This window comes from Amborella trichopoda, chromosome 2, assembly GCF_054954075.1.
Source record: "Amborella trichopoda isolate Santa Cruz 75 chromosome 2, AtrichopodaSantaCruz75HAP2 v2.0, whole genome shotgun sequence".
Classification (NCBI taxonomy): Eukaryota; Viridiplantae; Streptophyta; class Magnoliopsida; order Amborellales; family Amborellaceae; genus Amborella; species Amborella trichopoda.
The window spans coordinates 11,375,781-11,447,716 of NC_142337.1; the positions used below are offsets into that span (position 1 = coordinate 11,375,781).

Below are 71,936 nucleotides of genomic sequence, written 5' to 3' on the forward strand. Positions count from 1 at the left end.
TTCTTTCTTACCATGACATGTAAAAATTGTGTTGCGATCTGACTTTTGACATAAGCTATGATATGGGCAACCTGACCTCAAGATCCCTGTACCAAGATCACGGTGTCTTTAGCAGACTTCTTGGCTACAGGAAGGGAAGTGGTGGCATAGAAATGTGTTGTAGTATGGTTCATGGCGGGAGGTAGCTCAACAGCTTGTCCGATGAGAACACATTTGTTCCCAAGGAGATCAAAGCATGAGGGATTCCTTCTTTGAAAGGTGGAGTTGAGGCCATTTGCCCTCGACTCAATTGAGAGGTGATCGATAAGAAGAGAGGCAGACTGGTCCCGATTTTTTGAGGTTCTTAAGCTATTCATGAGGAAACATAAGAGGATAATATTGAACATAGCTTTATTTTATTTTAAGGTGAATCGTTTCCCAGGTACCCATGGATTCCTTGTTAATTATATCCACCTCCCCAATAATGGAGGAGAGGAACACCTCTATTAAATGGTTACAAATGGCTCAAAATAAAGAAGTAGAAGCAGCAAAGTTTACAACATATAACCTTACTCTTCTCTTCTTGTTGGTCCTTCAAGTACGCGACGTGTGTGTAGCTGATCACTCTTTTTATTACTTTCCTCCATTGTCAATTGCCTTTGCACTTGTTGCTATATATAGAGTTGATTCTTATCCTCTTATTTTAACAGGATGATTCTTACGTGTAGAGATCCATGGTGATGATATGTTTAACATTTATCCCTCTGATAAATATGACTTAGGGGCATGAAGAGTGTATAGAAACTCAATCCTTTTGATAAACCATTGTGGCTCGTGTGTCTCTGTGGTTCATTCGCCAAGGCAATTGATGCCTTTAGTAATGTTTATTCCAGGTTCATCGGGATAAATGTGTTAAAAATGAACGAGTTTTGGCGGATCGTACGGCCATAGTTGGTAGGGAACTCAACCCAGACAACTCAATTTTTGCCCATGAACTATTTGTGTCAATGGATTAGTTCGATCCAAAACTTGAGATAAAAGGTGTAGATCGAAAAACAATTCATAAGTGGTTGTTAATGGAGTTGAAGTTATCAAATTTTGAGAAGTCGGTATAAATTTATGCTTGATTGCCCCCACATAGTTTTTCGAACTACATTTTCTAAACAAACAAGAGCCGATCCGAATTGATCATGTAACATATTTGCTATACGGCAAAAAGAATATACGTTTTAAAGGGGGGCCTAGAGAGGTTAGAGAGCGAGAGAGGAGGGAGGGAGGGAGAGAGGGAGAGGGAGAGAAAGGAGGGCTTAGAGAGAGAAAATAGAATATCTCATGATTCTAGAGAGAGGAAAATGTATATCTCATGGTTTTATTCCCTATACCTCCTGGTCTATCATACTTTAACCGTGGCAAAATTTATTTATTTTTCCCCAAGTTTATTTCTTTCCATTTCCTGCGTTTCACACGGTTGGTATAATTCCAGGGATCGGGAATATGCGGCTGCTTTTTCTAACCCAATGAAAAAAAGGGAAAAGTTTATATAGAGCTGAGGCTCTAAACAATCAAATTGGAGCCTACAACAAAAATTTCACTAGAAGAGGTTGTTTTGATGCTCAAATATCCTCAAATTGATCATCTCGACATCAAGATGTATGGACACGAAAAAAAAATGGATTTCAAGTTCTGAAAATAGTGTATTTTGTAACACATTTTTGGACCGTCAATTTTGAAGATTTTCAAGTTTTCATAGATATGTCGATCTACACTATTTTTGAAGCTTTAAACTCTATAAATAAAGATAAAATTACGTTTTAAGGCTATCACAAAGATTTCCAGTATTAAAACCACATTTCTCGATACTATTTGAAGGTAGGATCTAATTTGGTTGTTTAGAGCCTAGGCTCCATATAAACTACACCCATGAAAAAAAAAAAAAAAAGTAAAAAAAAGAGTTTTTAAGACAAAACATCTAAGGTTTGAGATTTTGGAACGGGATATCTTTGTCCTGGTATTGCTTTTCGGTTTGAATGTTTTGGGAATTAGGGGACAATTTAGGGCTGTTGATGGACCGGGTTTAGGTTGGGCCAAACTTACGTTGAGCCACGAGAAATTTAATTTTGGAAGAGGCTAGGGTAAGGTTACAAATTCACTTAGTCGAGTTGAGGCTAAGGTTATGGAATAACTCTGTCAGTCGAAGAAAGTGAGATGTTGTATATAATAATGAGGCCTGAGCCCAGCCCAGCCCAAGACCAAGAAACAATCGGGCTCGGCCGGACATGCCCTATAAAAATACAAAAGGAGTACTTAATATTATGTGATAAAAATCAGGGCAGGCTAGTGGTAGCCCGCATCTGGCCCAAAAATATTTGGAGCCTACTAGGCCTGCCCCACGGGCCTTAAAATGCAGCACAAATCCAGTCCAAAACTAGGCCCTACATGAAAATCCCCAGCTAGCCCCCACCCATTAAGAACCCAATGTTTTGTCTTTTGAAATTTTGTCATGAGCACATGTATAGTGCCCCCATGGGAGCTTATCGTACAATTACTCTCTCAGGTAGAAGACTTATGTAGCATACATTTTTTGTATCCAAAAGTTTGGGATTTATCTAAATATCAATAAATGATTATTTTCATTGGAAAAATTGGATTTTTAAGTTGGTTATTAGGTTCTAGAGGTGGCTCGTGCGTTCTTTGATTCATTCACCAAGGCAATTGATGTCTTTAGTAATAAATTCGAAACATTCAATATTAGTTTCGGTCCTCACATTGTCCTTCTTGGGTAAGACGTGAGATTAAGAAGATATCGATGCTTAGAACGAATAATGTATTACTTAGAGTCTTGACTAACCAGGGTAACCTCGTTTATCGAAGTGCATAATGAGAACATACTGGAATCACATATAATAGAACATATCTGGTACAGAATATGTTTTGTGCCCTAGAGTGCACTAAGATGGAGTATGTGAAGTGAGGCTTATTGGGGTGTGGCTTAATATATAAAAAAGGAAGTTAAAAAGAGATAAAGATGACTTGAGGGCAGATTATATGCGAGACTCCTAGACTATATATATGTCCTAGCATTGAGTAGTATATTGTAGGTTCAATCATCATCATCTAAGCATTATCTTAATTATTTGAGGCCAGCTATATGAATCACGTTCTTCCATCCTTCATACGTTCAATATTCATGATAAGATGTGGTAAAGTTTTACATTGGATGCCTACCTAATGCAACCTACCTCCTTTATTCGAGCTTAGGACGGGTTAAGATAAAGTTTAAAGTCCTCACCTTTATTAGACCTTATAGGCACAATACTTAGTCTATATCTTGCACGAGTGTGCCTAGTTTTGCTTAAATAGATGTTCAAAGTGTGGTTAGACTCTTTTAGGAATAAACTAGGGCATAGTTTGGATAGCATCGAAAAAACATCTAACCAATCCTAGTTCACATAGTCATCAGTCTATCTTCTCAAACCAATCCAATAGAACACAAGGCTCATTTGGTAGATTAGAACTGGCAAATAATAGGTCTAGTGTGTCGATTATAGGTTTCCCCAAGGACAAGTCATATCCCCAAGGACATGTGCACATTATCGCAATGATATAAAAATCATCTTTTTAGCATATACATGTCTTATGCCAATGAGTCACTTCCCATACATGCCTTTATCATATGTACATGCCATGTGGTGGTAACATTGAGGATTTAACCTTTGTCTTCACAAGCCTCCAACCCTCTCACAAGAGTTTGTCTTCTACCTAGCTAAACCACCATGGGGCAGCTCTAACCTCAATAAAAGGTAAACCTGAAAACTCTCTACAGTTCTACCTTATGCTCAAAGGTAAAGGTTTTGGACTCCAGTTTCGGGCAAGACCACCTAACCTAGGTGAGTCGAGCATAACGCCTCATTAGTCCCACATGGACCGCACTCCCATTAGAGTATAATATTACTATAGTGTAAGGTTTTACATGATTCAAGGCACATCTTCCAAATTGTTCACGTCAACTCACAAATCAACAAGATGTCGCTATAAAGTACTTTAATGGCATTGCGAGCACTAAAATCACCAATCATGTAAGCAACATCACGAGTGTCAGTAATTTTGTTTCTCACACTACCATCAGCCACATAAACTGAATTGAGTTCATTACAACTCCCAAAAAGTTTGGATATGGTTCAGAGCATAGTGTGAAAGTCCCACCAAAACTGTATTTATTATGTAACATTCTAGTAGTTAAAGGTTCAAAGAACAAAATTCGTTCCTATCCTAGAAAAGCACACTGGCCAAGTTCAAATTACGAGGTTTAACATTGTTCTTCACCTGATTTGAGACCCATTGAAGATCTCATTTTCAGCATGAAAGCATGGGCTTGCTTTATATATTGGAGAATAATGGGAGCTATAGTTGTTAGCAAAAGTAGGCTCACTTCTTGTCAAACCAAAAACTACGAATTTTCAAACAAAACTCAGAGTACTACCACCCGGGCCTTTGATGGCACAAGCTCCTATCAAAGTGTTCAAACTGAAAATGCCTCGGCCCAACAAACACCCAAAAGAAAACCACGTAATGCACTAATGAATCATATCGAGCATAGAATGCAGTAGACCATCCCCTAACCAATAAACTTGCATGTTCATGATTAAAACTCTACAATGAGGCACAAGCATGCTGTAATTACTGTAAGAAGAAAAGTGAATGCGCCTACAATCACGGCTGAACATCAGAAGAGAGGCTTTTAAATCATTGCATATCATACCTCTTTTGAATAATTGAATTGGAACATCCTCATAAGAACCTTCATCTCAGTTGATCCATGGAATTTAGATCCAAATTCGCAGCAAAGAGTTTTGCTATCTTTGTAGTAGACTAAAAAGGGTACGTCAACAGGGTAAAGATCTACAAATCCCACACTTTTGAACTTTAGTAATGGGGTCATGCAAACAACAAATCCATAACTGTAGCATCTGACTGAAATGGGAGTAACTAAATGTTACAGGCGGTTTCTCCTGGATTTGTACACTGATTCTTTTGTACGTTTTGTACTTGTATCTCTGTTTTACATGGAGCAGTAGAGTAATGAAAGTCATAGTTATTATGTATTTATGTAAAGAAACAAGTAAGTCTTTCCAGCTGTTTCGCTAGATGTATACACTGATTCTTTTGTACATTTTTGCAATTGTACCTGTCATTGTACATAAAAAAGTATAGTAATGAAAGTTATAGTTATCATTAAAAAAAATCCATATCCACTGTTTTGCGGACCATAAATCGGAGTGTAACAGCCCAAAAAATCTGCTTAGCTTGTCAATGCAAACTCAAGGGAGCTCAATCCAAAGAATCCCCGGCTTTTTTATTCTGAGGTTCACCAATTGAGACTATTGAGAGGCAATATTCCAAGTGGAGTGAGTCATTCTAAAAGGCATTATCTCAGTGATAATTGATGTGGTTTTACTTGGTTTTGTATTGAAAATGAAGAGCAAGAAGAGCCAAAACAATTAGAGTTTTGTTAAGAAATAGAATAGGTTAGTATGTGACAACAATACAACTTGCCCTAAATATAGCACAAGGGAACACACTGAAGGCCTAATGAAAGAAGTGAAGGACAAGATCCCTTGGGTGAAAGTTGATAGCCAAAAAGGACCTGAAGCAAACCCAAATGCAAAAGGCTTAGCAACCAATTGCCTTAATGATGTAACTGATCGGGATGGTCATGTTCCCTTAGGTGCCAAATTGAAGCTTAGAGGTGAGGGACCAAATGCAAGCTTTGAATACTCGGCCCCAATGGCGATACCCACTTCGACCAAATCAAAGAGCATTTATTTTACGGGTTCACTATCTGGATTGAACCCTGGTTTCCTCAATGCTCCAAAGCCAAACACAACCAACATATCAAATGACATCCCTTCTAAAGGGGCACCAGCTGGATTAAAGACTGGTTTTCTTAGTGCTCCAAAGCTCAAAACTCAAGTTAATCAAATGGTGATGTTCCCAAAGGTGCATTAGGTGGATTAAAACCAGGTTTCCTCATCGATCCAAAACCAAAAATGCCTAGCAAATCAAATGGGAATGCTAAAAAAGGTTCGCTAGCTGGACTAAAGCCAGGTTTCCTTAAGGATTCTGGCTTAAAGGCTCCAGTCGCCCTCTTTGAACTCAGGACCCACTTCCGATGGTTCCTTTGGTGATGACATGATTAACTAGGATAGAGATACTGTTTGGGAGTATGATGATAATGGCGATGCTTTAGTTCATGATGCTGATTGGGACTGTTTTGCTTCACTTGATCCAAGGGAGAGGCTAGAAAGATTGATTATGGCTAATATGTTAATTGATTCTGTGTATGAAAGGGAGATGCATGAGATCTTTGGGGACAACCCATATGGAGTGATTTTTGAGCCGAGTGAAAGTGAGACTGGTGAGGAGAATTCGGAGGAGATGGAGAGCGAGATTAGGGATGAATCAGAGTATGAAAGCAAGGAAGAGGATTTCCATATACTTTTCTTTCAGTCAAGACCTATGAAGAAGGGTTTTGGTAAGAAGGCATTGCTTTGGGTGGCTCTGAGGAAGGGTGTGGTCTATTCTGGCATGTATCCTCGAAAGATAATTTGGAAGAGCTTGATAAGACGGATATTTCTTTGATGATAGAGCGACTGATAGAAATTGGTTTTTGCATTTTTATTGATGGAAGTGGGCTTTCATTTGGAGACAAATTTTGTACAGAAAACAGTATACCAAGATGATGGAAGTAGGTTGCTCTGATGGTTGTTTTGGAGGAAGGCTTTGAAATGATGATAGAAATAGGCTTCTTTTCCATGGTGGTTATTTTGACTGCAATTTTTGTGCAGAATGAAGAGAATATGAATACACAACGCAATGTTACAAGTAGGTTTTTGCTTTGATCGTTTCTGAGATATTTTTTGCAGCATATTATATCTAAGGGTGGCAATAGAAGCAGGTTTCGCTATGGTGATCACTTTTGAAGCAAACTTTGCACAGAAAGACGAGTGCTGGAAATATAGATGGTAACAGATGGTAATAGTTTAACACACTCATGGCCTTGAACCATATACAAGTGTAACCTTTTTCTGTTCTTGATACACTCTTTGCAAGTGGTGTGACCTTTTCGTGTTTTAAATTTCAGTGAATTTGTCGTTTACCTCATGCACCCGTGCACACACACGCCAATCACTTCTTAAAGAGAGAACCATGAAGGACCAAACTACCATTTCCTTTTTTTAGTAACTACGCATATGTGATGTAGAACAATTTGGTTTATGATTGTAAACCCATTTAGCGCTTGAGTTGATTAATTACGGTGTTGATGAATGCAACAATATTTCCCAAGTTCAGATCCTACCACAGATTTACCTAAAAAACAGAGGCTGCGATTTGCATTAGGTGGCAACCTTACATGTAGAAGTAAGGTTGTGGTTGGGTGGCAACCTGGACCCGATCTGACTACGTTTCACACCGACCCAGACGCAACCTAGGTCTAGGTCGGATCAAAGTAACTTGGACCAGATCTGGATTGGGTCCAAGTCATTTTGGGGACCAAGTACAACGCAAAATCTGTACTCTTTCCCAATCACAAAGCTCTGGACCTCACTTATCCTATTCCACTCATGTATTTTAAACATCTGGAGTTGAGAATGGGAGTTGAACTCTATGAGATCTAATCTCCCGTTGTTCCTCAGTAGCTAAGTGGTAGAGCGGTCGGCTGTTAACTGACTGGTCGTAGGTTCGAATCCTACTTGGGGACATTTACTCCTAGTAATAATCAAATATTAAATTCTTCCCCAAACGACTCACAAATGCAATCTTCATAGAACTCTTCTGTGCATGCCAACCGACCCCTCCCTCTCTCTCTCTCCAAAAAAATGTGAACAGCAGTAGTACCTGCATTAGTGCAATCCATCTCCATCTCTTCCCTATAATATAGAGGGCTTCAGCCACTTTATCGTCTTGCCTTTGTGCATTGAGGGCACATGAGAACCACATAATCCAAGCAATAGAACTGCAATCCCTCACTCTTCCCACGCCCACAAATATAGAGAGAGAGAGAGAGACAGAGAGGTCATTCCCAAAATCAAGCTTCTCGCAGCAAATCACCTTCAGATAGTATTATAATCAGCCATTTAGGCATTTCTCAGTACATAAGCAATTTTCTAACTTGCATACATGAAAGTGCTTTTTCTTTTTCCCCAATCAGCCATATTGATTATGTATATCGACACCTTCAACAAGGGACCAACACCACTTCAAGAACAATAAAGGGGAGTGGTATTAGGCTTATACAAGAATGGCTTGAGACTGTGAGAATAACCAGAAGGTCGGCTATAAGAGAAGTGGATGGCTCGATTGGAGTTGCTCAGTTGGGTGCAATGGTGGTGGAAGCTACTGATTGGCCTTGCTAAGCATGAATCCCATCGGTTACTCTCAGGCATTGTCTCAGCCACTGAGTAGACGCCTTTCGAATTGGTGAATGCTTGGTAATTAAGAACCTCCCCAGACTTGGTAATGCACAGCACAGCCACCTCCGCACCTATGAGAGATAAGATGGTAATTTAATAGTACTTAATAACATTTACAATAAAAAATAAAATGGTAAGAAGAAACGGGTGGTTGACAAAGAACAGAGATGGGCGGTACACATTGTCTCACATAAGTACTAGAGAGGGAATGTATCATACAAATCTCACTCAGTGGCTTGGCAAAGCAGATCCATATCTTTATGAGAATGACAGAAAAAAGACCAATGAGACAAGCATAAATAACATAAGATATAGGCCAAAAAAAGCAGATGGCACCCATAAAATTGATATCCCAGTGTTTGTTCTTGCGATAGACAAATTGGAAAATTTTGAATTCTTATTCTATTAATTTGAACTGAAATTACCGAATAAGATCAAGGCCAGTATTTTGAATACCCCAAGCCATCATAAGTCAAGCATCCAGCGATATGTGATTATGCTAAGACAAATAAAATGGAGAATCCAACAACATAAATAAGACTCCTCCGACCTGACTCCCTACCCTCCTTTGATAACCATATATCCGAACCTCTCTCCTTCCCTTCCCTCATGTGATAAGCATAAATTCGAACCTTTCCCTTTAATAATGAGTTATAATGGAAACACTCTGTCCCTTTCAGGTAGATCAGAAACCACCCCATCTCTCTCTCTCTCTCTCTGGTAGATCAGAAACCACTCCATCTCTCTCTCTCTCTCTCTCTCTCTACACAGATGCGCAAGGGCCCCTCAAGGTTCTTGATAGGATTTCAGAACCGTCTTTTGTGCGGAAACTAAACGTGGATCTCACTAGGGTGGTGTACTTAACACATACCCAAAACACAGATTTACGTGGTTCACCCCAAAAGTGCTACATCCATAGGCATGGCAAATCAAAATCTACAATATAAATGAGAGTCACATCACAACTTTTGGGACACAAAGCTACCCCCTCTCTATCCTTGGACAAAACCATTGAGCAACCATTTTAGACCAGCTCTCCTGACCAACATCAGCCAATCACTTATATCAACAAGCCAGTGAGTGACGGCTGTAGGGTGTGCCCAAGCCTTCCTGTTAGTGGAAGCAATCATCAAGCGCAAATAAGAAAGTGAAAACCATGGAAGTTCATACTTATACCATATGGTGTGCCCAAGCCTTTCAGTTATGGAAAGCAATCATCAAAGCCCACATAAGAAAGAATGTGAAAACCATGGAAGTTCAAACTTATATCACCCCACATGAGAAGCATGACGAGAATTCTGCAGTTGACCTCTCTTATAAGCACAAAGACAAACAGAGGGCGTCCTAGCATTGAGTTTCTACTGTAAACATTGAGGATTAAAATGTGGGACTGCTTAAGGAGTGAGAAGGCTTCTTGGAGTTCCCTATAGTGGTGATGGTTTCCATAGTGTGTGAGTTCAACCTCGTTCACTCTGTATATTTACCTGCAGTTAACTTTTCTAAAGAAGATCATGAATAGCTTCAGGATTTCAAATCCAAGTAGAATGATGAACTATTGCTAGCCTTGAGTTTATACATTCCTAAAACTAATTACTGGATCTAAAAAATAGAATGCCAGATATATACTACATGGAACATGAAGCTTTACAAAAAAGCCAAAGCTCAGTGCTATTTCCAAAACTCAGCAAAAAGTTTAATCTCATAGACAAACTGCCAACTATAATCTATAAACAAGTCTTAGAATCAGAATCCAGTTCTATGGAAACCCAAACAAAACCTCAAAAATCAAAGTTCACAAAGGTGGCATCACCAATGGAAATTCTTCACCTAAATAAACCTTGAGTTCGAAACCACTTTGACAAATCCTGAATTCATGTTTTCATTTTGTATACATTAATTCCTAATTCCATATCTTGGTTTGCCTTTGCAAATGATCATATAACAACCAAAGATTTTTTAAAAAACAATCATGACATAACGAAGCTAGAATTCTATGACCACTGACAGCATGGTTCACCATCTTAAACTACAAAAAAAGAGGCCCCGATATAATAATCTTTATCAAATCCAACAGAACTCATGAAAACCAGTACAGTTCACAACATAGCAATGAAATCACGGACCCCTCGACGAAGCCCTAAACCCAAAAATCAATGAAATTGTAATCAGAAAATAAAAGAAAACCCAAGATTTCTCAAGATGAACACAAAACAAAACTCAGAATTAGTCAAAACGAGAAAAACCTCAAGGAATTGTCGAACATGATCCATAATAATAAATTAAGGCCTGGATTCAAGATGAGATGAACACAAAATAGAGAACTTCTTCCCAATTACCTTCCAAGATGTGATCTTCAGGTCCAATAGATGAATCAGCACAAACATCACACATCACTCTCCCATTGATTTCCCCTGTCCATGCTCTTGCCCAACCAATCATCACAAAAACACAGAAGAATTTCACCACCATTACTATCTTCATCTCCATACTCTTCTGACTATGAAGAGTGCAGTCTTGCTCGGTCCTTGGTTATTTCTGCATCTGTACCTATTTATAGCCCGACGAACTTCCCTCTTTTGACTTAAAAAAAGTATAGGGAAATGACCTTGTGAGGCCTACACCCGAATCAAACGATCGCTCTTAAATTTGATATAAATCTATAAAAAAAGGTCAAGTCCGTCTTTCAAATAACTTATCTGTACTAAATTTAATGATAATCTTTTAAATTCTTATATACATGAAAGTGAACGAGTTTCATAAAATCATTACTCAAAACTTAATATATCTTCAATGTTGTCGTGCATCAAGTTTGAGCAGCTGCCAACTCACCTCAATACTAAAAATCTTTGTGACCGCCTTAAAAATATAGGGAAATTGTCACTAATATACTTTAATTTTAAAAAAATCGTAAAAAAAACTTTTAACTTACCAAAACCTCGTCCACACTTTTTTTTACTTAATTTTTGGCATTTTTTAGACAAAAATATCGGTAATAGTGTAAAGATACATTCAAGTACCGTAATGAACATTACAGTAATTTAAATACCGTAAAGAACATTGCGCTATTTTAATTACCGTAATACATAATATATTCTTCACAACATTCTTAGTACCATAATGCTTTGAAAAGTTTTTTTCTTTCAGAGAAAAAAAAATGATTCTACAAATTCCTAGAGAGAAAAATAGCTTGGATAACAATGTCAAGAATCATTTGTATAGGGTCCTGAACAAGGCAAAGAGTTACAACAAATGTAAAAACATTACTAGGGTAGAGAGGAACTTGAAGCAAATAGCATGTGCCAAAGGTATCCGCATAAACCAAAACAAGAAACTATCGTAAGCTCTCCTCATATGATGACCACTTGTATTCAACTTTCCGCAAGGCTTCAAGGACCAATCTGAAATGAGTCTCCCACACATACAGCTTGGGCACCTTCATGTTAACAAGAGCCTCAATAGTGGCTTTCAGCCTCTTATCTTGTGCCATCATAAACTTAGTCTGAAACTTATGCTGAAGTTTTGCCAGAGGAGAGTTACAAAGTACGGTGAGTACTATCACAACAAAGTAGAAATTGTTGCGACTCCTACTGAATTCAAGAGAGTTGCTAATGTGATGCAAATTTGGAGGCTTGTTGTCTATGTCTGACGAAACCAATATGGGAATTCCCCAATCCTATATGCATTACATAGTTCAATTATTGCGCCTGCTGATTGCATAAGTTTTCCCTTATTCGAGAGTCTCAATTGCTTTTGATAAACAACTGCTAACAGCACGGATCTGAGTTTGAGATCAATCCCCTGCAAAATACCCACATGGTTGAGTTCCTCTCTTTCGCTTTCTAAAAATATGTTTCGAGTTCCTATATTTCTCTCTCTATGAATTTGTAGAACCATTTTTTTTTTTTTACAAAATACCCTCATGGTGGTGGGTAATCTGTATAAGGTATACACGTTAAGAAAAAAAAAAAAAAATTGTATCTCTTGGTTTTGATTTTGCAGAGCGTGGTAGGAGGAGATGGGTAGCTCTGATGTTAGCTTCAGTTTGAAGCTTTTCAAAGCATTACGGTTTAATTTCGTATAGCATGGGAGGAGAGGGGTAGATATGATATGAGCTTCGGTTTGAAGCTTTTTAAAGCATTACGGTACTAAGAATGTCATGCAGAATATATTATGTATTACGGTCAATGATTTAAAAATCGTCGAGTCGAATCGGACTTGCTCGGTTCGACTCGAGAATCGGCACAGGCCGTGCCGATTCCAGCACAAAACCGAGAACCGCCCTGTTCCAGAGCAGAACCACCGGTTCTCTCCCAGTTCTAGCGGTTCCCCCCCCCTTGGTTCTAGCCGGTTCCCTCCCGGTTCTAGCCTTCACACTTGTGTACGGGTCACGCGTGCCACACACACCACTCACACACGTGTGTACGTGTGACACGAACAGTACACACTCCCACACGTGCCACACACACATACACGCACGTGTGTGCATCACAAGTGCCACACGTACCACTCCCACACGTGTGTACGTGTGACACAAGCGGTACACACTCCTACACGTGAACACACACGTGTGTACGTGTGACACAAGCGATACACACTCCCACACGTACCACATGCACATACACGCACGTGTGTGCATCACGCGTGCCACACGCACCACTCTCATACGTGTGTACGTGTGATACGAGCCGTACACACTCCCACACGTGCACCAGTTCAAGCCTCAAAAACACCTTCACATGTGCGTACGCGTCACACGTACGACACACCACTCCCACATGTGCCACACGTGCGACACACACCACTCCCACATGTGCCACATGTGCGACATGCACATACATGTCACACATGCGACACACACATACATGCCACACATGCGACAAACACCACTCCCACATGTGCCACGTGTACGACACGTCGCACCACTCCCACATGTGTGTAAGTGTGATACGAGCCGTACACACTCCCACATGTGCACGCACATGTGTGCATCACGAGTGCCACACGCGCCACTCCCACACGTGTGTACGTGTAACACAAGCCATACACAGTCTCCCACACGTGCACCGGTTTAAGCCTCAAAACACTTTCACACGTGTGTACGCGTCACACGTGCGACACACATGTGACACACGTGCGACACGCATATACATGTCACACATGCAACACACACCACTCCCACATGTGTCTCACGCGTGCACCGGTTCAAGCCTCATGCAACACACCACTCCCACATGTGACACACGTACGACACGCACATACATGTCACACATGCGACACATACGACCGCACATACATGTCACACATGTGTGCCACACGTGCGACACACATCACTCCCACTATGCCACACATGCGACACATGCCACTTCCACATGTGCGTGCACATGCCTGTGTGCATGTGCACTGATGCCCTAGAGTTTTCACACTTGTATTAATCTTTCAATTACATAGTTATTTATATAGCATATTTGAATACTCATCATTCGATGTGGGATAATTCCCAAACATCATTAAATGAAAACATAATGTAAATATATACTATTAATAGGCAATTTTAAACCAAATCTTTTACTTTATTTATTAATTTTTACATTATAAATCGTGTAATGTACTATTTTTCTTACAGTTGTCAATAATACTTCTTAAATTAGATAATATTATAAAATATTTTTAATTTGTTATTATTTATCTAATAAAATAATTATAAAATGTAAACTAATAATTATAATTTCAGTATATAATATTATAATTAGTTAGGTTGTAATAATTTTGGATTGTAGTTAGTTAGGTTGTAATAATTTGGGTTTTTTTAGCGGATTAGGGTTTTTTTACCAAAACGAGATTTTAATGGCCATTCTTTCATTGATTCAGTCTATTCTTTATTATAGTCCATGTATAATTATATATTTTATCCATGATAATGCTATGATTTTTTTTTTATGTGATGCAAATTTAATACTTAAGTTTATACAGAGAAAGAGCATCTCAATATTCACAAATTGATAAAAAAACTGAAAGTTAATAATGTAGTACCCTCATTTCTTATTGGATTCCTAAAAAACAACATTTATAATGAATTTTAATAATTTTTTCGGATTTTTTTGAAGCTTTAATCCGACCGATTCAGCCGATTCCCGATTTGGATCGCCGATTCGTCGATTCAGATCGGTTTTTGAGGTGGCCGATCCAAGTCACCGATCCGCTTTTTAAATCATTAATTACAGTAATTAAAGTATCGTAATGTTCTTTAAATTATTGTAATGTTCATTACAAAAGTCGAAGTATCGTAATGTATCTTCACATTCTACCGTAATACACTCATTCAAAATGTATTACGGTAGAAAGACTACCGTAAAGGGTATTTCGTCTAAAAAATCCTAAACATTGGGAAAAAGGGTGTGGGCGAGGTTTTGGGAAGTTGGGGTTTTTTTTACGATTTTCTTAAAATTAAGGTATAATAGCGATAATTTCTCTAAAATATATTTTTATATTTAATTATAAAATTTAAGCTCCAAAAATAGTGTAGATCAAGCATATCTATGAAATCTTGAAAATTAATAGTAAAAAATGCATTACAAGATACTCTATTTCTAAAACTTAGAATCATTTTTTTTCTCATGTCTATGTATCTTGAGGTCGAGATGATCAATTTGACGATATTTGGGCATCAAAACAAACCTCGTCCACTCAAATTTTTGATGTGCATCCTAATTTGATTGTTTAGAGCCTTGTACTTATATAAACTTTTTTATTTTGAAAAACTTTCTAATTGACTATATCAACATCGAGATTTATAGAAATATAGAAAGTTTTTTAGTCCTAAAAGTTAGTGCATCTTGTAATAAATTATCTAGACCGTCTATTTTCAAGATTTTCATGTGTTTATAGATATACTTGATTTGAATTATTTCTAGATTTTAAAATTTTATAATTAGGTATGAAAATAGATTCTCATGCCTTTCTTAAAAATTCTTGACACCAAAATTACATCTTATGATTGTTTAATGTTGCAGCCAATGTTGCAGCCTTATACCAGCCACACCTAAGTTATAAACACACATATCACAAAGCAAACCAAGTATAAATGTGAAGCTATTATCTGATGATAAAGAAGCCAAGATTTTAGTCTTCCATGCAAGCATTTCCCCCTTTCTCTAATTAACCTCTTGGAACCTTTTTCAAAAATGAGAAAAAAAAAAAAAAATGAAAAATAAACTTGTATGTGCATGAAAAAAATATATTCTTGAGATTAAATATAGATGGTTTGAATTTTGGTTACGGTTTTACGTTGTCCACTTTAGTTAAATGGTATAGATTTGATACATCTTTTAATACAATATCAAAAAGTAGTATGTCTTTTAAGATAATTTCAAGCCTACATAAAATAAATAGCATGTACAATCTTATATAAAAATCATATTAATGAAAAACTCAAAATTTATATTTTAGATAATTTTTCGATGATTATTTTATGGAACCTAAAATTTTAGATCAAACAAAATACATGAATATGCAATAAAAAAGAGAACATAACAAGTTTCTCCCTCTATAATGGGTCGCAGTGTATCCATCTCAAACATGCAAAGTTTCAATCCCTTGGGAGAAGCGAATGTCGTTTGTTGGACTACTACTATTACTATTAGATAATGTACATAACAGTTACAAGCCTAACAAGTTGTTTTTTTTTTCTTTTTTCTTTTTTTTTCTTTTTTTTTTTGGTAGTAGTGGTGCAAGGTGTCCTGAACCTGGATAAGATCTTAATATATTTTTAAGAAGTGGCATAAGATGCTAACATATTTTCATTTCCTTTTGGAAATATATATAATAAAATAATTAATTTCTATATAAGGAGGTCACAATTATTATTGACTGTTAGATGTGAAATTGTGTAGTTAGAAATGCATAATTTATTAGATATAAAGTCTAAAATAAAATTTCTTGAATGTCGTGATACACTCCCATCTATCCAAATTCTTCATATCTAATGGTAAATAGTGTTTGTGACCTCCTTCTACCAAGAGTGAAAGGTCATATAGCATATATTCCCCGAACCCAGATATATAAGAAGTGACAAGGGGAGTGGCTTTTAAGAGATGGGTGCAGTTTGTATGGAGCCTAACTCTAAACGATCAAATTAGAGCCTACCTTCGAATGATGTCGAGAAATGTGGTTTCAATACTGGAAATCTTTTTTATAGCCATAAAATATATTTTCATCTTTATTTATAAATGTTAAAGCTACAAAAATAATGTAAATCAAGAGATATTTGAAAACTGTAAAATTTTGAAAATTGATGGTCCAAAAAAGCGTTACAAAATACATTATTTCTGAAACTTGAAATCCATTTTTTTTCCTATGTCCATGCATCTTGATGTTGAGATGATCAATTTGGACATCAAAACAACCTCTTCTAGTGAAATTTTTGAGGTAGGCTCTAATTTGATTGTTTAGAAGCTCGGCTATATATAAACTTTTCCCTCAAGGGATTTACACCAATAGAGTAGATGACATTTTTTTGAGTCTTTTATGGTACAATAATTTCTCTCTAGGCTCCAAAAAATTGGAGTTGTCAAATTAAAATTTTTAGATATTTACTGGAAACTATGAGTTTTCATGTCCCTAAATAAATTTGATGTTAGGATCCTGTATCTAATGGTTATGTTTACATTTTATATTAGGTTTGCAGCCTCATTCGTAGAAGTAAGGTTGTAGTAATCCATACCATCTATTATAGTTGGACGATGTGGATTTAAAGTATCATTTAAAATAGAATCATTTTTTAGATCGAATTAAATCTACATCATCAAAATAAAATGAATGATATAGATTATTGCAACCTTACTTCTATAAGTAAAGTTACACTTTATATAAACTTTTTCCATATCTAATAATATCGGGGTGTTAATCTCAAATTTATGTGAAACTAAGTTTTTTATATTTTCCGAAATAAGGATGGGAGTAACATTGGGGGCTAATTGTGCCCCCGCCCCTTTTGTTTGGTGTATCTATGATATGAATACTTTTATAGCCATTTAGCTATTTTTTTTATAAATGAAACGTTTACATAGAGCCTAAGCTCTAAACAATCAAATTAGGGCCTACCTCAAAACTTTTTTTAAAGGCAAATATCATCAAATTGATCATCTCGACATCAAGATGCATGGAAATAAGAAAAAAATGTATTTCAAGTTTTGGAAATAATGCATCTTGTAACGCATTTTTGAACTGTCAATTTTCAAGATTTTCATGTTTTCATAAATATGTTTGATCGACACTATTTTTTAAGCTTTAAATTTTATAATGAGAGAAAGAAACATATTTTAAGGCTATGACATAAACTTTTAATATAAAAGCCTTGTTGTTCAATACTAGTGGTTTAAAAAATGGATCGGTGCCCTGGATCAGGCACCCCAAAAACCCATCCGGATCGGTGAATCGGTGATCCAGATTGGGAATCGCCCGAATCGGTTAGATTAAGCTTTAAAAAAAATCCAAAAAAATTATTAAAATTCATTATAAATGTTGTTTTTTAGGAAACCAATAAGAAATCGGGGTACTACATTATTAATTTTCATTTTTTCATCAATAAGCAAATATTGAGATGTTCTTTCTTTGTATGAACATATTTTAACCATTAAATTTACATCACACAAAAGAAAAATCATAGAATTATCATGGATGACGTATATAATCATACATGGATTACAATAATAATGGTTTAAATCAATGAAAAATGACCAACAAAATCTCAAATTGGCGGAGAAGCCTAATCCGTTAAAAAAAAAAAAAAACCCTAATTATTACAACCTAACCAATTATATCCAAAATTATTACAACCTAACTAACTATAATATTATAAACTAAAATTGAAATTGTTGGTTTACATTTTATAATTATTTTATTTTACAAATAATAACAAATCCAACCTTTTGTTTTTTTTATAAGAAATACTTGTTGTATTACCTTTTTTTTTTTTTTTTTGACAATAACCTTATATTTTTTTTACTAAAAAATTTTATTTTTTGGACAAGAAAAAGAAATTTTGTTGTATTACTTCTTCTTTTTTACAAGAACCATATATTTTTTTTACAAAAAACTTTTATTTTTTTGACAAGAAAAAAACTTTATTTTTTTGAAAAGAAATTTTAAAAAAAATTTCTTCCAAAGGAAGGATGTGAAACTTGCCTAGATTTGAACCTGCAACATCCAAGTGAAAAAAAGACATTATAACCAACACACCACATTCAAAATATGCTATTATTTGCCTGACTCAAAGATTATACTATATAAACATTTCAGCTATTACCTTTTATTACAATAAACCCAAATCAAAAACACAAAAGAAAATTGACGGGAATAAATACTACTTTGTTACCAGTCCCCCACCACGTGTGAAACGCATGAAGCAACGTGGGGCTTGGGGCTAAAGGCACCGGGCTTGGAGGTTGTTGGATGGACATTTTTTACCCTAAAAGAGATCTTGATTGCCATTTATCTATATCTAAAGTTTCAATTTGAAATCTTTGTTCTAGTCCTAAAAACATCTTATCTTGATTGACAAAAGAATTTATGGGAGATTCATCTATATCTAAAGTTTCAATTTGAAATCTCCCTCCTATGGGAGATTCATCTATATCTAAAGTTTCAATTTGAAATCTTTGTCCTAGTCCTAAAAACATCTTATCTTGATGGACAAAAGAAGAATTTTTGAGAGATCCATCTATATCTAAAGTTTCAATTTGAAATCTTTGTCTTAGTCCTAAAAACATCTTGATTGACAAAAGAAGAATTTTTGAGAGATCCATCTATATCTAAAGTTTCAATTTGAAATCTTTGTCTTAGTCCTAAAAACATCTTGATTGACAAAAGAAGAATTTATGGGTATCTAAAGTTTCAATTTGAAATATTTGTCCTAGTCCTAAAAATATTATGTACTCCTACAAACATAATGTACTCCGAACCACTCTGCTCCTAGTCCTAAAAACGTTCTGCTCCTAGTCCTAAAAACATTTTGTACTCTGAACCGTTCTGCTCTGATATATGTGATGAATACATACTTATGCTCTGATATATGTCAATTTGAAATATTTGTCGTAGTCCTAAAAGCATTATGTACTCCTAAAGTTTTAATTTGAAATTTTTGTCCTAGTCCTAAAAACATTATGTACTCCGAACAGTTCTGCTCCTAGTCCTAAAAACATTTTGTACTCCGAACGGTTCTGCTCTGATATATATGATGAATACATACTTATGCTATGATATATGTGATGAATACATACTTATTTTTTTAGATTAGACTTGTTACGAATAGAACGAGTTGAGTTCCATACACACGAAAGATTCACTCTTTTGTTTTGGAGGACCTAATGAAATGATGGTTTTGTATACCTTGGATTGCTCCCCTAGCTGCTGACGGGGAACAGAAGGGAGCGGAAATAGGATCTAACACTAACATGTTTTGTTCGAATGAGCATTCAAGAATGCCTTGTACAATTCATGACGACCGGACAATTCATGCATGAAACCATGGTGTCCCATTTTAACCCAAAAAATTACAAGAACGTCATGCATAAAACCAAGGTGTCCCATTTTAACCCAAAAAATTACAAGAATGCCATGTACTATTCATGACGATCCAAAAAATTACAAGAACACCTTGTATGATTCATGACGACTGAACGATTCATGACATCATGCATCGATTTACTGTACAACCCAAAAGATTACAAGATTGCCCCTGTACGATTCATGATGTCATGCATGTACAGAACTGGGCCAACCGGACGATTCATGACGTCATGCATGTACATGTACAACCCAAAAATTTACAAAAATGCCCTATACGATTCATGATGTCATGCATGTACAGAACTGGGCCAACTAGACGATTCATGATGTCATGCATCGATTTACTGTACAGCCAAAAAAATTACAAGAATGCCCTGTACGATTCATGACATCATGCATGTACAGAACCGGGCTAACCGATTATTCACGACGTCATGCAGCGATTGACTGTACAGAACCGGGCCAACGGGGCGATTCATGATGTGTCTCATTTTAACCCAAAAAATTACAAGAATGCCTTGTACAAGAATGGCATGTACAATTCATGACGTCATGCAATGTACAGAACCGGGCCAACCGGGCGATTCATGACGTCATGCAGCGATTTACTGTACAGAACCGGACCAACCGAGCGATTCAAGATGTCATGCAGCGATTTACTGTACAGAATCGGGCCAACCGGGGATTCATGACGTCATGCAGCAGTTTACGGTTGGACAATTCATGACGTCATGCAACGATTTACTTTACAGAATCGCCGGTTCTTCTCTAGAACCGAGCGATTCCGATGACCAAGGTGTCCCATTTTAACCCCAAAAATTACAAGAATGCCCTGTACGATTCAAGATGTCATGCAATGTACATAACGGGGGCCAGCCGGGCAATTCATGACGTCATGCAACGATTTACTCTTCAGAATCGTCGATTCTAAAGAAGAACCGGGCGATTCTCCATTTTACATAGGTATCGATACGGGATAACCAATGGTCGAATCGGCCGATTTTCGGGTCAAATTGGTCGATTCCGTACCGACTCGATGACTTTTAAACCACTGTTGAATACTATTTGACCGCACCCTTTTTGGCAAAAAAAAAAGTATTTTTGTTTTTACATTTCCCATCGCAAAAAAGGAAAATATTCTTGGGAACAACTCGATTTGTTAAAATTCAATTTTTTTAAACTCCTTTTAAATTTGATTTGGATGTATGCTTTCAATGTATTTTTATTTTTTATTATATGTTTTTAATAATTTTTAGACCGACTGGAACGGGTCACTATGTTTGGAATACTGATTAGTGTCAAGAAAAATGGCATAGATCAGCTCTATAGCGCCATCGTTAAGCTCCTCGGCCCTTCACTACGGAAAACCCTAACCTATTATATTTAACAGCTACTAGAATGCAATGTTGATCGGACTGACGTTGCTGGAATCCTGGTACTTGTTCTGAATCAGTGGAAACCAGCAGCAAAATTGCTGAACAATAGTAATATTTGGTTTGTTTCTCTCTCAAGAATATATTTGCGCTGTGTTTTCGTCGTTTCCTTCTGTTTTTCTAGGTTTTGGTATGAACTAGTGCAACTCAGTTTTAAGTTTTCCAGTCTTTGAAAATGATTATCGCAGTGAAACCCTCTTTTCGATATTAGGGGTTTAGGGTTCAAAAGCCAGACAAAATAGTCTTTAGTGTTTTAGGTGTTTTTAGAGGATTCAAAACCGTTTAAAAAGGCTGGGAAAACCAGGAGCAATTACCTCTACCTGTAAGCTTTTACAGTTTAAAACCCCGAAAATCCGAGGAAAGGCAGGAAACAGAAAACAAACTTTCAGAATAGCCCAAGTGATAGTTTCCATTGAACTATGGCCTTTGCTTTGAGGATTTCCGCCATTTTTTGTCGAAACTACTCGGCTTCATCCCCATCAATCCTGAACACAAAGGGCCTCCCCTTCCTCACCTCTAAACAGAAGAGCAGAGCGGCTCTTGCGTTGCTCAAATCTGAGAAAGATCCGGAACGTATACTCCAGATATGCAGAGAGGCCTCTCTCACTCCTGAGAGTCACCTCGATCGAGTGGCCTACACTGTTGCAGTCGAGAAACTCACAGCTACTCAGTCATTTGCAGCCATTAGAGAGTTCATCGAAGAGCACAAGAAGAGACCTGACCTCCAAAATGAACGTTTCATGGTAAAAGCTATTCTTCTTTATGGGAAGGCTGGAATGCTTGATCAAGCAATCCAAACTTTCAAGCAAATGGGGGATCTCAACTTGACTAGAACTGTTAAGTCCCTAAATGCCTTGCTCTCTTCTTGCATAATTGCAAAGAAGTACAAGGAGGTAGCCAGGTTGTTTGATGAGTATTCTAAGGATTATAGTATTAAACCTGATACAGTTACTTATAATACTATGATTAAGGCTTTGTGTGAATCAGATTCTTCTGATTCTGCTTTGGCTCTCTTGAAGGAAATGGGGAAGAAGGGTTGCAAGCCCAATGCAATATCTTATGGCAATTTGCTTGCTGGGTTTTATAGAGAAGAGAAATTTGACAAGGTTGGGGTGGTTTTGGACCTTATGGAGAGGAATGGTTGTCATCCTGGTGTTACAACGTATAATGTTAGGATACAGAGTCTCTGTAAATTGAAGAAATCATCAGAGGCAATGGCTTTAATTAGGGGGATGGTATCCAAAGGAGTAAGACCCAACACTACAACATTTTATCATTTGATTTATGGGTTTTGCAGGGAAGGTAATTTGGAGGAGGCAAAGAAGGTATTTTCTGAAATGAAAAGCAGGGGCTGTGTACCTGATAGCAATTGCTATTTTGCGCTGCTTTATTATCTCTGTGAAGGTGGGGATTATGAACCTGCGTTTAAGCTTTGCAGGGAGAGTATGGAGAAGGATTGGGTTCCAAGTTTTAAGGTTATGAAGTCTCTTGTGAATGGACTTGTCAAGCTTTCAAAGATAGAAGCGGCAAAGGAAATCATTGGCGAAATGAAGGAAAAGTTCCCATCTAACTCTGAGATGTGGGCAACAGTAGAACAAGGGCTTCCTCAGCATTAAAGAGGGGCTTATATGCAATTGAAAAATATCAGTTAGTACTGAACTACTGGGTTAATTTACCTGAAGAAATTGATATATTGGTGGGAGTTAGATAGATTAGTCTGTTTGGTTAATTAGCTGTTCATATAAATTGTGGCAAAGTTGTTAAATAGGTGGATTTGGAGGAATTTTTATTGTAATAAATGTTTGGTGAATATGGTGTCTGGAATCATTTTTGGAAGTTCCTTTCTTTACCATGGTTAGTTGTTTGAAAGGTGTGAACATTAGGTAGATGTTGTTTAGCCTCTCAGCATGAAGAGACCATTGCTGGGTTATCGTGAGGGAGGATCTCTTGAAATGTCCATGTCTTATTTGCTGTTACACATTCAACATGGAGCTCAATTATGGTTCTTTTAATCAAATACAATTTCCTTATACTCAGTAGACATTTGTGAAGAAATTAGTTTATTTAGTTTTGTTTGCATCTTAATTTGCACAAATGATAATGATGTGAATTAACTATTCTCATTGCCATTGTTATATTTTTTTTATCACCATGTGATCTTTTCCCTTAACATGTTTATTTACTTCTTCTGCAGCTGATTTTCAAGCATTGTATTAGATATAGCATTTATAGTTTCTAGATAGTAGTAGTGCAATTTTAAAAATAAGATCTGGAAGTAGAAGTGGACAACTTGTTGAAGTGTTTAAGTGACAAGAGATTTAATTATTGAACCGCAAACAAGGTGATTGGGAAGAGCCATTTAGAAACTTTAGTTCTTCCTTTCTCCCTCTCTTTGTTTTGGAGCATAAATGGAAAATCCTGAAGTAAGTTGGATTCTGTTTCGAAGCCTTTCTATGTGAATAGTTCTTAGCCATTTTTACCTGCTCTAATTGTTGACATACTGCCAAGCTCTTGCATTATCTGCATGCTTTGTATTTTAAGTCGAGAACACTGAGATGTAGAACTGCATTATCTTAGATCTGATTTTTGAATATTAAGTTTTTTATTAACTATTAAAAAGAAAACAACAGTTTTCCAACTGAGAACATCCAACTTGATAACACTATCATGCTATAACTCTCTGTAAAAGATGCTTAACATCTAGATTACAGTGTTTATTCAAAGAGAGTTTGCATAATTGGGTGTTCTATGACACTGAAAATACACATTGACATGTGTCTTTGTCTACATTTAAGGAACTTCTCAACTTCATGAATCCCATAATTTTGACTCCATATGAAGCTGAAAAAGTAAGCCACGTAGTTCATCAAAAGAAAAAAAAAGGGACAGATAAGCCATTTAGGTGAATGTTTTATAAAAATTACCCTTTGGTGATATTTGATCACATTATGTCTGGCCAAAAAAAGGAGATTTCGTCACATTTTAAATTGATGTGACGTTGGATCTTCACAACCACCGAGTGAGTCAGTTGATTTTTTAAGAAATTCATGCACATTTTATCGGTTAGAAGCGTAGTTTAGAAAGATGGACTTGGATCAGAGTCCAAGTGCCTATCTAAATCAACTTAGTGAGACCCAATTGAGTCTCTGCAAGACTTGGTGGACTCAGTGCTGTTGAGGCGGGTTGACATGGTTGAGTCTCTAGGAACTCTCTGGTTGTTAAACTTGTGGTTAGAACTTATATGGCTTAATGCTTTGATGTATTTTGTTGGCATGGGATTTTCTACCTTGAGAGGTGTAATTTATATTACATAATGATTTGGTGGAAGGATATTTGATATTTTCTCATTCATCAAGGGACATTCTTTTCAACTTTATATTGTTGCTTTAGCCTTCAACTTTATTCTAATGAGTACAGGCATTGAATGGTTACATTCCCAACTCAATTCTAAGTATTTGGATTTTCCATGTCTCCGAGAATTTCCATCATTTTTGGCTTCATTTTGGCCTGTATGGTGCTGCTTCGTGCTTTAGCTCTATTGTAAGCAGTAGGGGAATCAATTGATTTGGATGAGAAGCCTAAGTGGATCAAGTAATGGAATATTCTGTTTCTTCTAGTGGTTCTATGATTTGGAAATTAGTATCATGCCCTTTGAGTTTGAGAGCGTTGACTTCATTGGTTTCTTGAGGGATTTGTGCCATTGGGATGGGCTTTGGAGCTTGGACTTACTCGATGTTGTTCTGATGTATAAACTAATGAAGTCTTCTTGAATCCTTTCTTGGAGTAATGTGTGGCATTACAAAGGCTACAGCGATACAAGGGCCAACCTATTTCTTCTTTGAGGCGATATATTGCATTTACCAAGGTTTTAGGAGCCTAGAATGAGGGCATGTCCAATGCGCATGTATATAATTACATAAGTATGATAATATCTTATCACGGTGGATGTGTAATATCCTAAAACCACGCACAACATCTGCTGTCACCCAACGACCTCCTCCTCCCACACGCACATGCATGATGAAAGGGAAAGTTGGCTTTGCTAAATTTGAAGTGTTCTACCCATTTGATGAGCAGCTTTAAATGGTAGACCAATCTTCTCAGCAATGATGTGCGTGATGTCTAATTTAAATTCAAGCCGCCACAAGTTTCTCATTTGCTAGGTTTTGTGATATCCAAAATCATCACTCCTATGTTTCCTGAGAAAGAGTGGAGGCATTATGCTCTTTAGTAAAAAACTCGGGGAGAAAGTAAAGCTTTGATGATATCTGTAAATGGGGATCAAAGAGATGTAATACCCATCCTTTTCGGGGTCATGAATCCATAGCTGAGAGAGAGAGAGAGAGAGAGAAATGTAGGACCTCCAAGAGAGAGATGAGGAGCCTCATGTAGAGAGAAGCATGACTCCCAAGAGGCAGTTTTTCATTGGGTTTTGGACTTGTCCTACTTCCATATATAGAGGGAAAAAGTTTCTCAAATGCTCTCAAGGTCTCTTTATGATAGCGGCATAACAGTGGAAAATAGGGAGATTGATATGTGGTATGTTTTGAGAGAGCAAGTTTAGATGGGAATGTCAAAGATGGTTTTTCCAATGCTTAGAGAGAAAGGTACATCTAAACCCTATTGATTGTTGAGGCTGTGGAAGTTGTCCATTTGGGATGAACACGTAAAATTGTTATTGTGGTGTACTTTCGTTTTTTGCTTGGTTTCTTGCATTAGAATTTGTGTGTTGCGTTCATCTATTTTACATTTGGCCAACTATATACACCATCGTGGGTGCGATCCCAGTATTTAGGAATTCCTAGTTTTGCAAGAGTTCTTTAGAGCCCCGCAATCGATGTCAAAGCACAAAGTGTATCTTTGGGGCCAAGGAAAATATATGTGGAAGTTGGATGCATGGTTTGATGTGGAGAAATATAGAAGTAAAGTGTTTGCAAGAATTTCATAGTGAGTTTTATTCTCAAGAGGGAAGAAATGATGAATTCTATCCAATGGAGATCCGCGAAGAAAATTTTGTGATTTTGCTATCAAATAGAGATTTTTAGGTTTTATGATAGCCAAATTCATCACCCGTGTTTTCCTAGAAAGATTGCGTTTATTATGTTCTTTGGGCAAAAAGAGAGGGGTTTCTTTAGGAGCAAAGAATAAGCATTAATTATCTCTTAGAAGGGGATCAAAGAGATGGAATACCCATCCCTTTTGGGGTTACCCTATTATGAGTTCTGACAATAACACCTTCACGTGATAAAGTGCTCGCAGAATCTTACTTTCTCATCTGAGTCTTAGCATTTGTGTTTGCTGGATTCTTCGAGTTCAAATTGATGCAGTGGACACATGTAACCAACGTAATTTTTCTCTTTCCCCATTAGAGACATCAAGGTTCCTTGGTCTATTGTATGACAGCTCCATTCATGTATATAAAAAATTGATTTTTCCCACATGAATGGTGGGACTTTGTCAGCTGTCCCTGCTAGGCTATTATTTTGCTACCTGCCACATGTGAGACACTTCTATACTTATTAGATCCATTAAGTGGTGAGTAGGAAGATTTTTATTTAGAAGGTTTTGGGTGGAAATGGTTGAGAACAAGGTCCTGGGGGAGATTTGAGTTTTCCAAGTGGGAACCACCTTAATCCTAAAAGCTCTTGGAAATAAACTAAAACCTACGACCTTTTACAGCCTACTACTTGCAATTGGGCTGTGCTGTCTTAACCTTCATTTACTAGTTGTCATGTCACCCTCTTGACCTATGATATATGGCAGTTACCAGGTGCTAAACACACAAGTTTAAATGGGAAACTTGGATTGCTTGAGTGGTTAGGAGTTGAATAAATGAAAAATTGCCTTCAACGCATAATCTGTACTCCCAAGGATGATGTTTCCACTTCCAAAGGTAAGGATTTTCCAGCAGGTTTCGAGATAATGTTTTTCATCCATTTCAAGTCATTTTGATTCTTAGCTGATTCTAAAGCTTTCATGTTCACGTTTGCTACCTCTTTAAGTCTCCAGCTCATCAAACTGCTCTTGCTTTCGCTATTATTCTTGGATTAGAGAATGCACTTCTTGCATGAATCAAAGAATGCAAGATGTGTATTGGAGTCCGATTGATCTTTGAGGAGGAACATTCTGAGTTAACTTTTTTGAAGAAGGTAAATCACTATGATGCTCCTTTCACTGCATTAATTCATCAAGATCAGCTCAACTTTGGATGTCAATGTTTTATGCTCATGAGCCTGTGTACCTTTCTACAAAGATGCTCAGTAAGGTTACAGCTGTTTATTTACAAATTATTCAATATCTCTACTTTGAAATAGCATGTGCAGGGGTTTTACAGATGAAAATATTAACTACAGATAGATATGAGCCGGACACACCCAATTCGGAAACTTTACCTAGAAAGGTTTGGTTTTTGTATACAGCTGATCAGAGAGCATGTTCTCCACTAGGCAGACAGCTGGTTAACAAAATGCATGCAAACAAAATCATGTGATCTTCAGTAAATTGAACTGTTTAGTTGTTGGGAGTAAACCCCATAGCTCACACACAAGTTGCCTTATGCAGTATCTACATCTCTACCTGATTGTACGGACCCTCCCCCCACTGACATACTATTCGCATTTGGAGTTGCCAAGGGAGAAGGAATTATAGTAAATGACCAACATCACCAAGAGAGAAAAAATGCCAATGGTGTAAGAATCAGTAAATACCCTCCATCAGTAAGAGGGACAAAGATAGGGCCTATCTTTTGTTCTTTGGCTATGAAGCGTCTTTGGCCTTACTTATCAATCCCCAAGAGAACTGTGGGATCAGCCAAGAGCATTGTCAGTATGTTTGAAATGCCAAAGGCTCCTCAAAGGACTTCAATCTACCTTTTCGATTGCCTTTATATTGCTGTTAAAAACACAATACTGAGGCAGAATGGATTGTGACCAACAGGTGCCAGAAAACCCAGTTCGGCCCCCCCATCACTTTCAATTTAACCCCTTAAAATGTTTGACATTCTAAGGGAGGTCTTGGAAGTTGGATTGCCCAGTTCCAAGCGGGTAGTACATTTGAAAGGTGACTTCGTGGAATTGCATGCAGCCCTACTTGGGATAGACAAACAGGCCCTTCTTAGTAAGCAAATTCATTCCTAATCTGCCTCTTCAACATGGATGTTTGAAAATTTATTAAAATCTTGGTTATATTGTCCATACTATTGTTTCTGATCAGGTTGACCTGGTAACCAAAGGGTCAACCCAGCCCAGGTCCAAGTATGGGTTAGACTTTTTGGAGCTGCTGTGGGGTTCTGGACTTGGTAGGTTTGTGTGTGTGTATGTATGATTGTGTGGGTATGTGTAGGTTTTTTCTAGGTTATACCATTCTAATGGTGACCTTGGAATTTCTTACCCCACTCCGGGATATTTAGCCACAAAATTCCCTTAACACATATAAAAATTACGTTAGCAATCAATTTCTCTAGCAATTTAGAAGAAAGGCATATTTGTAATTTGAAATTGCTTTCAAATTCAAACATGATTCAAAAAGTCAAAAGGGTTTTTAAAAATTTGGAATTGTTTTTTAAACGATTTTGAAGTAATGAAGCCACCCTTCCTTAAATATGTGAAAGTCATTTTTAGATATAAGGGGACATTTTAGAATTAAAAAAAAAATTATAATTAAAAATTTTAGAGTAGGTAATTCTAAGCTTAATGTTGGAGAGGCGTAGCGTATAATAATCCTAATAAGATAGAAAAAGTAGGTTTGATTTGTGAGAAAGAGATTAGATTGCTTTTGCAAGAGGGGGTAATACTTATGTATAAAATATTCTCTCTATATATTTTAAAAGTGAAATAATATATAACTAATGAATTGTGATTTTGATGGTTATATTGTATGCATGTTAATCACTATTACTCAAATTTCAATCGTATCCAAGCCAGATTGCCTCTTCCAGATGTTGAGATTTCGTGAGGACTTTCTTAGGTCGACTTTGGACAACCGATGCTAGGCCCATTGCCAGTCTTCTCTATGTCAACATCATAGAAACCCAACAGCCTAAATATGTTTCGCTACATTATACTTTAACCATTCGGACTCAAAAATGGTAAGGGGTAGGTTCAAAAAGATAATTATTAATAGTGAGAAAAAATATGGTGACTTATGATCTTATTGAAGTTATGACCATTGACAGAACAAAACGGCGAACCAAAATTTGTATAGCCAACTTCATATAATTAGAAATGATGATGATGATACTTTAAACACTTGTATAAATTGATAAGCTTGCTTTCCTTTATCTGTCATAATTTGATAGTACGGAAAGGGACAGCGCAACGTAATGGCTTGAAAGAATCGTCTTTGAAAAAATATCCACCTTCCACAAGTCCAAAGTTTGGATTCCCAGAAGAGAGAGTTGAGCAGCAAACAATTTGCAATTTTACTAGCTTTGTAATTGGGAGGTATGGCTCTTGCTCCTTCGAAACATGACACATCTCTGGCCTTCCAATATCTTTTTAGTGGGCATGCTTGCCGCAGCCGATTAATTCTTGACAGAGACAGAATGGCATTTTGGGGAAGCGTCTAGGTTCATTATTATTGATTTTATACTATTGAAGGAAGTTGCACTTCAAAACTCCTATAGAAGAGAGTGTCTTGCCACAGCCGAATAATATCTTTCATTTTTTTTCTTTATCCTTTTTGTTTAGGCGAGTATGAGACTAGAGTGTATATTAGAATGAAATCATGATCCAGATCAGAAAAGCTAATTTCTATCATTCCCTTGCAAGCAGCATATGTAAGACTGCGTTTCCAAATTCAATTTTTTTTTCACAAACTCCAAATTGAAAAGTTATACAACAGTATACTCCAATTCTCTGCACCTGTGTGTGTGGGTTTGTGGGTGTTGTGTGGGTGTGTCCATGTGTGTGTGTGTGTGTGTGTGTGTGTGTGTGTGAGAGAGAGAGAGAGAGAGAGGATCTGTTAGCATTTTTTACATCAAAAAAGATCTATAAGCATTTCATTCCTCTTTTATTGAAAGGGTACTTCAATCAGATATCTCAAAAGTAAAAAATAATTAATATCTACTAGGATTTATATCTGGTTGCATCATTTACATTAAAAAACAAGAAAGGATCTATGAGCAATTAATTCCTTTCATTGAAAGGGTACTTCTATCAGATGTCCCAGAAACTTCTAATATCTACTAGGTTTTCCTCCTTTTATTAAGTACTTTACTATACAGATTCCTCAACTTAATAGACGTCTTATTTGCTTTTTCAATGTTGTCCGTGTACTCTGGCTCCTCCTCTTTGGTATTTTTATAGGAGATGTCCTCCGGCTCCTTCTCTGTTGCATCCTTTCTCAATGATCTGCAGCCTAACAGCGAGGCCCCTGTGTTTGCTGGCAAGGCTTGGTGCATTCCTGCATGTTTAGATGGCTTGTCATTAGCGAAAAGGCTCGCACCATCAAAAATATTCAGCGGAGGGGCATTCACTCACTAGCCAATGAGTTGTGTAAATCCAGTGACGAATCAATCTGCTCTGTGCCAGGTCAGATCTACTCTTTCCTAATTAATATGTTTGCTAGCTGCTGGGTTACACCAGGCGACTATAAAGCAATTATCTGTGACCTATTTCTCCCCCACTTTCCCCGCCTCGAGCTTGCTTCATAGTTGCCATCCTTGCCTCTGTGTGGGCCATCTGACTGGAACATAATAGGCAGATCTGAGGTTCGTGAGTCTCAGTTAAGGGCCATCAAGAATAGGATCAAGATGCTGTCGTTTCTTGGGCAAAAAACCTAAGGGCTCCAGGTCATACTCATTGACAGATTTAGAGTATGACCGATTTAGCACTTAACTGGAAAGTCATCTTATCCCTAGATCTAACTACTGGTTAGTACCAGAAACAGGCACTATTAAACTCAATTTTGATGAATGCTTTCTTGGAAACTCAGGACCAGAGGCGGGGGTATTTTTGGAGATGCTTTGCTGCTGTCTTAAACAGGCCGCTTGGGGTTGTTACATCGAACCGAGGCCAAAGCTCTTCTTGAAGACGTCAAACTGCTCAATAGAAGCTGCTGTTCCTCACTGCTAGGGGAAGGTGTTTCTAAGAATGTGACAAATTGGGCTAAGAGAGCTTCCATGTGTCCATGAAGATTAGAGAAAAGTATTTGACCAAATCTCTGTACACTAAAGATCACTACCAGTGACCTTCAAGCATACCTGGCAAGAGGCTAATGCAGTAGAGGATACACAAGCCAAAGAGGGGGTTACCAGCACAACTTTCGTAATTACTCACCCCCAAACGGAGTGGGTGACCTGCTTTTTTTGTTTTTCTTTTTTGCACAAGACTATACACTCTGTCCACAATTTTGGTCAGCTAATGTTACGAGCACAGTGTACACCTTTTATACTTAATAATTTAATGTACAAATCAACGAATTCAAAAAAATATAGTCCATGTACTTAGTGTTTAGCCCTAAGGTCGATAAGAATGGTGGTATTTGCTCAACCACCCAACTACCTGTGGGGATTACAGGTCAGCAGTGTACTTTGGCTGTTAAATATCTCGGTTTATTTCAGCTATGAGAACAGTTTAAGCAGAATAGTGCATGCCAAACTGTCCAATGAGCTGATCATAATTGGGAGGTCAAAAATAATTGAGGCTTCCCTTTTCAAAAAAAAATTTGAGGCTTCCTACTCTGTTTTATTATATGTATTCATATCTCAGAAGAAAATCTTTGGACCATGATAATTCCTCGCAGATTAGAGTTTACCAACATTTTAAAAAACTACTCAGAATAGAGTGGTAAAAGCCAACATAGACTTTCTAGTCAGGTATTAATTTAGGAACTAATAATACCTTCAAGAAATTACAGTAACATTTTACAAAATAGCAAGATCACACATTTTTCTGGGAATGATTTAACTAACTAGAGTTGTCACAGAAATGCTCATCAGTAAATTTAACCATCCAATCAAAAGTTACAGAAATGCATGTAGGTTAGACTAAGGACAAAGAAACTTGACAAGAAACAGCAAAACAAATTGAAAAGAACAACATATCTTCTTGTTCGAGGAGTGCCAAAATAACTTAATCAACACCAATTCCCCCCAGCCCGCTTGAAACTACAAAATTTTTATTTGGATGCAGTCCACACTAGATTTGTTTTTTTCAATCCTTAACTATTTCATAAAACAGATGGTGCTGGGGAAAAATGGATTGTGTGCTATCCGAAGCTCATTGTGGAGAAGAATATGTACTGAGTAAGCATTGATGCACGTATAAGGATCTTTCCTTTTCTTTTGCTTTCTACTAGTTGGATGAATCATGCTACAAATAACAAATGTAAAGAGAGATGCCAAAGATACCTGGAAATGAGGATCATAGTGTCTCAAAATTGAGAATGGACAGCATATGTGAATATGAAATGGTAGACAGACCTTGCATGCAAAGAATTCCATTCTCAAGACCATAAAATGCTGATATTCACAGGAAATTCTACCCTTTAAAAGTGCCACCTTGATCGAAGCATCAAGGCAGGAATTCGAGTTTGCCCATCAACCACACAAAGAAATCCAGGCTGCAAGCTGCATCTCTTCCCCAAATTCAATTTAAGGAAGGCTTCCAATTGTAGTTGCATAGATTTATTCTCACACTCCGTTTGTGGTACTGTTCCCAATAAGGTAGCAGAACTCATAGTGGAACCCCCAACGCTGAAACCCCATCCTAGCCCGTTATCAGAATCATCTATAATAGAGACAGCCCAGTTTAAAGACCTGAGCTCAGTTTTTTGATACTCAAACCAACCTCCAATTCTCATACTATCATCAACCTCAGACTCCAGCATAAGACCAACTGATTTCAATGAATTTGAGGGATTATTGTGTGTAGCATCTAAACTTGACATACCGCGAGATGTGTCACAACCCGAGGGGTATTCTGATGGGAGATTGGAAATGACATGTGTTCCCTGTTTCCAACCTTTTGTTAATGGTCGGGTATTGCGATGAAGACCATAAAGACTGAGTCTCGTCCCCTGTGCAAGATGGATGAGTAATTGTGCAAAAGTGCTGAAACCGTAGACATTAGCCTCCCTATCATTCTCAGGCCCAGATTGTGCACCAAACCCAGATACAAGCTCAGCCATAGAAGCAGAACCTTTTAGTCCTTGTAGGGTTATCCCAGCAGCACAACCCAGGGGCTGACTAAAGACAGGTGGACCCAACGCTGAAAAATCAGTGAGACCATGATCCTGATGATAAAGAGAGTGCCTGATCAGTCACAGGCAAAGAACTGAATAAGAAAAGAAAGGGAATGTATACTATCGTCCAGAGAACTATGAAAATCATGACCATCGAATGAGATGATGCATGGTGATGGAGAGAGAAGAAATCACCATTCATGTCCTGCTCGTGGTGGGTCACAATCTCTCTCCAACAGTTCATCATTCATCAGATAGTCATGACCCCAATGGACTATGGTTTTCCACAGTCAATGGGACTAAGTCTACTTTGTCAGGAAAAAAAACATACATGCAGCCTTATAGCAAACACATAGGTCATCATTACCTGTGAAGGATTCAGAACAGTTCCAAGATCTTTCCCAATAGCACCCACTGGAATAGCAATCAAAGAAAACCAATCAGTTATATTTGCCAGATAGAGCACTTTTCCAAGAGAAAGTGTGCCACCAACAACCCCATTTGTCTGGGAAGCAACAAATTCAGTGACCAGAGTGTCTTTCTGTCTAACAGGTGTCTGAAAAGTGAACCTTGTATGGGCTCCAGTCCTCATTCCTATAGCATCCAAGATGTTATGAACCTGGCTAAAATTTCTCTCCCCTAAGAACAACAGGGCTCCCCCAAGATCGACCTCTCCCTTGATATGAGTACTTGATTCTTGGAATGGGTTTCCCTTTGTAGAACTAAAGAATGCAAGCATGCGCTCAGTTTTATCCTGTCTTTCCCTGAGCTTCATCAAATCAGAGAACGCTTCTCGCTGAAGTCGCTTTAAGATCTCTATCTAGAAGAAAATGAGACAATATGAGACCACATCATATAGCTAGCTTATGTGTTATCAGGCTAGCAAATTCCCAAGTACAAGTTACTAGAATATGGGTTTAGAGTTTAGATCCATAAGCCACCAGCAGAACAAAAAAAATAAAGACTTGGTGTCCAGAAATCACATAAAAAATGCAAAAGAGTACTGTGATTTGAGAACCTCATGGTTTTGAAACCTCCAAAGTAACTCCATAGATATAATTATTTTGGCAACTTTCAAGACAAAACAAATTATTTTGCAAGAGACAAGAATGAAACTGATTTGCTCCAAAGAGGAGGCTTGGTGAATTTCATTTACAAAGAAACCTCATAGATATTGTTCAAGCAATCATAAGCATCCCTTGGAGGTACCAACACTAATTATATAAGTCCATGCTGATCCTATGATTATAGCACCTCACAGTTCGAAAGGCATGCTCTAAAATACACCAGCTATTATAGATACTCACACAATATTTTAGGTTTTTCTTGCATCCTTCAAATCCAGGAAGCATGGCTATCCTGGTTGAATGATAAGCGAAACTGCCATAGATTCTTGGATGCACCTTCACCAGGGCCCTCCAAAGTCTAAAACAAAACGACACAGATATATGAAACTCATTAACACAAGGGCCTACTCTCCTAAATTCGGTGCCCCCAATAGACAATGCAGTTAGTTAGGATAGTTGAACATAAGAGCCCAGAAAACTAAGCAACGAATGAATAAATTAAATAATTCCGCAGTAGAGTTTATGGTAAGGAATCAACCCATCACCCCAGATGGTGTCTAGCATTTCTTTATTTGCATAATCTGGTTTAGGGTATGACGCATAGGATCCCAAACTCATAGACTAGGCTGTTGACATAGGCTGCACAATTGCAGGGAGCAAATATGATCGGTATGGCCTGTTGGATAGCTGAGTTTCCATTACATAAGATGATTCATGTGCATTCATACACATATACATACCTGTTTTTGAGTGTCCCCTATTCCAATCCTTATGTTAGCAAGGCACAGGGAAATATTATTATTATTTTGATGAAGTGAATTTTTGTATTGCTGTGAAAGTAACATGATACAGAAGGAGAAATCGAGAGAACCCACAAGTCGGGTCTCTTGGTCAAAAAATAGGTCAAAAGACCCTATACAAAAAATTGGGGCTCATAGAATTGCCCGATTACAAGGGATGTACTGGATCGTGAGTAAACTAGGGTGCGCCCACTGTGGTCCAGAGCAAAAAAGGAGATGGACTGACGGCTACTATAGAACTACAGCAAGAGTGAAGGTACGCCCACTGTGGTCCAGAGCAAAAAATGGACCGGCAGCTTCTATTGAACAACTGCAACCCCAAACTTGTCTAGGCGAGGTCTTCTCCTAGAGCCCTAGCTCCATCTTTCACCAGAAGATCGGCACCGGGAAATATTATTACCAAGGGCCCCAAGAGGGATTGGATGCGGAATGCCAGACACAAAATCTAGAGTACAACCAGGTTAGCCAGGCCATCCAACCACAGAATCTAGGACTGACAGGTGTGCCACTTACATTACAAGTCATGGATTGTTGTGCATACTATGACACAGGATTTGCACCTCAATCTTCTTAAAAGTGAACTAACATGTTTTGGTGCAAGCCCCATATCTGAGTGGCGGGCCCCCGATCGCTCTCATCTTACAGAGTTTGAAAGCCCTTTGGGCCTCTTAAGCATCTCTATGTTTTCAAAGGTTTTGAAAGCTTATTGATCTCCAAAAGAGAACCATGACCTCGTCTCATGCTGAAACTAAAATATTTGCAAAACATGAAAGCGATCAAGTTTGCATGTTCATGATTCTAGAAGTTCAGTGGAGACAAGTAATTAGCTCAGTCCTTGAAGTTATACTTCATCTTTATCTCTTTTAAAGGTTGGCCATAATCGTGCCTCGATGCACATGATAATACTTTCCGATAAGGACTTGGATTGAACACTTACAAATTTTGATCTATTTATACCTTGTGTGTGTCCTTGTTTGCTTATTGCAATTTTTGGTTTTCGTACTTTTCTCAAAGTATTTTACACTTGAATTCTTTCAATAACATTGCTTTGCATATGTTGACCACTTGATCCTGGCACATCAAAGAACCAGGATTTTTCTAAGTTATCTATAGAAAATTTTCTAAAAGTAATTCACGACTTCAAAAACCACACCTTCACGAAAGCAGGAAGCAGATGATCTCATGGATTGTGGAGGTCATGGCTATATACCTACCCATCCACTTAATCTGGCAGCTATGTCCAAAGTACCAGAACCATCGACAAACTTCAGCTCTGATTGTGATCCCAACCTAGTGAATAGCAAAACAACTTTAATCTGTAGATTACCACCAAGAGGACAAACAATACCTTATTTTGATTGCCTTAAGATCCTATAAGCTGATGCCTATCTCTCAAAGGGCCAAAGGGCACACATATTGATTCACCATGATCACATCGTATGCAATGTCAAAGCTTGTGATAGTGAGATGCACGAGTCCTCCCACAAGTTTCGTACATACCATTATCACCTTTGTTCAAATTATGTTTTATATGGCGTCACTCAGTTTGTAGTTTTATTGAGAAAGTCAAAAACCTGTTCCTCTGCGGAATGAAGATTACTTGATCTAATAACCTTTTTTGACAAGAGCAGAATAATATATTAATAAAAGGGAAATTTATCAAAACAACCATAAGAGATGAATTATTTAACATTTGACTGACTTGCAACTATCTCAATGCCATGCTTTCTTTATGGGTGTTTTGAAAATTAAATCAAAACATATTGGTAAAGTGTTAAATTATTCATCTTTCATGGGTAATTTGATAAATTTCCCTTGATAAAATTTAGGTGTACATATTAAAAGTGGGGCAACCCTCAACCCTGGTACTCTATGCAATCTATCATGAAACAGTAATAACCTTAATCCTGAAAATGTTTCAGTTTCTAAGATCCTTAATGTCAAATTCAACCCTCCGCCAACTCTTCATTCATTTATTGTGCCCATAATGTCAACCATGGTCTATACGGATGTTATTCCCTTGTGGTATCTTCAGACAAACATGGGATGATCCGGGTTACTCAGAGACCCTAATATTGTCCACTACCTCATCCACCCATCTCCCTGGCCCAAGTCAGGCACCTTACTTTGAAAGGCCTCAGTGGCAGCTACTATTTGGGCTTTATGGATTGAGCGCAACAGCAGAATATTCTGCGGTGAGCACTCTTCTGTGTCTGCCCTCTTTGCTAAGATCAAATCCTGGGTTGTTTTCTGAGCTACCAACCATAAGAGTTTCAAAGGAGTGCCCTATCGGGCCTTCTTTCTTAATTGGGAAGACATCCTTCTACTTAGACACAACAGTGTTCCTCGAGCTTCTCTTTTGGAGAGCCCCCGACCTGGGTCAAATCAAGCTCAACTTTGATGGATGCTCCCTGGGAAACCCCGGTCCCTCAAGTATTGGGGCCCTTCACAGGGACCACAATGGATCCACCCTCGGTTTTGTATCAAAAAATATTCGCCATGCCAACTCAATGACAGCATAAGTCCTGGCGTTACTTGAGGGGATCAGGCTACTCCTCACAGGAATACCCCCATTATCATCGAGGGTGACTAAAAAATGGTTATTCGTTGAGCATCAAATTCTTCTCCCTATCCTTGGTCTTTGGTGCACATTTGATGAAATTGCATACCTATGCAGAGGGATATGGTCGTCTCATGGAGGCATATTTGGCAGGAATCAAACTAGGAAGCTGACACCCTAGCTAAGGAGGCCGCGTCGCTGGATAACACACAATATTTTTTGGATGGCTCATTTTTTATGGCCTATTTTTTGTAATATATAATGTATCCGACTTTGTAAGAAAGGCCTACAGTTCACATTTTTAGTGCACCCAGTATGAAAAGGTGTTGTTTTTGTACATAGAGGTTCCACCCTGTGGATCGCGTATAATTTTTAGTCACACTTTTTCAATACAATGTTAACATGTTCAATATATATATATATACATATATATATAATCTTCCCGAACTGTCAGTGATTCAAACAAGCGGGTCCGAGTCTTCCTTTCCCCGGCTCCCTCCTCCTTTTTCTTCTTCCTAGGGGAAAGGATGAGACAGAATAGCGTGTCATTTCGGAACCACGCACCCAAACTACTCTTTCTTTCCTCTCTTCCAGTGCTGTCAGCAAGGGATGGATATTCAATCCCAGAGGAGGAGGGGGTGGACTTCGATGAGGGGATGGGATGACAGGCACAGGTCACTGGGAGGCAATATCACTCCTAATTGCGTGGTGAAGTAGAAGGGGGAAAACTATAAGTTGGATCAGGAGAAGAGGGATTCGAACCCTTAACCTGTGGTTTTGGAGACCATTGTTCTACCATTGGAACTATTCTCCCAACAAAGAAGAAATTGGTTATTTACGAGCCGCTGAGCGTAGCGAAGTAAAGAGGGTGAAATGCTCGACGAAAAAAGCTCCGAGGTTCGATCATCCCTAGGTCATTCAGTCTACTCCACGTAACAACGAGACGAGTTTGTCGTGGTTGTCTTAGCCAGCATTTTCATTTATCACCAAGCCTTTACAAAAGAAAATAGGACACACAGTTCAACAACACACAACCACGGAGAGTTCCTAAGTATACAATCCTTGGCCATCTCTCAGTAAGTAAATCCGGGTAGGAAGAGTAGCTACGACGTATGCCTTTCGGTTTCGAGGACTAGCTTTCTTACTTGAAAGAAAGAAAAGGGAGCAGGCCTTCCCTGCCTTCGGTCTGTCAGTCAGTACATTAGGTAGTAGTCCAAGTCTTTCTTGTCTATAGCTAGGGCCCCTCGAGGGAGAGCAATGAGAAGAAGGTAATCTGTACAGAAATTGAACATTGTGTCCTTGCTTAGCGGGGTCTGCGCCACATGTTTATCCTTTATTGGGGTCAACCTTTACGTTGTGACCCTCAGCTTATGTTACAATTTAGCGAAAACCACATATATAATTGTCCACTACCTCGTAACAGTTGTCCAACCACAACCACATACTCTAGGGGAAAACTAAGCCCGTGTATGGCATTCTTCAGAACTAATGCTCACTCATCCCATCAGAATAAAAAGATCGGAAGGTGTAACATGTAAACCACGCAAGGAGGCGATTATATATTGCGCAGGCCTAGTGGACATTTTCTAATTGCAAAACCTAGATACGACTTTAACTTATATCCATTTTGGCAACTGGAGCTAAAATCTATCAACTGTTTAAATCTTTTGGCAAGAGTAGCATGTATCACAAAAAAAACCTTACACATCAACTTAAGAAGTTTCGTTATGCACAATTTCCTCACAGCCACTTTTTCAAGAGCTCCAATTTCTACTTTCATGGCATTCCAGGTTTAGGGATGAATGCAAACCACGAAAAGCCGTTAGGCTGATGACTGAAGAAAATTCAATACCCAAGAGATGCATGAGATGGGGTATAAAACTGACATGGTAACATAACTCTGGTTTGAGCCCTTCTCCAGGGTGTGTTTTATGGGAACCAAGGGATGAAACAATCAAGTCTGAAGAGTTACTAAAAAAATAACAGATTAGAAACTATGTTCTCAACTATGAAGGGAACAGGAAATTTTTTACTGATACCCTTATTATATGATGTTATCATAACGAGGTGTGTTTTATGGGAACCAAGGGATAAAACAATCAAGTCTGAAAAGTTACTAAAAAAATAACTGATTAGAAACTATGTTCTCAACTATGAAGGGAACAGGAAATTTTTTTATTATATGATAATATCATGTTATGATAAGAATTTAAATGACAAGATTACCCCAAACAGTTGCACAGTTCCATAATAGATGAGGATTTACTGTAACAGTTCCAGCAAAACCCTGATGTACGCTTACTGATGGTGCTATTCTATTGCACATAATGAAACATTTAATGCTAACAATAACAGCCTGAGTAGTATGGGCCTTATTTTATTTATCAAAAAGACACCTATCTTAGATGGATTATATGCTTCTAAGGTTCTCAAATGGAGGACCAGGAATGGACATTTCATAGAGATCCTCCCATGTCAATTAAACCACATAACCAATCAAATTAATCATTCTACATGACCTTCAGATTTGGTGCTTTCTTCAAAAGTTCTATGCCCACAGTGGCACTTTTCATTTCCTTTAACTGTAGCAGGATGCCAATAATCAGGTGAAAGCAGATATACCATCTGATGTCTATTTGCATCTTAGATGTCCCTAACTCTAGATCACAGAGACAAAGGTTATGTGCACAAGGAGATAAGACCATCTGGCACACATCTGGATGCCCCCAATCAGGTGCAGGGATTCAAGACCAATGATTATTACTACTTGACTATCTATTCACTTTATGGCATTGAGACCCAATGTTTGAAACAACTGGCTGTCCCATCAGAAAGGTGTACTCTGCTCTAGGATCGAGAAGGTTATAGCTAGTATCTGACCTAAATTGTGTCTTTCTCTTGACTACGGTGCTCATGAACCCTGACATTGTGCCTGTAGTGATTCATTACCATTTGCCTACACCCAAGCCACCTAGAACAGCACCTTCCACAGAGTCCACCTACAACTACTGCCAAAGCAGGACATTTTTGTCTTCCTTGATAGTGATGAAACTAGGATATCATCTAATGAATACCATTGGGCAACTCATTTTGCTCTCGAATGGCGTCCACAAACTTCCTGACAACAATGATTACATCTACAGTTCTATACCTAACATAGCAAATATGTTTTTCACATGAGCAGCTTCAACAAATTGTCCATGCATTGCAAGCTTTCTCAAATTCAGGTGCTCCTCCCTCGAGAGTCATGCATGAGTAAGCTAATTGACTCAGAATTTCTCAACTAAAATGATAGGTAAGCCTTCATTTCTCATCTGGTTACGATGAAGACTTCAAGTAAGGACAAGAAAACTCTGTACTTTTCAAGAGCACGGGTCATCTTGGATATCCATCCGACTTGTTCAAGCAAATAACTAGAGGTTTCCATGCTCCAGACTTCCACAGAGTGAGCTTTGTTGATTAATTTATTGACCAAGAGCATCCTGTTAGTTTTGATTTGTAACTGATGGGATCATTTGAAAGGTCAGTATAGAGAAGGAATTTAATGAGTCGAACTTTGATTCATGCAAGTTTCACTCAGCAGGGGAAGCTTCAAATTTTCAAGCACTAACAGAAATACATGAATTCACTTCATTGGCTTAAAAACAATTTCAAGGGAAGCCCATCTAGCAACATCTAGGTAGTTTCTAGATCTTTCTGGATCATAATACCATATGACAGAAGTATAGTTTGCTCCATGCATTGGTTCTGAAGTATAGTTTGCTCCATGAATTGGTTCTGAAGTTGGACTTTGAATTATTTGATTCACTAAGGTGCAAGATAATTCAATTCCATGCAGTTAGATGTAGTGACCCATGCCTCTCCTCTATCTAACAAGACTTTTATTAGTATGCTAGGTTCATTGACAATTTCCCTGTCAAAATATGGCTTTTATCCAACATAGCACACATCAGTCCAATACATGTTTTTCACACCAGTTTCTTTTGAAAATACGAAAGTTATTAGCTTGCACTCTAGAATGATTTCCAAGTTGTCCCTAGAAAATGCTGCATCAACTATCAATGCCTTCTTTGATCCAAGCACACGACTTGTAATGCAGTGATGTCAACTCATGCTCTTATTTAATTTTATTTAATGTTTTGGTATTGCCAGAACTTTATCAGAATGAGGATTGTCATAATAATCCCAGCAACATGGAAAAATTAGTGCAAATAAAAAAGTTAAAATAATTATGATAGTGCTATTCAATTTTATCAGATGTCTCCAGAGATAAATGAGGAAGTAGTCAAGATTGATGGCCAAGAAATATCTAAAAGAGGTTATTTTCAATATCTTGGGTCGATAATCCAGGAGGATAAAGAGACTGAGGAAGATGTCGTGCATAGAATTAGCGCTGGGTACGCAAAGTGGAGATATGTATCCAGAGTTTTAAGTGATTATCACATACCAATGAAAATAAAGGGGAAGTTCCATAGGACAATTGTAAGATCAAACATTGGCAAGAAACAACATAACCATAAGATCAGTGTAGCTAAGATGAGGACGTTGACACGGATGAATGGCAAGACAAGAAAAGGTAGAATTTGGAATGAATATATTCGAGAGAATTTAGTTGTGGCTTCAATAGGTGACAAGATGAGGAACAATTAACTTAGGTGGGCTGGCCATGTGTAGCGTAGACCTAATACATCACCGGTTAAGAGGTGCAACTTGGTTCAAGTGAAAGGCTCTAAAAAGGCAAGGAGAAGGCCCAAAAGGGACATATATGGAAGTAGTGAGAAAACATATAATAACATACGGACTTACTCAGGATATGGACCTTGATAGAGGAGAGTGGCATAACAGGATTCATACAGCTGACCCAAATAATTGTGATAAGACTTGGATAATGATGATGACGATGACAGTGTTATTCAAATTACCTCAAATTCCATGCTGCATGAATGATAGAATATTGAGAGGGACTGTCATTCCCTTCTAGCTCTGTATAGAGCTACACTACTTGGTCTCCTCCAATCTCGGGAAACCGAAAAATAATGGACATGTTGCATGCAAGGCATGACTCACAGAGCAGCACAAATTACTATCACCCACAAATCCTAGTCAAGTTTTCTACAGAATGAAGCCAGGGGCACTGGCTCTGGGGTTCTTAATGCACTACAGCCCTTTCTCCAAAAGAAATACATGCAATTTCCATTTATCTAATTGAAATTTTTACAAACTTGTGACAGTATTTCAATCCTCATTCCTCAACCTACTCATATTTTTGTAATAAACAACTCTTCATATTGCTCTAACAAGCTTGTGCAATTTGCAGGGTGTTTGACTATAGAAAAAAATGGAGCAAAAGCTAGCAGGAACCAGACTGTACAAAAATTGAATCCTAGACAGGACTATAGAGGGTGGGATGAGGATGGGTCATGGAGAGGGATCTGTGAGTCACTGTTTCTTTTGCTAATCGGTCAGCTTCTAAACCAGCCTCTCACCATTTATGTCTAAAAGAGATTGTGGCATAGTTGAGATACTTGGTTGAAGAAACTCTCTAATCTCCATGGCCATGATGTCACGTTAAGGATGTTGCATTCGATAATGAGTGAAGGGCCCCAGCTTCTATCGAATATTTGCAAGCCTACAAGTAATGCATAAGATTTGGCATGGGATATGTTTACATTCCAGCAGGTCCAGAGTAGCATGTGAGGTCACCACTATAATCCTGTCAAAATACTTATTCTAATTTTTCACATTTAACTTCATCCATACTACTTTCAAGTCCTAAGAATCTCATCAAATCAAGTTCCGGATATTTGGTTATCTAAAAAGAAATTAGTTGATTTTTTTTCCCAATGAAACTGCACAACTCTGTCCCTGATAAAGGAAAACCCCACCTTCTGTTACAGAAAACCCTAAATATTAAGATACTTCAATTAAGGGGAGACTGAGAGAAATCAGATCGATGCTCTTGGTAAGGAAAAAGCATATTGAGAGCAAAGTGAATTGGAATCATTGAGAATGGGATGAAAACTGATGTAACAGTATGTGCACCTGATCAGAAAATGAATTCATCAACTTTCTTATCCTTTCATCTTTCTAAGGACACCCAGAAACATGACAATAGGAGCGCAATTCAAAAGTACGTCAATTCCTAGATTATGCCAAATGCCTATGTCAATCAAGTAAAATCTCGAAGAAAAGAAAAACGACAAGATTCAAGAATGTGGTAAACTTACAACATAAGGGTTGGGGTTGTCCATGAAGAGTGAATATTTCACTACCCCAAGGAATAAGTTAGTCTTGTTATAAAAGGTAGAATGTAGTTGTCTACCATTTTTTCATTAAAAAATAAAATCAAAAGGCATAATTTAGCTTTTTTACCATACAGTTTAGGTGAGGTGATTCCCTGCCTCCATGAGTTCTTGAGCTTATCCTGATTGAATTTGAAAGGATATGCTCTCCACCTCATTTTTAATCCTCTATTTCCAATTTTCTCGTATCGAATGAGAAGTGTCAATTTGAAAAGCATAGGACGGAAAGAAAGGGAAAAGATTTCAGGGCAAATAGCCACAAAAAAAAGGCATTCAAGCTTTAATTGATTGTTTCTCTAGTTCGACGGAAACACAACAAGCACCTGTATTTTGACTGTGAAAAATTCCAACATAGAAATTACACTAAAACTAAACATGGGAAATAAGAAATTCATTGCAATATTTAATGAAATCCCACCGTTATATATGATTTAATGTTATTCATTCAAAGCTCAAAACAAGTATTACCCACAATCGATATTCTAAGAAAACCCAAATGTACGAAATGAACTAAGGTATCAAGTGACTGAGCTATTGACATGCAACTAAGCTTCGAGAGCTCATTGGAGAGAGAGAGAGAAAAAAAAAAGAGGCATCTCACAGGATTGGTGTGTGGTGAGGGAGAATGGAGCGATAAAAAGGTTTTCATAACCTTCTCACTGGAACTTAAGAGGTTCTTGAGCTTGTCCACTGCTGAAACCAGAGGGTGCACACAAGCCTTCTGCTCCTCGCCCCCCATGGCTTCTTTTTTTAGAGAGAGAAAGTAGAGAGAGATTAGACTACGAGAGGGCACACATTCTCGCTGCTTCGCTTTGAAGTGCTTCAATTTTGTTTTGCAATGCATTTGAACGGACGGCTAAGATTCACGTTTAACACCGGACTTAATTGGCAGTCACCGCACTTAAATTGTATTTGCATGATGGGGGCAGTTTGCATACGGATGCATCCGTATGTGTAGAGGTAAGGTGCACCTTCAAATTCTATCATGATATATAATTTTGATGTAAATGTTATTATAAATTTATTTTTATATTTAATTATAAAATTTTAAATTTTAAAAATGGTTAAAATTAAGTAGATCTATAAACATATGAAAGTCTTGAAAATGGACGGGACAGATAATATGTTGTAAATGCACTATTTTTTAGACTTCAAATCTTTTTATTTTTTTGTGATCATACATCTCGATGTCGAGATGATCAATCAAAAGGTTTTTCAATATTAAAACTATCTTTTTTGATGGATTTTTGAAGTGCATCCGTAGTTCAACATTATAAAGTTGCATTCTTATATAAACTTTTTCCTAGAATAATAGTCGGAGAGTTGTGGTTAAAATGTTCGTATTACAACAAGGCATTATTATTTTAGGGTGGGGTTTGTATGGAGGTGAGGCTCTAAACAATCAAATTAAAGCCCGCATTCAAATAGTATAGAGAAATGTGGTTTCAACACTAGAAATATTTGTGGTAACTTTAAAATATATTTTCATCTTTAATTATAAAATTTAAAACTTTAAAAATAGTGTAGATCGAACATATCTAGAAAATCTTGAAAATTGGTAGTTCAAAAATACGTTATAGGATACACTATTTTCAAATTTTGAAATCCATTTTTTTCTCATGTCTAAGCGTCTTGATGTCAAGATGATCTATTTAAGGATATTTGAGCATCAAAACATCAAGATGATCTATTTGAGGATATTTGAGTATCAAAACAACCTTTAGGGCGTGTTTGATAATAGGAACCAAGAACATGAACGGGAAATTGGAAGTTACTGAAGAACTGTAAATTAGAAGTTACTTAAAAAGTTCATAGTAGTGTATGATAACCTCTTGAGAAGTTAAGAAGTTCATAGTTTTAGTATTTGATAACTCTTGGGATATATGGTAAATATCTTATATTTATATTTACACAGATAATAATTTAAATAGAAATCTATAATATTTATAACATATTATAATATATGATATATTATATTTTATATTTATTTTTCATATATATATATATGAAATTATCTTATATTACATAAATATATATTTTATATATTATATATAACATAGTGCATTTTTTATTTTATTATATAAGATATAATATTATATTACATAAATATAATATATATATATATATATATATATATAACACAATAATATATTTTTATTTATTTCATTATATAATATATATTTATATAAAATAATTTAGTATATTGTACATTGTATTCTATATTTATTCTATTATTATATAATTTTATTATATAATATTATAAATATCTATTATATTTTATATTATTTATAACATACTATAACATATAATATATTGTATTTTATATCTATTTTTAATATGTATATATGAAAGTATCTTATATTACATAAATATATAATATAAAAATATATATGTTATATAATATATATAACATAGTATAATATAATATAGTGTTTATATATATATATATATATATATATATTATATAATAAAATATATTATATTACATAAATGTATAATATATATATAACATAATAATGTATTTTTTATTTATTTTATTATATGATATATATTTATATGAAATAATTTAGTATATTCTACATTGTATTCTATATTTATTCTATTAATATATTTATATTTTTATTATATAATATTATAAATATCTATTATATAAATAAATATAATATATAATAAAATATAGTATCTATAGAGCTAAGTTGCGCCTTCAAATTTTATCATGGTATATAATTTTGATGTTAATTGTTATTAGGATTATCTCAAAATCTATTTTTATATCTAATTATAAAATTTTAAATTTCAAAAATGGTTAAAATCAAGTTGATCTATAAACATATAAAAATCTTGAAAATGGGCGGTGTAGATAATATGTTGTAAAATGTACTATTTTTGAGAATTAAAATCTTTTTATTTTTCATGGTCATACATCTCGATGTCGAGATGATCAATCAAAAAGTTTTTCCACATTAAAACTACTTTTTCTAATAGATTTTTGAGGTGTATCCATAGCTATAATTTATCAGGTCGCAACCTTATATAAACTTTTTCCATTATTTAAAGGTGCGCTCTACATTGTTGAGATCCTGAAATAAATTCAAATGATTTCATGCTATTGTGGGAGTAAAGTGTCAATTGGGTAAAAGGAGTAGCTTGAAGATCTTAAGTTTTAGGATTCTAACATTTTCAACACAAACTTTTCTCAAACTATAAAATTTCCAAATAGCATTATGTGCACTTGACAAAAAAATTATCCTCTCAAGATTTAATAGAGACTATCCAATATTGTGAATTATGTGCACTTGACAAAAAAATTATCCTCTCAAGATTTAATAGAGACTATCCAATATTGTGAAATGATTGAAATCCTAAAACTCAATTTTTTCTTTTGAAAATAATTATATAGTAATTCTTAGGTAGCTTTTAAACCTTTAAATTCTGAAGATCTTCCCAATTACAATATGCAACCCCAACGTATAAAGCCTACATCTTAAAAATGGAGGTAAATAGGCGGTCCATCTAAAAACAATTGAAACTAATGATCCAAATATTTTTTAAATAAAAGGATAATTTTTAATTTTTCATTTATTTTTTCATAATCATAATCTCCATGTTAGAGATTACATATTTTTAAATATTAAGTTAAAAAATCTATCTTAAAAATAGATTTTTAAGAGGTGACTCATTTTTACAGGGACTCACAAAAAACCCGTGTCCATAGAAATAACTTTTAATCATAAGAAGGAGGGTGTGGTTTTTATGAGGTCGCAACATTAAACAATCAAATCAAGGTGCATCTCCAAAATTTATCATAATATGTAATTTTGGTGTTAAAAATTCTTAAGATTATCTCAAAATCTGTTTTCAAATCTAATTATAAATTTTTAAGCTCCAAAAATGGTTAAAATCAAGTGGATCTATTGTAACAATCCTAAAATTTCAAAAAAAAAAAAAAAAAAAAGAAAGAGAAAAAAAAAGAGAAAAGATACTTTTAAATAGGTGATGGTCTACTTGAGTATGATGGTCCTTGGGGACCATCACTATTTTCAAAAGTTTTTACTTGGTTTAAACTTTTGCTTGTTGCTTGCTACGTCCTTTAGTGGACGTAGTTTTTATATGTTAAAAACAGACTTTTAACGCGACACCTCAGGTATGAGGTAGAGCCTAATAAAATAATATAATAATACGTCATAAGAATTTAAATAGGGGAGGTGAGCACTCCCACCCTAGAAAATTTTGAGATCTCTCTCTCTCTAATCGAAACACAGTGAGTTCCTCCCTCGAACCGAATTTTTATCGGAAGCTCCGTCTCAAATATTTGTGGGTAAGTGACATCGTCTTCCTGAAAAATAGTCTGTTTTTAATAAATAGTGATATTTCCGTCTAGGATTTTTATTTTATAAGTTTTGTGTGTAAGTGACATCGTCTTCCTGAAAAATAGTCTGTTTTTAATAAATAGTGATATTTTCGTCTAGGATCTTTATTTTATAAGTTTTGTGTGTAAGTGACCTCATTGTCTCGAAAAATAATCCATTCTTTTTAAAAATAAAATGAAATAATTATTTCTGCTTATTATCATGAATTTTAGGCGCGATAAATTTTATGCGCACGTGACCTCATTATCTTGAAAAATAATCTTTTTAATAAAAATTGTGACATTTTATGTATGTTAGAAATTTTGAATGCTGTAAATTAGAAAAATAAATTTATTTATTTTTCTTGTCTATTGTTAGAAATAAATGTGATATTTCTGCTTTTAGTAAAATTGTGATATTTCTTTCTACTGTTTTGAATATTTAGATATTGTAAAATTCATGTGCAAATGGCTACCTTATTATTTAAAAATTGACATTTTTGCAATTGATTATAGTATTGTTATGAAATGTTTATTTGTGGATTGATATCCCATAAATTGTGATAATTCCGTATTCTTGAATTTCTATAAGAGTTTTTCTATACATATTAAATTGGCAATTATGCTAGAATGCCTTTACAAACTGCTACCTTTCTAAATTTGAGCCCAAAATATTTGATTGGTTATTTTTGAGATGTTATAGAGAGTGACTGTTATTAATGGTTTAAGTGAAATTCATATTAATGAGTTCAGTGATATGTTGAGTACATGATATTGCTGCTTTCGAATGTTTAAAAAGATTTAGAAATAATTTAAGTATGCAAGTGGACTCATCCGGTTCGCCGGTGAGGTATAAGTGGACCTATCTGGGACGCCGGTAGGGATTAAGTGGATTCATCCGGTACGCCGGTGAGGTATAAGTGGACCTGCAGGGATTAAGTAGACCTATCTGAGACGCCGATAGGGATTAAGTGGACCCATCAGAACGCTGATGGGGTATATAGGTGACCTACTTGGGACGCCAGTAGGGTATTTTGTGAAATCCTTTGAATTATGCACTGCCGTTAAAAGTGTTATAAACATTTCAATTACTCGGATTATACTTAATTATGCATTTATTGAAAGTGAAACTGTTGATGCATTTCTGTTAATAGATCTCATTTTGGAAAATATTGATATCTTTCAATCATGATTATTTTTAGGATTATGATAATCACTTACTGAGTAACCAAACTCATCAAACTATGGTAAACATTTTTTCAGGATAACTGCGGATTCATTTTGAGTGCTAGTCAAGATCAACCTTGGAAGATATTGTTGTTGTGCTAGCTTTCTTTTGTTACTTTGTAAGACCTCGCCATTGTAAATTTGTCCTATCAATAGATGTATATATGTGTTGTCTGTCACATCTCAGGAATAACAGTATTGTAAATTCTTGGGGTGTGACATCTATAAACATATGAAAATCTTGAAAATGAGCATTCTAGATAATATGTTGTAAGATGTACTATTTCCAAGACTCAAAATCTTTTCTATTTTTTAGAAAAAATTACATAAATATGTGTTATATTTTACATTATTACAGATATACCAAATAGTTTCCGTTATTACATGTAGGTACGTTTTTTACCTTTTAAAACGTAATTTTTTAAAAAGATGGCTTTACTTTTTTTCGGATGTTGAACAATCGAATTTGAGGGAACATCCGAAAATAGGCCGAAATATTGGAAGCCTCTGGAATTTCACAGTTATTTTCGGATGATGAACATCCAAAAATATGACATATTCAGATTTCCAACATCCGAAACCATTTTCGGATGTTCCATATCTGAAAATGTCATATTTTTGGATATTCAACATTCGAAAATGTGACTACGAACTTCCGGAAACCTTATGCAATTACATTTTGGGATGTTCAACATCCGAAAAACCTTCTAATTCGGTTATTCAACATCCGAAAAAAGATAAAATTATTTTTTTAAAAAAATTTGTCTTATAAAAAGTAAAAAACAGACATACATGTAATAACATAAACTATTTGGTACATCTGTAATAACACAAAGCATAATGTATATGTATATAATTTTTTTTATTTTTTATATGAGTAATTATCCTTCCACACCTATGTGTAGGACCGCAAATGATCACTATTAAATTTGACACAGATATTTTAAAAAGTTATCACATAAATATGAGACTTGAATTTTTTGGAGAAGTGTGTCAAATTTAATGATGATTCTTTATGTCCTACAGACATCGTAAGATCGGTATTCTTTTTATATAATACATCTGGTTATCGGGATGATCAATTAAAGAGTTTTTATATATTAAAACAGATTTAAGAGTTTTTATATATTAAAGTTTAAAACAGATTTTTGATGTGCCCTACATTTTAAGGTTGCAACCTTATTTAAACTTTTTCCTAAGAAGTCCTCTGAATTTTAGGTGGCGTTTGATAGCCGATCAAACGTAGAAAAGTCCCGCAGTTTCTCGGACGCCCCTTCCAAACCCTAACCTCACAGGTGATTTTCTCTCTCCTCAACTTCTCAGGTGATTTTCTCTCTCCTAAACTTCTCACATTTACAGATGATTTTCTCTCTCCTCAACTTCTCTCTAATATTCCCCTTGTCTCTCGCTCTCCATTCTCTGATTTTTTCCCATTGATTTTCTGAACGACCTCCGTATTAGTTTCTTGCTCCTCAAAAGCCCTCTTTCTCTCTCTAGTTCCTAACTCAGGGTGCTATTCCTGCACATTGAAGATTAAACTGGTAAGTGTCTCGTCTTCCGCTGCAAACTCCACAAAATGCATTCCTGCTCTCAATTCTAAGTGAATCCTGTACTTATCTCTCTCTCTCTCTCTGTAAATATATTTACGTTTTAAGAATGTGATGTTACTCTCTATATATGTTATTTCGTAGAATGTGATGTTACAGCGTAAGGTTTTTGTTCTCACGGCTTTGTTTCTTGTTGTGCTGTGAACTCAACTGAAAAGTCACGTTGAAACAAATGCTCTGAGTCTATGACTTGGTATTGCTTTTTGTTTTTCTTTAGAGGAGACTGATAAGTGTGATTTTCTTTTTAGTTTCTATCAAGTTTTTTTCAACTAGATATTGGCTGCTTATTGATTTTTCCTAGGGAATTTGTCATGGAAATCCGTTTTTCTTTTCTGGGTTTCAGAGATTGATAAGTGGATTTTGTTATTTTTGTCTTGCCTCTAGTTAAACATGGTTTAGTCTACATTCGTCAGTCCTTCATTTTCAATGGTTCTATTATTTTCTATCCCTGATAAAAATTCATGACATTGAAAATCTTCTATGATTTATTAAAATACATCTGTATGTTTTTCATCTATTATTTTTTTTTCAATCTATGCATATCGTTCGTTTTGTAAGAGAATGGTGTCTAAAATTTTGCTTGAATTTGATTTGTTTGAATGAATCATGAAGGGTAGCTTTGTCTCGCATAAAAAAATCCTAGAAGTTTCAAGGGCTGTGCTGATCATCGATCAATAAAGAATAATTTTGACCTATATTGCGCTATTATACTATCCACTCTCTACTACAGTGGTGAGATTTAGTATTAGAGAAATTAAAACCAATTGTGTTTCTTATTTATGTAAATGTTGGTAGCATCAGAGGGGATTGACACCTTTATGAAGTCTCCAAGCACAATAAATTATTCCTTGAATCTGTTTACATATTTTGGTATTACATTGGATGGATGAAAGGAACCTTATTTATTTACAAAATGCTATTCAAGATATGCACATCAGATCAATGAAATACATAATGAACAGTTAAACAGGCAGTTTCCTACTTTCCCAATGCCAAACAGGTGAAATTACTCCACAATCTATCAAACAGGGTTCCCAATTTTCACGCTACCAATTGTCACCTTCCTCCTAGAATCTAGGAAAGTCAACAGCAGGGATTTTCCCAGGGAATTACAGTAAAAGTTATCAAACACCACCTAAGGCAGTGTCAATTTCTCTGAATTCCCCTCTCACTGAGCTCGCCCTTCTAGCAACTCTAGATTCCATCTCTCTCTCTCTCTCTCTCTCTCTCTCTCTCTCTCTCTCTCTCTCTCTCCATTTTGTCTCTTTGACAACCTGCGTGGCTGCTCCTAAACCTTTAAAGTTCAAGCTGAGTATTCTTTCTCCATCCATTCACAATTTGGTTGGCGATTGCCTTGAATTGCAGTGATATTGTCTAGGGTTCGCCCCACGCTCCTTTTATCAATGGATGCCCCATGAATTTCCTTAGCTTCAGTAGGTTCGTGTCAAGGCCTGAATTTAAAGAAGCACTGAATAACTTTTGAGTGCATTTAAAGAAGCAATGAATAACTTTTGAATGCAAGCTTTTGATCGATTCAGGGGCTTTCTTCCATTGAGATCTTTGTCATGGATTTGGGGTTTTCATGGGGTTTCAATTAATGTTTTGAGGCTGATATATACATTAATGAAAGTTTTGAGCTTTGGTTGGTTTGAGAGATTTTATATTTTTGCTGCTTTTTTGGTTGAATATCTGGTCTGGAATTTCGAGGGGTTTTATTGTGGTCGACTGATTTCTAGGGTTTTTTGGTGATTGGATTCCTTTTTGTTGTAACAATTGGGAGGAACATTGAAATGTTATTGTTTCTGTCAATAGTATTGTTTCTAACACCAGGTCTTTGGCAGTAATATCTTTTCCACATATATAAAAAGCACCACATAGAAATGGCAGAAGAAGCTACCATGGTGGAGAATGACGATAATTACGTTGAATATGTCCCTGTTAAAAAGAGGCGAATGATGGAAGCACAAAAAATACTTCAACGTAAGGGCAAATCCTCCGCTTTGGAAGATGCAGAACAAGCAAAACTCACAGAAGCAAAGCCTAGCCTCCTTGTTAAAGCTTCACAGCTCAAGAAGGAGCTTCCTGAGATAAGCCCAATGGAACAGTTGGTCCTCCAAGAAAAAGAGATGATTGAGCACCTCTCAGATCGAAAAACCCTAATGTCTGTTCGTGAACTTGCAAAAGGGATTCAATATACTGAACCCATGAATACAGGGTGGAAACCACCAACTGCGATTCGCCATATGTCTGAAAAAGAGTGTGACATGATTAGGAAGCAATGGCATATATTGGTAGAGGGAGACAATATACCACCCCCAATTAAGAATTTCAAGGATATGAGGCTTCCTGAACCTATTTTGAAAAAGCTCAAAGCAAAGGGAATTGTTCAGCCAACACCTATTCAAGTTCAGGGGCTACCAGTTATACTATCAGGTCGTGATATGATAGGCATTGCATTTACGGGGTCTGGTAAAACATTGGTTTTTGTGTTGCCTTTGATTATGACTGCTTTGCAAGAGGAGGTGAGTATGCCAATAGTACCTGGAGAAGGGCCATTTGGGTTGGTGATATGCCCTTCAAGGGAGCTGGCAAGGCAGACTTTTGAGGTTGTTGAGCACTTTTTGTTGCCTTTGAAAGAGTACGGGTATCCAGAATTGCGCCCTTTGCTTTGTATTGGAGGGGTTGATATGAGATCGCAATTAGAGGTTGTGAAGAAAGGTGTGCACATTGTGGTTGCTACGCCAGGTCGGTTGAAAGATATGTTGGCTAAGAAGAAGATGAATCTCGACAACTGCAGGTAAATTATCTAATGATTTGGTGCTGATTTTATTTGGTTTTCCTTGTTAATTTGCATTGCTCTATATATGATGAATTTAATACCTTCAAAATTTTAGTTTAGAACAAACTTGCTAGGCTAAACAAGTAAAAAAAAAATGGTTATTATATTTAAAACATCAATGTCATACTAAATTTATGCATTGAGGCATAAACACTACACTATATGAATAAAAGATAAGAAGTGCGCGATTAGGGAGAGAGGATTAGAGGAAGAGTACATTTAGAGAGAAAATAGAGTTAGAATGTCACAATAAGATAGAGAGAACTTCAGCCTCAAAAAATAAGATAGAAACAACCTAGAGAGAGAGAGAGATGCATTAGAGAGAGGATTGAGAGAGAGAAAGGACATGGTTAAAAAAAGAAAGGAGTCAGAGAGTTAGAGAGAGCGGAGACACAATGCGAGAGAGGATTTATGGAGAGAAAGCACAAGACAATAGAGAGTTAGGGAGAGAAAGGGCATGGTTAGAGTGGGAGGAGTGAGAGAGGCATGGGGGAGAAAGGGCACATTTAGAGAGAGAAAGAGCACAATTAGAGAGGGTTAGATATATGAAAGGTGTAATTAGTGGGAGAGGATTCAGTGAGAGAAAGGGCATGGTTAGAAAGCCAAAGGAGTTAGAGAGAGAGAACAGGGGCAGCGAGAGGCAAACTTCCTAAAGAACAAGATAAGCAAACCGCATGCTTAAAAAAAAAACAAGATAAGCAAACTTCCATTCGGGATGGAAGCTGCAAGTTCTCATTTTTTGAGAACCTAATACTTCCTAAGTCATTTTTCTGTAGCACTCCCTATTATTAAAGAAGGAAGTGCTACAATAATCTGGAACTTCCAATTATGAAATTTGCCCCAAGAGAAACAACTGTGAGGATGCACTTGTACAGATTTGAAGATCATGAAACATGCTTCTATTTTGAGAAATTCAACAGTAGTTGAAATGGAGGCAGGATAATGCACTTGTCATGTAGTGTTATTTTGTCCGCCACGTTCATTCCAAACATGAGCATCAAACTTGCATTTTGTGGATTTGGAAAGTAGCTTGCAGACAAGCACAATTATCTTCTAAGGTATGGAAAACAAAAGATTGGGGTTCAGTCACTAACCACATCATCAAAGTTTGTATTTTTATCTTGTGTCTGGTAATTGCAAGGTATCCAAAGTTCATGGCATGGTTTTCTTATAGTTGTCCTTATGTTTCAGGCATGCTCTATGCCTTAAGGAGGAGGGCATAAGGTCTTGTGAGTTATTAGATTTGGGGGTTTAATGACTGGTGTCTTGCATTGGAGATGCTTGGGTTGGATCTATTGGCTCCTTTGTCTTTTCTTTCCGCTTTGATGAAACTCCTATGATAGAAGTTCATGAAGATCATGTTGTCATAATAATGTAGTTGTACTTTTAAGTGTGGTCTGTTGAATGGAGCTGATGTCTTCATTATTTGAGCCCTTGGCCAGTCATTAATTTTAGCTGTCGTTGTGCTTTTGCATGTTATGCAGTTGTTACTAAGAATTCTGCCATCATTAGTTGGAGAGCTGGCTGGGGACCTTGTTAGGCATGCCTTTTCATAAATGGGAATGAACTAGAACCACTTCACATGATTATCAATTTATCACGTGTCTACTAAAGTAATGGAATTTATAGTGGTGTGAGATCTAACTTGATGCATGAGTTGTATGATGAATTACAAATCAAGTATGAATCCTTGTTTTGTAGCAAGCAGTCGTATCCGTCATGACGGATGATACATGCATCTTGTATATGCTATGGCCTATGAGTATGACTCGGACTTCATTGAAGTTGCTCGCTTTGGCTATGTCTAATCCTTTTTACGGCACTAGAAAGGTGACCGAACAACAGTTTGGCCCCTATTTCAGGAAATTTAAGTTCAGAACATCAAGTCAAAACTACCTTCTCCTTTTCTTTGGTGTACTATATGTTTACTTGCTGATTATAAAAAGCTAGGCATATAGTATACACCAATCAAAATAAAAGGAAAAGGTAGTATCACTAGAATCTATCACTTTTCACTAATTCTAGATGAAACTGTTTAATAAGAAAGAGAATTGTTTCGTACATGATTTTCTATTTCAACAAGATCATGAACTTTTTAACTAATGGCGGTGGGAGTACCAAGCATGTTAACTGTTCTCTTTTGCATATATGTATGTCTTTTTTCTTTTCCTAGTTTTGGCGGATAATTTTCTTAGCTCATGATTGTTTTTTTTATATTATTTACATTCTAAGGGGGATGTCATGCAATCCTTCTACTTTTGGGCTCATTCCTAAACTCAGTTATTAAATTGGGATCCTATGTGATTGAGAGAATGATTTGTTTCTAATATGCTGAACAGGAAGATTAAATTCTTTATCTTACAAACAAGGGAGAGAGGGACTGTTTATATACACGTGCACAGGCATGTGTCTGTGTGACCCCCGCATGAGAGAGATGATTTGCATCAGTTGCTTGTTTGCTTCTCCATTTCTATGATAATTTTTTATCAATATTGCTTGCTTGTTTCTCTCTCTCTCTCTCTGTGACCCCCCCATGAGAGAGATGATTTGCATCGGTTGCTTGTTTGCTTCTCTATTTCTATGATAATTTTTTATCAATATTGCTTGCTTGTTTCTCTCTCTCTCTCTCTCTCTCTCTCTCTCTCTTTCTCCATGCATTGACCAGTTGTTCTGCAGATACTTGACATTGGATGAGGCAGACAGATTGGTCGATTTGGGTTTTGAGGATGACATAAGAGAAGTATTTGACCACTTCAAAGCTCAGAGGCAAACCCTCCTCTTCTCCGCTACCATGCCCAAGAAAATCCAAAATTTTGCAAGGAGTGCTCTCGTACAACCTGTGACGGTCAACGTGGGAAGAGCAGGAGCTGCAAACCTAGATGTGATCCAAGAAGTCGAGTATGTGAAGCAAGAGGCAAAGATAGTCTATCTCCTTGAATGCCTCCAAAAAACCCCACCACCTGTTCTTGTCTTCTGTGAGAACAAAGCTGATGTGGACGATATCCATGAATATCTCCTCTTGAAAGGAGTCGAAGCTGTGGCTATACATGGAGGCAAGGACCAAGAAGAGAGAGAATATGCAATCGCTTCTTTCAAGGCTGGGAAGAAAGATGTATTGGTTGCCACAGATGTCGCATCCAAGGGTTTAGATTTCCCTGATATCCAGCATGTTATAAATTACGACATGCCTGCCGAGATTGAGAATTATGTACATAGAATTGGGCGAACTGGTAGGTGTGGAAAAACAGGAATAGCAACCACCTTCATAAACAAGAACCAGAGTGAGACCACACTGCTTGATTTGAAGCATTTGTTACAAGAGGCAAAACAAAGGATCCCACCTGTGCTTAGTGAGCTGAATGATCCAATGGAGGATGTGGATGCGATTGTGAGTGCGAGTGGAGTGAAGGGGTGTGCTTATTGTGGTGGATTAGGGCATCGTATAAAGGACTGCCCAAAGCTCGAGCACCAGAAGAGCATGGCCATTGCCGGGACAAGAAGGGATTACTTTGGATCAGGGGGATATGGGGGAGAAATTTAAAGGGGGCTTTTGGTATTTTGTAGGTGGTCTGGGCAAGCATTTCGATTTAACATGAGTTGGGCCTAATTTAACTAGAGAGAGGCCGAGGAAGCATTTGGGCTGAACATGAGTTGAAGCTTGGTTCATGAGAACGGTGGCCGCAAGCATATACTAGGTGAAATTTGTATCATACAAATAAAAGAAGAGGTGTCTGAGGAGAATTTATTTGCATTTTCCTTGGGATGAGAGGAAATATGAAGAAGGAAAAGTAAATGAGAGTTGGTATTTTCCCTATGTACTAATTGAGTTGGAAAGCAGGGACATTCGGGGCATCTGTTCGATTATTCGCCCAACCTTGTCTGGCTTCAATCGAAAAGATACAAACCAGATCACATGTTGGTTAGCCTTGTTGTTCTATAGTTTTGATTGAACCTGGTTAGTCGATTTATGAGTGGGGTGTCTCCCTTGAATGGTGCATGTTGAGATTTGTGCTATACATTCGTCCAACTTGGTGATCACAACTGAACTTGTTAACATCCCTTCTTTTGAAGGGGCCGTTTGGGTACCTGAAATTATATTGTTTGTGCAATACATTACTGATGTAATATATTACCGGTCAAATACATTATCTGAAAATGAGTTTTTGCTGTTTGGGTCATGCAACTTGAGAAATACGTTGTTACTGTTTGGTTGTATCCAAAAGAAATCTAGGACATGCATTCCCGCTCATTTTGGCTTGGAAAATGTGATGTTTTCGTGTACAGATTGTAATATCTAACTTTTTTTAGGATATAATGTCATTTGAAACGATAGGTAAAATACTTGTCATGATATATTTTACTTAAAAAATATCAATCTATGTCATGGTATAAATATTTACTTAAAAAATCTCTCACGCCCTCTCACTTCCCAATGCGTTTCTCCCTCTCTCTAGTAAATTTGAGGAGAAAAGAGGGGTTATTCATAGCTTTCAGCTCAGCAACATTTTCAATAGAAAATATTTTGAGAAAATAAAGTCCTTAACGGCTTCAGCTTATGAAACTTCTTTTATTTTCTGGGTTTCAACCAATGAAGAAAATTGCAGAGAAAATGGATCATATGTTTATATGCAATCGAATCTCTTGCCTTTCTCTAGATCATATGTTTTTTTGCAATCGAAGCTCCCCTTGTTATTCTCTTTGATGACCAGCCAATACCTTGGCAAACCATTGAATCGCTTGCCTTTCTCCTCATTTTGATAGCCATTAATGGCCCTAATCTCATTAAACCATAGGTTGCCTTTCTCCTCACTTTAACAGCCATTAATGGACCTGGTCTTATCAAAACTGCTTCGAAAGAGATAAAATGGCCTTTAGAGAGAGAGCGGGGAGGGCTTAGCAATTGGGGCTCAAGGGAAAAGGGTTTCTGAAAGTGTTATACTTGAGGAAAAAGGGTTTCTGATAGTGCTATAGAAAGAGAGAAAGAGAGAGAACTAGTTTTAACGACTGTGACAGAGAGGGAGGAGGTGAGTTACAGAGAGATGACTTGAAGAGAGAGTGCGGAGGGCTTACTAGGAAAGAGAGATACAATTGGGAAGAGAGCCACATACAATAGAGAGAATATGGTTTTTAAACTGACCTCAACGCACAGAGGTTAATATTTTAGGGCGGGTCTGGGCTAATATTACCTATCAAGCCCGATAACAGATTTCTCAGCCCTCCAAGCGCGAAATGGATTTCAGGATTTTGAGGGAAATCTTGGGTAATGTGTTTTCATTTCCTGCTAACTATATGTGTAACCAAATGCTAGAAATAGCATATTTTTTTGTAGGACCCGGTTTCTATGCAGCCAAACCCGCATAAGTAGAAATGAAGGTCTCTTAATAAATCTATTTTTGAGATGGATTTTAAGACTTAATTTTTAAAGACATGTAATTTTTAACATGGAGATCATGAATATGAAAAAATAAATAAATTTTAAAAAGTAAAAATAGAATTCTAGTAAAAAACATTTGGACCGTTAGTTTTCATTGTTTTTAGATGAAACACCTACTTGCATCCATCTTTAAGATGGATGTTCTACACTTTCTAGGCCGCATATGTAGAAACGGGGTCCAGCCTACATGAAACAGTTTTCCTTTTTTGTAATCTACTTCCCTGTAATAAAAATACAATAAAAATACAAGTACCCAAGCAGCCCCTAAAAGAAAGAGCAAGCAGTTCAAAATTGTTGTCAATGTGACCTTGTGGTGGTCTTTTATGGATTTAGTCCATGTAGTGAGTGGCCGCTTCTTTGTGTTAGGGGAAACATGCGTTGGAGAGCCGGAGGTAGCACCTGAATTGCTTTTGTTTTTGCGTATTTGTTTGATGTGTCAATGTTTGCATATCGGTTGGGCTAATCGGTCATATGGAAAACCGGTCTGGATCGGTGATGGGGAGAAATAGATGGATTGATTCTCCAGTGTGAGTCATTAGAAATTGATAAATATTTTTTTAAAAAATAAAAATATCAAAAAATATAATGTCTGGGAACTGAGTGATCTTGCTAGCCCAAATCCCCTTGCTCCCTAGCAAACTTGTCCTCTTCCATGATGAATCAAGGTGAATTTGTAAGAAATGTATGATTCCCGGTCTAGTCAGTCTGGACCAATTCCGAGTCTGGATCAGTGATTCCTCACTTGTACCACTGATTTTAAAAACATTGATCTTTGTCCTTGGGTGCTTCATGTTTTAGCAAATTAAGTAGACATTATTTTTGCTTCCATTTGGTTTCAATCATCTTCACTCTTTGGCCTTTAGGAGTGTACATACCCTCATGTGATCTCTTTAAGTGGATAAAATCGGTGACGATATTCTACTTGCCCTTCGTAAATTTTTATCTTATTGAAGTAGGCATTAACTGATTACTAGGGTTGAGCCAAATTAATTGAAAAAATACTATGATGATGATGAAAGGTTGAATGAAAAATTATCCTGATATGTGTGCATATTGAACCTTTTAAGCCACTGGACATAGATTTCCGAAAGCAGAAACCAAAGGACCAAATTCAAATGGTTCTTAATGGTTAAGGGACCCCCTCTCTCTCGCTCTCATGGTTCTTAATGGTAACCCATGAGAGGGACCTCTTTCTCTCTCTCTGACACACAAAAACACGAACAGGCATGTATACACATGCACCCATATAGATGGACCATCTTTGGACTAAAACAGTCTGAACTCATTGTTCACTATTATGGGGTTGTCTGAAATTGTTCGAATAAAAAATCCCCAAATTCAAAATCTCTATTAGCTAACCTAAAATAGTGCAATATCATCAAGTAAGTATCAAATTGTGAGAGGTATGCCCTAGGCAGAAAAACATTTCCATCCTAGCCGCTATTAAGTATGGGCCAAAAAAAATCATTGGTTAAGGTGTTGATGATTGTGAATGTATACAAATTTTAAGTCCTACAACGAATTAACAAACGGAGAAGCCAAAAAAGGAAAATGTTAAAATTATGTTAACATTTAAACATGGAAAAGTAGTCTGTGTGTCGAGGAACACACTTCTACAATACCATCGTCAGATGCTTGTAGCATCCATCCCTCAAAATTTCAAAATCAACGTTGTTTGAATTATGTAAATAATTTTTTTTTTCCTGAAGTTACTACTTATCATTGTCGAGATTATATATTCCTCAAAATTTTGAATCCAAAATCTCTCTCTGAAATAGATTTTTGAGAGAGGACTCATCTGAATAGGTGAGTCGGCCGACTCACAAAAACCTTGCCCATTAAACACAGCCCTAAATTATGACACTGTCCACACTGCAACTTCCTCCCACATCTCAACATAAATCAAGCAAATAAAACTCCAAAGCTAGCCATAGCCAAGTTCCACCAAAAACCTGCGAAAAAATTTCACTTTCTTTTTCTTTCCTTTCTGTATGGTAAGTAAAATCCTCACAACTTTCTCAACATGTCATTTTCTCACTAGAAAATTGAGAAAATAGAAAAGTCAAGAAGCAATAACATAAACTGAAAAAGAAAAGAAAAAACTGTTCGTCATGTTAAACAGTTAGGAAGATGCTCCAGTGGCTTGCTTTGGAATTAAAAATAGGAAGCCAAGAGGTATAAGTGTACATGCAACTTGGATGATGATTGCAAGGAGAAGGTTGTCAAAAGACTGGTGCGAAATGTGGAGAGCTGATGCCAAACCTGCCCCTAGAAAGGAGCCCAATGTGGAGCCCAGGTTGTTGATAGACATGAAAAGGGCAAATAGTGTGCCTTCAATACCAGGAGGGCAGAGCTGTCCAGAAATTATCAGAAAGGGCATCAACCTGCATCACCACAAATGCGTCAACCATCTGGCCTATGGCGCTAAAATTCAAGGTTCTTAATGAACAAGGCGAAGATGTCATCAAGCTATAAATGAATATCAGTAGACTTCTAAAATAAAAACAGGAGCATATCAAACACCAGTGGTGAACATTATAGTGCACGCCATGACCGTGTCCAATATCAGTTCCTAATGGACAATAAGAAATTAATTGAAGTTGTCCATGGTGAGAATTCAGCCACTTATGGTTAATGTCCAGTGAGAGTAACATGCCCCTGTGATCCGACATCTGCCACAGGCCAAAGGTGTTTGGCATACTTTCCTAAAACAACGTCCAACATATATCCAAAAACCCCAATCAAATTGTTATATTTCTTGAAAAGTGCCATGAAAATTGGTGGTGAAACAGGCATGATTTGCACCGCACACAACTGGATCATTCAATGTAGGCACGAAGGAACATCTAACTTTTGTCCAAAAAGCCCAATCATTTGTTATATTTCTTTAAAAATGTTATGAAAATTGGTGATAGATCTGTGCTGCACATAACTGGATGATTCAATAGCATTCTTTGAGGATATATAAATTTAACATTTGAGTTCTTATGTTGTACTCGATTGAGTGTGCTGGTAGTTAGATACTTGTTTGGTATTAGTCCAGAGTAAATCATGATGCTCACTTGAATAAAACCAGAATAAGACAATTGTTCTCCTTAATACAACCAAGGAAGAAAAACTGTAAATTCTAAACCATATGTCACTTTGTAACCTGAAAATTGCCATCTCCTCATATAGCTGACCAAGGTTGGCAATAACTTCTACTGTTAATCAACATTTTCTTTCAAAAAAGAGTGCCTTTAGTCAAAATTTAAAACTGATGTTGGAACACAATTAATTCTTTTCCCATATTTGTATAATTTAAAACTTGACTTCACTAAACAATACAGGTTTGTTAGGCTCTAAACCCTGCCTCCTGAGCCTGACCCACCACGCATCAACCTGGATTAGATTTCAAGTGCTTCTCCATAGATAATAGCATCTTTACAGAACTGATCTTAGACAAGTTTTAGAAACAGTTAAAGCAAAAATTGGAAAGCAAGTAGCCATACTTCAGTTGATTGATTGCATCTGCAAGAGTAGACCCAAAAAGCACAAGAGCCTTATCTGATATGCCGAATGTAACATTCAACCGGGACACCAGTAGCCCATCTAGGAGGGTGAATATGGCCAGACCGACATGGGCCCACCTGCATCAAGAACACATTTTCTATCAGTGAGGATATGCAGCAACCATCCACCACAAAAATTGAAAAGCAAAACTGGTTTAGCCTACAGGAAAAAAAAAATTCTTTATCACATTCATTCAAAAGTTGGAGGAAAAATGTGATTTTCCTTTTAAGCAGAAGCTATAAGATTATGTGGTAGTGAAACTCATGTGGTAGTGAGACTCATTACACACCAATATGTGAACTAGAGTTCGAAAAATCGCCGATGTAGATCGGAATTGCCTGATCTGGATAGGGAATCGTCCTGGGCGATCTGGTTGCTGCAATATATCAGGAATCAGCTGTTCCCCCCCACGCCGGATTGGCGATTCCATTGTTGTGAAATGCCGATTCACTAATCGGTGATCCACATTAAAAGAATTTCACAGAGGCCTTTCTTTTTTCGAATTTTTTTTTTTTAGAAGTTGCCTTTCCATGGGAGTTCGGTCCCACAACCAACCATATTTTTATAATGTTTTGTTGTTTTAGAAACAATTTTATTTTAACAGTTTCTTTTTTATGGGCATTGGTCCCTCCTGTAAAGGAGGCAGGCAACTACAAGGTGGTGTTGGTCACCTCCTATTTATAGGACCATGTGTCCCATTGTCTAGCCAAACTCCCCGATGTGGGATGTTTGTAAGCGGGCTTTATTTGCCCTAACTTGTCTTTTGTCAAACGGAAATGCCCATCTTTACCATCCGTCTTTGAAGTGGATTGCTGACGTGAATCTAATAAAACTTACACAGTTCAGCATGAATACTTGAGAGTGTGAAATAAGAATGACGCTAACATTCATGAAAAAAAGAAGGCGTGAGAGAAAAATGGACTCATTTTTCTTAATCTATTTTTAAAAGCCTTTGTGCACTATAATCACAAGAGCACCTTTAATAACAAAGAAAACTTAAAGCACTATAATAATAAATAAAATTGAATTTAAAGTAAATTCTCAAACTTTCTTTTAGAAATTTATTGAACAAATGATAAACTATGAGTAATACTTCATGGTCTTCAATAAAATGAATTTTTTTGAAGTTATTTTAAAAAAAAAAACTATTTAAATAGTTTTTCAAAAAAATAAAAATATTTTTAGGGAAAATGCATTTGTAACAGAGTTTTGTGCAATTTCATCCGTAAAATACCAGTATATTTAGGCAATACCCAACCCTATCCAACCAAACACAAAATCAAACGTCATATCTCGACAAAACACATCAATGTTATGAAGTCGACTGTCCTCTCTCTTTGAGGAAATGCATGTTAATATCAATAAATTAGTATAAAAAATCACTTTCCCCCTCGTTTCTTCAGTAAAAATCATAAAATAAGCATAATTTTCTTTTAAGTATTGTATCAAAATTAGTACCAAAAATTAGTATCAATAGACACTCAAACAGGACATTTCATATTCATGTGGTTTTTACAAAATAAAAGTATATGATGCAATATTCACGTTATAGGTTGTATTTCAATTGTTGTATACTCCATTTTGGACCATATATTCATATCCATAATGATTGTAAGCTCCTTTTGGTCAATAAACACCCAGACAGGGAACAACATCTTAATATTCATGTGTTTTTACAAAATAATAAAAGTACATAATGTGGCACCCCCAATTTGTTTTGGAAACTCAACAAACATTCTTTTTAGGGATTTTTAGGCTTTTTTTTTGTGAAAATTTTTTGAGGCCAAAATCATGCGGCTGATTCTCCCATCCGGATCGCTGCTGATCCGGGTCACTGATCTGTTGTTTTAACCTTGATGTGAAGTAAAATATTACAAACAAATCATAAGCAACTTATCACTGACACCCTTGACCATCCTAACTCACAATTGCCATGACTCTCCAATCTGGATAAGTCAGACATGTTAGCTCCTTTTCATTTGATATAAGAGAAAGTTGTGCACAAACGACAAAGTACTTGCCAAGTATAAAGGGAATATGGAAATGACCATAGAAAATAAGGTAAAGGTGTAAAAGAAACAGTAAAGTGCATGCTGTGTAGACATAATTAAACCTTAAAAAAAAATTATCATTTCATTATGCAAGATGCAGATTCCAAATAATGCTAGCAGATCATCACAGCCATATAATAGTTTCACCAGTCAATAGTGGGAATCCCTCACAAGTCAAGCCATAATACTTGTCAAACTAATTTATGTAAGCATATTATGCAAATGGTACGCCATCCAAAGTGGGACAATTCATTGTAATGTCACAACGGTGGGCAGTTGAGAACTCGGATGACCTGTAATTAAATTGCTGGACTTATAAAGTGTTGTAGTTCATCTCCACTGTCAGTCAAGGGTCGCCAGTGGACACCAGGCCATATATTGTATATCATACAAAGGATGTGTATACTACATGTAATAGAAATTACCCAAACTGGTGACATACTGGTATGTTTACACTAGAGTTTTTCATGTTAACATTGTAAAATTTGCAAGGGTATTTTGGATATACACCATAGGATATGATACCAACAGTTCTAATTTATACAAGTTCTAGATGTGCACATGGGAAATGCATAAAATTTCAAGGCAAGGCAAGCCGAAATGCATAATATTTCAAGGCAAGGCAAGCCCTCTTTCTCTAGGTAATTTCCAATGCCTTAGACACCATGCTTGTTCCAGATTCAACAATGAAATACCTTGCATGGAATAAGATGATTTCCCTTACGAATTCAAGGTAAAAATTATGGCTCAAAACCTAGCTCGTTGCGGGAATTTGGTGAACATCAAGACGAGTATAATGGTAGCCGTTTATTACAGCATTACCTTAAATACTATGGCCCACTGAAGATACAATATAGAAATACTTCACATGGAGTAAGATGGAACAAATGTTGTAACTGAACAAAATTAAATGATGATTTAAAACCTTTGTTTATTTCATTTCAGCAGCAAAAAACAGCTCCTATGTGTCTAACATTAAGGCAAGTATCACGGCCATTTAATTACCCTAATACCATTGACATCAGTCAAATTCAATAAAAAGTAATTATTTTCTCTGAACTTCAAGGAAAATTAGAAATCCAGTTTTATAAATTTCAAGTGCAATTCCTAATATATATATTTTTTATATTCAAATTCATAGTTCAGTTTTGAAGTGAATACAAAATAAAGACCCAACTAAGGGTGAAAGTTCATCAGTAAGTCAAATATTTGTTCTAAACTATAGAACTTCGAATTGAAAAATGGAATTCCATGTTATCTGCAATACTCACATGAGAATCCTTCTAAGCTTCATATGCTTCAGATATCGGTTGTAAGTAAATGTTCCAAGCATGAGGCCAACCCATCCAACAACACGTGCAGTTCCCAAAAAGGATGCTTCTAAATGCAGAACCTCTGTCTGGTAATAGAACATGATAGTTGAAATGTTTGGGATAGTAACGTTCGAGAGGAAAAACCATGTCATAGGTCTGACCTTACAACACCAAATGCAGAGCGAAAACGTCAGTGATAAAGGATATGCAGCTATTATTTTTTTGGCAAAGGATGTGCGTGTGCATGTGTGTATACGTGTGTGTGTGTTGTTTGCCCTCCCAATATTAATAGACACTAATCATGACATTCTAAAAAATAGACACTAATCATGCATTTGGAAGTAATCATGCATGCATCAAAGCTACCTTAAGACGATTGGCCTCCTAAAAGCTTCAAACAAGCTCCTGATGGCCAATCTCAGGGACAAGAACCACTTCAGTGCCAAAGATTTCTTCTCATGCAGCTCAGATTGCGTTGGTATTGCTTTCAGATTCTCTTCATTAGGATTTCTCTTTCTCCTCCTCATAGTTCCAACCTTAGGAGTTGCTCCCAAATTGTCTTTATCAAGATTTCTAGCTACATCACCATCTGGCTTCTTGTACTCCACTGACTTCTCCATCGATAATCCATTCTGAATTTTAACCCACCCATCCTGTAAATCCATAACTCCCCCTTCAATTGGGTTCCTCACATTGCTTTCTGCTTTATTGCTATCAGTTTCAGCATCCATTTTGGCATGATTGACCAGTACTTCGTCACAGGAAGGAATTTCCTTCACCAGACCACATGAAAATAGTTGGACAGTTGGAAAGATAGAGAAAAGAAGAAATATGGTCTCAATCCTCAAGTTAGTCAGAGCATATCCACCTATTAAGCTACCACTAATTCCTCCCAAGGCCATGGCAGACCACGACAATGACTGCAATTCCCCAGAAAATGCTTCCCTGATGAAAACGAAAGTTTAGATCATCATCTCCTGATATGAGGGAAAGAAATGATTGTTTTTACATCTCCTGATATGAGGGAAAGAAATGATTGTTTTTATAATTAAAAGAATAAAAAATAAAATAAAATCTAAAACCTTTCACGCCGAACAGCCTCAGCAATCATTGCATCAACCACAACATCAGCCATTGCAGAACCTAGGTTTTGCAGTGTCAATAAAATTGTGAGAAAGACAGGTGAACTCCTCAAAGAAGCTATGAGACCAAGAAGAATCCATGGGAAGAGAGAGAGAATGCTTGCTATGGCCAAGTATGGCAATCTTTTCTTTCCTTTGATGGGAATACAGTCTGACAAGACTCTGCATAAACAAATGTTGGTTGTAAATATCAAATACTATCTAAATCCATAAGAGCAGCTAATGACCAGATACCTGTGATTAAGAAATAGGATATGCATGAAGGACGGAAAATCAAGAATACCCATATAATGGTTTTATACTCCAGGGAAAAAATGCAACTGAAACGACAAGCTGTGAAGCTGACGGTGAAAATTTAAGCATGTCTTTTAGCTGGTAAGAAACTGCTGTCCATACAAAGGATCTGAAGCCCTGCATCCATGATCAAGCGCATCAAACATGTATAATGAACTGACTTTAAGTTCTTCCAGCGTAAGAATAAACAAAAAAGTCAATACTTACGATGGAACAGCTTGGGTTATGAACATTTTTCTTAGTTGTTTTTAAAAAGGAAATGATATTCTATGGTTTATCTTAGCCAAGAACAGAAATTTCCAAGTATTTTTTTATCTGCGTAACAATAATTTTTCAAAGTTTTACTCATCTTTGTTATTCAATCTACTTTTTGGATATAGTAACTTCCAGGGTGTCATGTTCTTTGGTTAGTCACTTGAATCCAAATTGAAACATACCATGCAATCAACTAGGAAACAGCCATATGAAATTCACATGCAGTGGATCTACACTATCTAACATATATAATGGTGAGCGCTTAGCAATGAGGACTTGATTGACTAAGGTGTTGATGCATTGACGCATTCCAAGTTCAAATCCTCTGGACTACACAAAAAATAAAGGTGAGTACTAGGCTAAAAGGCTGGGAAAAAACCAGCAAAAGATAAATTAATATGATCCATAAGTATATCTTAAATAACTAATTAAATCCAAATTCTTCTTCAGCTTATCCAAGGACTCCACATCTCTCAAGCAAAATTCAGAACTCGTGAAATCTTTCACTACTTTATACTTTCAAAAAGATGATGTCCTTTTATGCTTTCATTAAATATTTTGATGTAAGAATTGCACTGACAGCATAAGGATAAAAAATTGCATCTATTTCCATATTAAAGATGAAAATGTTCAGATGAATACAATTGGAAAAAACAAAATAGTAATCTGCGAACATGCCAAAAAGGTGCACAAAAACCTTAACAATTCGTCGGATATTAATGTTCATCAAGATAAGCTCACAAACAATCTGGTTTTAAAGTTTTAGTTTCATTATTTATTATAATCCCTAGCTGGATCCCACGTTCAGCACCATTGTGACCAGTTCCCAAACTTGTATTATATGCTGGCCATCTAAGGGTGCTATTGGCCATCTATTTATTCACTCTACATTCACAAGGAAAATAATGTTCATTTTTTTTATGTGTATTTCGAGCTTACCTAGGTTACATTTTTGTTGGTGACAAAATATATGAGCTGAGTAATGTCTAGCCTATTCCCTGAAGGAGGGGTGAATCATTTAGAGGTTTTTCTTTCTAGCAATAACTTTTATGGATTTTAAAAGGAGAATGAAGTTTTAGAAGTGTAAGCTCAAATTCTGATGCATCACAAGTAAAAACTCATCCATGAGTAATCTCTTGGGCTTTTATAAAAGGCTTTATTAGCTCTTTGTGCCCAGAAAACCCTCAAGGCATCATGTAAGATGTCACAGTGGCAACATTAATTTTGCAGGGAGACTCCTAACCACAAACAGATTATAAAGGAATTTTTTCAAGTTCATACCTAACTAAAGCCAAAGGTCAAGGCAGATAGAAAAACCTAAATTTTCGATTGGTTTTGACGGCTGATTTCAAACAAAAGCCAGACAGACACAATTGAGAGATCAAAAGAAAGCTGAGGTATCACAATTAATGGATCAGTGCAATATTAGCGATATTTTTAACAAGAGAAATTCAAGTCTGATGCTAAATGATCAAATTTGACTTTACTGAACTAACTTTGGATAGTGATCCATGGTGTCACACAACACGTTTGCAGCATACTTCAAGCATGAATCTCAATTTCCTGCTCTCAAATAAGTCTGATGTCTTCCTTAGTGATTGGGTGACTCGATAACACGAGAAAGAGAGAACGAAAAAACAGTGCCCTAGTCTGAGTTTGCCTGCTAAATACAAGCACAATTTCTTTGTGCTACATTTTAAGCAAGCTACTTATTCCAAGCCATTTGTAGTGTGATTTCCAGCTGGTAAAAGTCAGACTACAAACATAAAAAAATCAGATCACTCTCAATCTTAATCTAGAACCCACACAATTCTGAGAAAAAAAAAAACCATAAATCATTCTAAATAGAAACCCTAGATTTTTTATTTTTATTTTTTTTTGCTAAAGGTAAGCAACCCTAGATTGCTTTACTTGATGCTCTAAAATTAAAAACTGAAAATAAAAATTCAGAACTACAAAGACAACCGTAAAAAAGATTTTCCGACAGAAAAAGAAGGAAGCAAATGATTTAAAAGGTAGAGTAAAAGTAAGAAACGAAAATGGAATGATCAGAGAAGGGCACGAACCTGGGTGAAGTAAATGAGCGCAATTAGCCAAATAAATGAAGCTCCGAAGGTTAGATGCATGTTTCGAAGCCATGTGATCATCTTACTTGTTTTTTAGAGAGAGACAGAAAGAGAGAAGAGAGAGAAGAAAGAGAAATATCAACAAAACAAATATAGAGAGAGAAGGCGTGAGCTGGTATTATTACCGAGAGGGAGAGAAAGAATAATGAAGGGAAACAAGAGAGAGAAAGAAGAGGAAGAGATGAGAGAGAGAGAGATTCTCCGGATTGCACGCAAAACCCTCTCCCTTGCTTCTGAACGAGGGGCGCGAATCGTGAAGAGAGAGAAATCTGGAAAACAAATTTCCACCCAGTTTTGGGTGGCAATAAGAAAATGAGGATAATTTTTGTTTTGTACCTTAGTTTTGGGTGGAAGTAGCAAGAAAACATATGATCGAGTTGCGTTTGCTTTTCAGATTTCATCGCGCCTAAAAGTCTTCGACGTTTGAACTTTGAACGTTGAAGGAAAAGGAGGGTACCGGTATTTTTTATCAAGGGGGATAGCTTAAGAGCCCGTTTGTTGACCTGATTATTTCAGAGTCTAATGTAAGTCTGTAACTTCCATTCTTGTTTTCTCCACCACCATCCAAAAGAAGATCCTTAAAGTGTGATCGTAGTTTATATTGGAAAGCATAAAATATTGACATCTTATTTCCAGGAAATGTTTTTATGTGACCCCACTTTTTATAAGTTTGATTTGAATTGAACGATTACGATTGTTTATACCACAATGTCATGCCAAACATTGCTTTATTTTTTATTTTTTCTACAAAATATTTTTGGATGAAATTTTGGAGAATGTGTAAAAAATGAAAAACAAATACTTTTTGTAAAACTAAATGACCAAAATTCCCTTAGGGGTATTCTCGTAATTTTTCATCAACTATTTACTTCTCGTCTCATTCTTTATAGGGTGCAGTTGGCATACGGATGCATCCGAGTGTAGAGGTAAGGTGCACCTTCAAATTTTATCATGGTATATAATTTTGATGTAAAATGTTCTTAGGATTATCTCAAAATCGAGTTTTATATCTAATTATAAAATTTTAAATTTGAAAAATGGTTAAAATCAAGTAGATTTATAAACATATGAAAATCTTGAAAATGGACGGTGTAAATAACATGTTATAAAATGCACTATTTCTGATAGTTAAAATCTTTTTATTTTTCATAGTCATACATCTTGATGTCGAGATGATCAATCAAAGGGTTTTTAACATTAAAACTACCTTTTCCAATGGATTTTTGAGGGGCATCCGCAGTTCTACTTTATAAGGTAGCATCCTTATATAAACTTTTCCTTCAATAAAAGATGGGAAAAGTTTATATAGAGCCGAGGCTCTAAACAATCAAATTTGAGCTTACCTCAAAAATTTCACTAGAAGAGGTTGTTTTGATGCTCAAATTAAT

General features: G+C 36.5%; 5 protein-coding genes and 1 non-coding gene across 27 annotated transcripts; 3 read left to right on the forward strand and 3 right to left on the reverse strand.

Annotated features, from left to right (window-relative positions):
- The first annotated feature begins 7,666 nt into the window (after nt 1-7,666).
- On the forward strand, nt 7,667-7,738 carry TRNAN-GUU (transfer RNA asparagine (anticodon GUU)). Its single transcript has one exon. It is a non-coding gene; the product is annotated as a tRNA-Asn (tRNA).
- Nucleotides 7,739-8,074: 336 nt separating this feature from the next.
- Nucleotides 8,075-10,970, reverse strand: LOC18447978 (Pollen Ole e 1 allergen and extensin family protein). Its single transcript, XM_006858060.4, has 2 exons — nt 10,787-10,970; nt 8,075-8,521 (listed from the first exon to the last, which is right to left on the reverse strand). Exons 1-2 carry the CDS (start codon nt 10,935-10,937, stop codon nt 8,238-8,240), a joined length of 435 nt encoding a protein of 144 aa, XP_006858122.2. The 5' UTR covers nt 10,938-10,970; the 3' UTR covers nt 8,075-8,237.
- Nucleotides 10,971-21,295: 10,325 nt separating this feature from the next.
- On the forward strand, nt 21,296-23,484 carry PPR336 (pentatricopeptide repeat 336). The gene has a single exon (XM_006858062.4). It carries the CDS (start codon nt 21,868-21,870, stop codon nt 23,062-23,064), a length of 1,197 nt encoding a protein of 398 aa, XP_006858124.1. The 5' UTR covers nt 21,296-21,867; the 3' UTR covers nt 23,065-23,484.
- Nucleotides 23,485-32,700: 9,216 nt separating this feature from the next.
- Nucleotides 32,701-45,184, reverse strand: LOC18447982 (GDSL esterase/lipase). 5 transcript variants are annotated; one of them, XM_088857992.1, is made up of 3 exons: nt 45,013-45,184; nt 33,999-34,451; nt 32,701-33,701 (listed from the first exon to the last, which is right to left on the reverse strand). In XM_088857992.1, the coding sequence occupies exons 1-3, from the start codon at nt 45,097-45,099 to the stop codon at nt 33,666-33,668; spliced, it is 576 nt and encodes a 191-aa protein (XP_088714118.1). In that variant the 5' UTR covers nt 45,100-45,184; the 3' UTR covers nt 32,701-33,665. The 5 variants fall into 5 exon arrangements, with proteins under 5 accessions (XP_088714118.1, XP_088714117.1, XP_020531552.1 ...); XM_088857991.1 differs by having other exon boundaries at nt 44,962-45,183; XM_020675893.2 differs by having other exon boundaries at nt 32,701-33,682; nt 45,013-45,182.
- Nucleotides 45,185-51,151: 5,967 nt separating this feature from the next.
- Nucleotides 51,152-58,537, forward strand: LOC18447984 (DEAD-box protein abstrakt). Of its 5 annotated transcripts, none has more exons than XM_088857993.1 (4): nt 51,152-51,258; nt 51,397-51,476; nt 53,384-54,339; nt 57,058-58,537. In XM_088857993.1, exons 3-4 carry the CDS (start codon nt 53,423-53,425, stop codon nt 57,920-57,922), a joined length of 1,782 nt encoding a protein of 593 aa, XP_088714119.1. In that variant the 5' UTR covers nt 51,152-51,258; nt 51,397-51,476; nt 53,384-53,422; the 3' UTR covers nt 57,923-58,537. The 5 variants fall into 5 exon arrangements, with proteins under 5 accessions (XP_088714119.1, XP_088714120.1, XP_006858127.1 ...); XM_088857994.1 differs by having other exon boundaries at nt 51,152-51,230; XM_006858065.4 differs by having other exon boundaries at nt 51,152-51,476.
- A 3,231-nt stretch (nt 58,538-61,768) lies between these two features.
- Nucleotides 61,769-71,120, reverse strand: LOC18447985 (Major facilitator superfamily protein). Of its 14 annotated transcripts, XM_088858000.1 has the most exons (9): nt 70,885-71,120; nt 70,489-70,569; nt 68,157-68,284; nt 67,814-68,035; nt 67,600-67,676; nt 67,098-67,504; nt 66,690-66,887; nt 63,307-63,444; nt 61,769-62,199 (listed from the first exon to the last, which is right to left on the reverse strand). In XM_088858000.1, exons 6-9 carry the CDS (start codon nt 67,460-67,462, stop codon nt 61,938-61,940), a joined length of 963 nt encoding a protein of 320 aa, XP_088714126.1. In that variant the 5' UTR covers nt 67,463-67,504; nt 67,600-67,676; nt 67,814-68,035; nt 68,157-68,284; nt 70,489-70,569; nt 70,885-71,120; the 3' UTR covers nt 61,769-61,937. The 14 variants fall into 14 exon arrangements, 9 of the variants coding, with proteins under 9 accessions (XP_088714126.1, XP_020531599.1, XP_088714125.1 ...); XR_016049151.1 differs by having other exon boundaries at nt 66,690-66,892; nt 67,098-67,676; nt 70,885-70,987; XR_016049154.1 differs by having other exon boundaries at nt 66,690-66,892; nt 67,098-67,676; nt 68,108-68,284; nt 70,885-70,987.
- Nucleotides 71,121-71,936: the final 816 nt, after the last annotated feature.

Bases quoted from the DNA above. Each gene is read 5' to 3' on its own strand.
- LOC18447978 (XM_006858060.4), bottom strand. From the start codon at position 10,937: ATGGAGATGAAGATAGTAATGGTGGTGAAATTCTTCTGTGTTTTTGTG. The intron at 8,522-10,786 runs GTAATTGGGAAG...TATCTCTCATAG, and splicing joins TGAAGATCACATCTTGGAAG to GTGCGGAGGTGGCTGTGCTG.
- PPR336 (XM_006858062.4), top strand. From the start codon at position 21,868: ATGGCCTTTGCTTTGAGGATTTCCGCCATTTTTTGTCGAAACTACTCG.
- LOC18447982 (XM_011630145.3), bottom strand. From the start codon at position 45,099: ATGGGGGGCGAGGAGCAGAAGGCTTGTGTGCACCCTCTGGTTTCAGCA. The intron at 34,452-44,961 runs GTGAGATGCCTC...ATTTTCTTCTAG, and splicing joins CCTCACCACACACCAATCCT to ATAGAGATCTTAAAGCGACT. The intron at 33,683-33,998 runs GTAATGATGACC...CTTTATCATCAG, and splicing joins CTGTTCTGAATCCTTCACAG to GATCATGGTCTCACTGATTT.
- LOC18447984 (XM_006858065.4), top strand. From the start codon at position 53,423: ATGGCAGAAGAAGCTACCATGGTGGAGAATGACGATAATTACGTTGAA. The intron at 54,340-57,057 runs GTAAATTATCTA...GTTGTTCTGCAG, and splicing joins ATGAATCTCGACAACTGCAG to ATACTTGACATTGGATGAGG.
- LOC18447985 (XM_020675940.2), bottom strand. From the start codon at position 70,569: ATGATCACATGGCTTCGAAACATGCATCTAACCTTCGGAGCTTCATTT. The intron at 68,036-68,156 runs GTATTCTTGATT...TTGTTTATGCAG, and splicing joins AGTATAAAACCATTATATGG to AGTCTTGTCAGACTGTATTC. The intron at 63,445-66,689 runs GTGAGTATTGCA...TTCTTGATGCAG, and splicing joins AAGCTTAGAAGGATTCTCAT to GTGGGCCCATGTCGGTCTGG.